Here is a 72,089-nt window from a genome sequence, read left to right as displayed (position 1 = left end):
AGCATTTGAAGGAAGATAATTGATAATTCTGTTGATAATTCTGTTGCAGAGAAGCTAAATGAATTCTTTGCATCAGTCTTCACTGCTGAGGATGTGAGGGAAATTTCAACACCTAAGCTATTCTTTTTAGGTGACAAAACTGAGGAATAGTCCCACATTCAATTGTCAATAGAGAAGATTTTGGAACAAATTCATCAATTAAAAAGTAATAAGTCACCAGAACCAGATGGTATTCACCCAAGATTTCTGAAGGAATTCAAATATGAAATTGCAGAAGAGGAGGTTACTCACCTTGTGCAGTAACTGACGTTCTTCGAGATGAGTGTCCCTGTGGGTGCTCCACTCTAGATGTCGGTGCGCCCCTGCGCCTTTGATCGGAGATTTTTGCAGCAGTACTCCTACCGGCCACGCATGCTCAGAGCCTGCCCCCCCGCTGTGAGTATACCTCTAGTGAGCATGCGCGGCCGGTTCCCTCAGTTCCTTCTCTACAACTGAGGCTACCCCAACTCCGAAGTAGAGGGGAGGAGGGTGGGTAGTGGAGCACCCACAGGGATACTCATCTCAAAGAACGTCAGTTACTGCACAAGGTGAGTAACCTCCTCTTCTTCTTCGAGAGATGTCCCTGTGGGTGCTCCACTCTAGGTGACTTCGAAGCAGTATATCTCAAGGAGGTAGGGACTTTGGATCTGGCAGGAATGCCGTGGTTAATACTGCCCTGCCTAATCGAGTGTCAGAGAGAGGACCCTGAATAAGGGCATAGTGTTTGACAAATGTGTGCTCGGAGGACCAAGTGGCTGCTTTACAGATATCAGTCAATGGCACTTTACGTAAGAAGGCTACAGAGGTAGATACAGATCTAGTGGAATGAGTTCTGATGAATGCTGGTGGTGTAACTTTTTTTATCTGATAGCAGAGTCGTATACAATCGGAGATCCAGTTTGACAGTCTCTGGGGAATGATAGGCATGCCTTTGGAGCGCTCCGCGATGGAGACAAAGAGCCTAGGAGAGTTTCTGAAGGGTTTGGTTCTGTCCAAATACAATGATAAGGCCCTGCGCACACCCAGTGTATGCATTGTGGCTTCGAAAGAGTTTGCATGTGGTTTTGGAAAGAAAGTTGGTAGATGTATTGGTTCATTGATGTGAAATGAAGTGTGAACTTTAGGAAGGAATTTCGGGTGCAAGTGTAGAGTCACTTTGTCCCTGAAGAAGAGCGTATATGGTGGATCTGCCATAAGGGCTGCTATCTCTCCTGCCCGTCTGGTGGAGGTAATCGCCACCAAAAAGGCTGTTTTCATCAATAGATGCAACAGGGAGCAGGTGGGCTAATGGCTCAAAGGGTTGATGAGTTAAACAGGACAATACTAAGTGAAGATCCCATGGAGGGACAGGTGGCTTAATGTCTGGATATAAGGCTTGGAGTCCCTTGAGGCAACGCTTGGTTATGGGATGAGCAAAGACTGAGGTATTGTCAACTGTACCATGAAAGGTTGTGATGGCAGCTAAATGGACTCTGATGGAGCTGAAGGAAAGGCCTGATTGCTTAATGCTCAATAGGTAGCCGAGTATGCAGGGAAGGGGTGCCGAGATAGGAGACAGTTGTCTAGTTGAACACCATTCTGTGAATCGTTTCCACTTTCGGAGATAGGTGGTACGGGTGGATTGTGTTCTGCTGTGTAGAAGCACCCTCTGAACTTGATCGGAACAGTCTAGTTGTTGTTGGGAGAACCATGCAGGTACCAGGATTTGCGATGAAGCATGGGCAGGTTCAGGTGAAGAAGCTGGCCGTGTTGTTGTGATAAAAGGTTCGGGATGAGAGGCAGTGAGATCGGTGGTTGAATTGACATTCTGGTTAGGAAAAGGAACCACGGTTGTCTCGGCCATGAAGGTGCGATCAGGATCACCCTGGCGCGGTCCGTCTGTATCTTTATGAGGACTCTGTTGAGCAAAGGTATTGGGGGAAATGCATAGAGCAAGTCCCAGTTCCACGGGATCATGAATGCGTCTCCGAGGGAGTGTTTTCCCAGCCCCGCCCTGGAGCAAAAATTGAGGCATGTCGTGTTTTTTGCAGTTGCAAAGAGATCTATGGTTGGGAGACCCCAAGTGCGAAATATGTTGTAAATGATTCCCTCGTCTATCTCCCATTCATGCTCCAGAGGGAAATGTCTGCTTAACTCATCGGCAATGGTGTTCATCACCCCTGGGACATAAGCAGCTGATATGCGGATGTGGTTTGCAAGGCACCAATTCCAGAGTTTTATGGCCTCTGAGCAAAGAGAGTGGGAGCGAGCCCCTCCTTGTCTGTTTACGTAGAATATGCAAGCAATATTGTCTGTCATTATGCGGACATGCTGATTCTTGATCAGTGGCAGGAAGTGGTGGCAGGCATTTCGTATAGCTCAAAGTTCTAGAACATTTATGTGCAGGGAGGTCTCGGAAGGAGACCATAACCTGTGGACTGTTTGGTGAGAGATGTGGGCCCTGCAGCCAGTGAGAGACGCATCGGTCGCCATTATCAGAGTTGGGGAAGTCTGGAGGAAGGGGACTCCAGAGCAGAGGTTGTAGGGGATCGTCCACCAAAGGAGAGAGTCCTTGACTCGGTAGGGTATGGCCAGGTGTTTGTTTAGTGACTGCACGTTTGGTTTGTAAACCGTGGCCAGCCAAGCTTGGAAGCACCTCATGTAGAGACGTGCATTCTGGACCACGAAGGTGCACGAGGCCATATGCCCTAGTAGTTGGAGGCAGTCTCGGGTGTTGACCCGAGGACTGTCGCGAAGTCTCGTAGCCAGCAGTTTTATGGTATTGAATCAGTCGGGTGAGAGAGATGCCAGCCCGGTTGTGGAGTTGAGACTAGCTCCTATAAACTCCAGGTGCTGGGTAGGACTTAATGTGGATTTGCCTCTGTTTATTTGCAGGCCCAGGGATTGGAAGCAATTGATGGTGAGTTGTGTGAAGCGGAGGGCCTCGTCGAACGTGGAGGCCTTCAGGGGGCAATCGTCGAGGTAAGGGAATATTATGACCCCTTTTTTTTCTGAGGTAGGCAATGACTACCGCTAGGAGCTTGGAGAAAACTCAGGGGGCAGTGGAAAGGATGAAGGGTAGAACTCTGTATTGGTAATGCATTGAGCCGAGGGTAAAACGAAGGAAACGTCTGTGGGCCGGGTGGATGGTGACGTGAAAATAGGCATCTTGTAGGTCGAGGGCTGAAAACCAATCGCCCTGCTCCAGGGCTGGAATTATGGTGGTGAGAGTAACCATCTTGAACTTTTGCTTTTTGATAAACTTGTTGAGCCGCCTGAGGTCGAGGATCGGTCGCCATCCTCCAGTTTTCTTTTCTGTTAAGAAATAATGGGAGTAGAACCCTTTTCCCTTGTGGCAGTCTGGCACGAGTTCGATAGCCCCCAGGTGGAGGAGATGTTGTACTTCTTGCTGGAGGTGTAGCTCGTGAGAGGGCTCCCTGAAGAGGGATGGGGAGGGTGAGTGGGTTGAGAGGGAAGGAGAGGAAAGGGATAGAAAACCCAGTTGTGATGACCTCTAAAACCCACTTGTCGTTGGTAATATTCTGCCATTGGTGCAAAAATGGCTGTAGGCGGTGTCCAAAGATAGTTGTAAGCGGTGCATACGCTGAAGTTGGGGCGATGTTTACGAGACCCTCGACCAAAGATTCAAATCTGCTTATTAGTTGGAGGAAGCTGGGGCATCCCGGAAGAATTGGGGCAGCACCTCTGGTGTCTGGATCTCTGGTGTTGGTGTTGATCCTGAGATCTTGGGAACTGCTGAGTATATGGGGGGTAGCGTGGACGGTGGTAAGGTTGATATCTGTACTGTCGCCTTCTGGTTGTAGGGGTTTGAACGCCTAAGGATCGAAGAGTGGCGATTGATTCCTTCATTGAGTGAAGCACCTCATTTGTAGTGGAAGCAAAAAGTTTATCACCATCAAAAAGGAGATCCTCTGTGGTGCTCTGAACCTCGCGAGGAAAGAGGGAAGAAGAGAGCCATGAACCTTGGCGCATGACCACCGCCGTAGCGGTGGACCTTGCTGCGGTATTGGCTGCATCCAGAGCTGCTTGAAGAGCCGTGCGTGATATGATTTGGCCCTCAGAAACTAAAGCTGAAAACTGTTGTTTCTTCTGGTCCGGAATGTGTTCAATAAAGTACATGAACTTATTATAGTTTCTGTGGTCGTTCTTTGCCAAAACTGCGGTATAATTGGCAATTCGAAATTCGGCACTGTGGCTTTTTTTTTTCTCCCTGAGTCTTGCGGTGCCGACGGCTTTGTCGGCACCGGGGCAGAGCGCGCAGCCGGCTTCGCGGCTGTTTTTAGCCCTGCGGCGGCGACGTCCTTGTCGACACCGGGGCAGAGCGCGCAGTTGGCTTTGAGGCTATTTTTAGCGCTGAGGCGCTTGTTGCCGCAGAATCCTTCTGTGTCCGGGAGGTTGAATTTCCGCCTCTACGGTCTGTGGGAGCCGTTGTTGAGGCGTGATCTGGGGCTGAGGCGCCTACCTTTGGCGCTGTCAGCACAGAGGGTAGGGATCTCGCAGGAGACCCCTTACCCTTGTTAAAGTCTCTCCTATGAGACTGCTCTGCTTCTTGCCTCTGCTTCAGGGAGGGTGAAGCAATGGTTCAGATCTGGCTGGGGAGGATGTGGGAGTGGGTTTAACTTACCCCATCTCCGAAAGCGATGTCAATTTCGGTGCCGGTGTCGGAGCCGATGCCGCGCTATTAACAGCGGGCTGCGGTGCCTCAGGGGGGGTCCTGGAATGTCGGCACCACGTTCGTCACGGTGCCGATAGGTGCCATAATTGAGGCAGGCAACTGGAAGCCTGTCACCTCGGCACCGGAGCTTCGCGCCACCGCCGAAAGCACAGGTGGGTTTAAAGCGATTCTTGAGGAGCCCGGCTCGTCGAAAGTGCTCAGGCTGGGGAGCACTGGTAAGGAGACTGTGGATCTCACTGGAGAAGGTTTGTATCTAAGGGCTTCCTTTGTTCCTGACAGAGGGTGCCCTCATTTTGTTGATTTCTTCTGCTTTATAGCAGCGGGAGAGCTGTGTCGGTGAGTGGAGGCAGAGTCCGCGCCAGGGTCTGAGGCGGACCCTAAGGATTTTTGAAGCAGAATGAGTTTAAGTTTTAGCTCCCTGTCCTTTCTTGCTCTGGAGCTTAGTTTAGTACAGTGAGAACATTTTTGGGGAATATGAGTTTCCCCCAGACATTTTATGCACTGTGAATGTCCATCGGAGAGAGGGATAGTGTCCCTACAGGAGGAGCAGCGCTTAAAGCCTGTGGAGCCAGGCATGTCTGAAGCGCTGAGAGAAATTTTTTTTTAAACGGTAGAGAAAAAGGTAAGTAACACTAACTAACAACTAACTAACAAGAAAGCTATCTAACTCAAAGTTATTTTAAGGTGAGGAAATAAATTCTTTAAGGAGTCTGCTGAACTCCGTCTCAAGCCGGGGACGGTAGAGAAGGAACGAGGGAACCGGCCGCACATGCTCACTAGAGGTATACTCACAGCGGGGGGGGGGGGGGAGGGGGCAGGCTCTGAGCATGCGTGGCCAGTAGGAGTACTGCTGCAAAAATCTCCGATCAAAGGCACAGGGGCGCACCAACACCTAGAGTGGAGCACCCACAGGGACATCTCTCGAAGAAGAACTACTAAATTGTGGCATGTAACCTATTGCTTAAATCAGCCTCTGTACTAGATGATTGGATGATAGCTAGTGTAACACCAATTTTTTGAAAAGTCTACAGAGGCGATCCTCGCAATTGCAGGCTGGTAAGCCTAACCTCAGTACCAGGCAAATTGTTTGAAACTATAGTAAAGAACAAAATTATCAGATACATAGATGAACATGATGTTAGGGAAGAGACAACACTGCTTTTGTAATGGGCAATTATTCCACACCAATCTATTAGAATTCTTTGAGGAGGTCAATAAACACATGGACAACTGTGATCCAGTAGATATAGAGTACTTGGACATTCAGAAGGCCTTTGACAAGGTCCTTCACCAAAGGCTCTTCAGCAAAGTAAGCAGTCATGGGATATAAGAGGGAAGTTCTGCTCATGGCGCAGTAACTGATTAAAAGACAGGAAACAAAGTGTAGGAATAAATGACCAGTTTTCACAGTGGAGAAAGGTAAATAGTAGGGTCCCTACGGATGTATACTGGGATCAGTGCTGTTCAACAGATTCATAAAGTATCTGGACAAAGGGGTAAACAGTGAGTTAGCAAAGTTTGCAGTGACACAAAATGACCCAAGATAGTTGAGAGCTGACTGCAAAGAGTGACATAGGGATCTCACAAAACTGGGTGACTGGGCAACAAAATCGCAGATGAAATTCAATGTTGATAAATGCAAAGTAATGCACATTGGAAAACATAATCCCAACTATACATATACAATGATGGGGTCTACATTAGTGGATACCGCTGAAGAAAGATCTTGTAGTCATTGTGGATAGCTCTCTGAAAACATCTGCTCAATGTGCAGCAGCGGTCAAAAAAGCTAACAAAATGTTAGGAACCATTAGAAAAGAGATAGATAATAAAACAGAAAATATCATAATCCCACTACATAAATCCATGATACTCCCACAAGCAAAATACTGCATACAGTTCTGGTCACTCAATATCAAAAAAAGATATTTTATATTTAGAAAAAGTATAGAGAAGATCAGCAAAAAGGATCAGGGATATGGAACAGTTTCCATAGGAGGAGAGATTAAAAAGACTGGGACTGTTCATTTTAGAAAACAGACAACTAAGAGGGTACACAATAGAAATCTATAAAATTATGAATGGTGTGGAGTAAGTGAATAAGGAAGCAATAAGGATAATAATCCCTGCAAATAATATTCCTTTCTTATCTTCTGTATGCAAAATGACCATGTAATCACTGAATTGTAGAAATGTAGGACTGGAAGGGACCTCAAAAAGTCATCAAGTCCAGTCCCCTGCACTGAGGCAGGACCACGTAAAACTAGACCATCCTTGGCAGGTGTTTGTCCAACCTATTCTTGAAAACCTCCAGTGATGGGGATGCCAGAACTTAACTATCCCTATAGTTAGAGAGTTTTTTTCTAATATCTAACCTAAATCTCCCTTACTGCAGATTGGACATGGAGACCAACTGATCACCATCCTCTTTATAACAGCCCTTAACATATTTAAAGATTATTAGCAGGTCCCCCTCCCCCCCTTCAGTCTTCTTTTCTCAAGACTAAACATGCCCAGTCTTTTATTTTTGAAATTTATCATATCTTAGTCCCAAAACAGCTATAGCAGAAATAGAAAGTTCAAAGAGAAGTGACAAAAATGATTAGAGGTTGTAGTAAGTGCAGGCCCTGATAAAGGCCTAGTATGAGGCCTGAGGCCTGAACTGAAGTAATGAACAAGACTTTGCTAACAAAAAGCAAAGTTAAGCTGTGAGCCAGAGGCCGGCTTGGTTCACAGAAGCTGGCACGGAAAGGGCTGATGCTGCAGAAATACATATTCACCTAGCATACCAAAAAATAAACACAGTATTAGAACATATTATGTTAAAACATTCCATAGATAACGAAAGGACAGGCCGACCCATCCCAATGACAGGGGCAAAAGGGTAAAATGATGGATAGAGTTGTTTTGTTCGAACCAACATGTACAAGGTAGAAGGCGGTGCCTTAATACGTAGAAAGGTTGTAACTTTCTACGTAGAGAGGTTGTACCTTAATACGTCAGGTGTGATGTGTAACTTCTTTGTATCTGTGTATAAGAATGCAGTCCTGGGGAGGTGCCTTTTGTCCGGCCGTAGGGGGAGTGGAAAGTCCCGCCACTAAGCCGGGTCCTTGCCAAGAGGCACTTTCTCGTAGTATGCCCTGAATTAGGCTAAGAAACCTACAGGGAACTGCCATTGTGTCCGAGATCGCAATAAACCTAGTCGACGTGACTTTGCATCTTACTGGACTCTGTGGTTATTGGGGGTTCTCGTCGGGTCTGCTGTGTCAGCTATCTGCAGAGCTGGGGCAGCACACAGAGGGAACTCACGCACGCAGCCGAGTGATATCAACAAGGAGACAGCAGAGCACCACACCGGTACAGCTCTGACAACAGAGGTATGGAAAACCTTCCATATGAAGAGAGCATGAAAAGCTAGAGAAAGGTTATTTTAAAAAGGAAACATGGTAGAGGCATATAAATAATGAATGGCATAAAAAAATAAAGCAGATGCTCTTATTTACCCTCTCTCGTAATACAGGAAAAAGGGGACCATCTATGAAATTGAAAGGCAACATATGTAAAAGCTGATACAAAGGAATACTGCTTTACACAATATGTAACCAACCCATGCAACTCAATGCCACAAGACATAACTGAAACCAAGAGCTTAATTTGATTCTAAAAAGGACTAGACATTTATATGGATAATGAGAGCATCCACAATTACATTAGCTAGTGTAACACACACACAAAAAACAAGAAAAAAAACACAAAACAATTTAAGCATTACTGCTTCAGGGCATAAGTCAAAAACTAACAGATGGAGGTTATAAATAAGGAAGAAATTTGCCTTACTGGAAGGTTATTCCACAGTTATGTGGTTTCTCAAAAATCTAGTATGAGTACTGTCAGAGGCAACATATTGGACTATGCGGACCACTGATCTAACCTGGAAAAGCAGTTTCTATGGACTGTCTCATTGTGCAAGACACAGACTTTAAGGTCAGAAGGGACCATTATGATAATCTAGTCTGACCTCCTGCACAACGCAGGCCACAGAATCTCACCCACCCACTCCTGTAACAAACCCCTAACCTATGTCTGAGAGTTATTGAAGTCCACAAATCGTGGTTTAAAGACCTCAAGGTGCAGAGAATCTTCCAGCAAGTGACCTCTCAGGAAAGCTGTTTCACTGGAATCACAGATCTGTCAACTCCAAGAGTAACATCCAAGAAACAGAGTTTTATTGCTGTCTGGCACGCTAATCTGGGATTCACTCCTGCGTGATGTCAGGGTGACCACAAACTGCAGTGTCTTCAGGGCAAAATACAAAATCCAGTTCTTCAACCTAGACTTCCCATTTTCACATTTATTAAAAAGGCCAGTCCCTCTGGACTGGAGTAAGGAGAGATATAAGTACATCTTTATGTGCCAAAAAAGGATATATGAAAGAGAGCGAGAGAAGAACACTAACACCAAGTGCCATTACTATCTGAATGTAATTTAGGGAATCATAATTATCACTCGATAATCAAATTTAATGCTTTCACTAGAAGGTTCAAGTACGGATCAGTGATCAATTATATAGCTGAAAAAAATCTATTCAGAGATTAGGGGAAATATTAAAAGTTGAAGGAATTAAAATAATTGAAATTTTGAATTCATTTATCAAAGACATCTTGCTCATTTTCCATCATCAAAGATCAAGGAAAGAGTGTTCTTACAAAGTAATATCTCATCTGGAAAAGCAATTTAAAGAACCTTGAGAGTTCAGTACTGGGCATAAAACTTTACCATCAACACTAGTTATAACTAAGTAGGTTATGTACTGGCAAACACCAGGGGTGAAATCCTGATGCAACTGAAGCCAATAGCAAAACTGCCATTGACTTCAGTGGGGCCAGGACTTCACCCTCAAAACATAACTCTCAGATGGACTATCTTATGCCCCCCTCTTTCTCTTCCCCACTCCCCTCACTTTCCACAAACTCTGTTATAGGCAGGAAAGATCCAAGTGTGGGATATTATATACTTCCCTGTATAGAGTAGGTTAGTATTCTTTGCTAAATATTCAACTTTGTTCCCCCTAAAATGCAAGTGCTGTAGAATATCAAAATGAAGGAAAAAAAATTCCTTTTTAAACAAATTTTCCTGTCTCTGTTTTGGTAACTGAAGGACAAAAAAATTGATCTGAAATCACCACAAAAAATTGCTTCTTCCCTGACACTAACAAAGGTGCTTTAATTGGTGCCACCTCACAAATAATTATAGGATGTTTCAAGCCCATACTAATCCTTGGGACACTTGACATATTTATATGAATCAAGGGCATTGGTTATGTACCTTGGATTAGAGGGTGATAATATGCATACTGCATACATCTCAGACAAAAAGAATCTCATTTACGTTGTCAGGGCATACTGCTTCTGGAACAAAAATGAAGTAGCTTCTCTGGGATAGTATTCAATCTGCATAAACTCCCTGAAGTACAGTGTGTTATTGCAATGTATGTTCACAGCTGAGGCAGAGAACATGGTTCTTACCATAATGAAATAGCTGTGCAACATATATACTTTGCAATATAAAGATAGTTTATTACATATAATTTGGAAGTTACTGTACACATCTGATTCAAAGCTGTACATTTCTCAGCACACCGGGCACTGACGGTTAGTCAAGCAACTCATATTCATAATTACTGTTTTTACTAGATCTGACAATTTATAATTACCTTTATTAAATGTTTAATTAATTGTGCCAAAACTTTAACCCAATGTCTTATTTGAACTAATGCCAACCTTTACACAGCAAACTTTTTTAACAGATGTGATTACCATTGTACAGTGCATACCATAGATATGAACTTTTCTGTTCTGTTTATAAATTTAAAGGAAAAATTGAAATTTCAAATCCTACATTTCTGAAATACTTACCAGTTATCAGCATTTTAAATTTCATCAACAAAATTAGGTCAGAAAATGAAGGGATTATTCTGTTAAAGCCCAAAAATTAGAGAGGCTGAGCACCCACAATTTCTCCAGACATCAGTGGGAAGTACATACCCAAAAGCCACATAGCCTAGTGTATTAAGCATAGGGCTGGGAGCCATGAGATCCTGAGTTTTATTTCTCTGTTTTTCACTTACTAGCTTTAATAATTCTTTTGGGTTAGAACCAGAGGACTGGAATGGATCTTGAGAGGTCATCTAGTCCAGTCCCCTGCACTCAAGGCAGGACTAAGTATTATCTAGACCATTCCTGACAAGTGTTTGTCTAACCTGTTATTAAAAATCTCCAATGATGGAGATCCCACAACCTCCCTAGGCAGTTGATTCCAGGGCTTAACCACCCTGACAGTTAGGAAGTTTTTCCTAATGTCCAACCTAAACCTCCCTTGATGCAGTTTAAGCCCATTGCTTCTTGTCCTATCCTCAGAAGTTAAGAACAATTTTTCTCCCTCCTCCTTTTAATAACCTTTTATGTGTTTGAAAACTGTTATGTCCCCCTCAGTCTTCTCTTTTCCAGAGAAAACAACCCCAGTTTTTTAAATCTTCCCTCATAGGTCATGTTTTCTAGACCTTTATTCATTTTTGTTGCTCTTCTCTGGAATCTCTCCAATTTGACCACCTCTTTCCTGAAATGGTGGCACCCAGAACTGGACACAGTACTCCAGCTGAGGCCTAATCAGCACGTAGTAGAGCGGAAGAATCACTTCTTGTGTCTTGCTTACAACACTCCTGCTCATTCATCCAAGAAGGATGTTTACTTTTTTTGCAATAGTGTTGCACTGTTGAGTTCTATGTAGCTTGTGATCCGCAATGACCCTGATCTCTTTGCACAGTTCTCCTTCCTAGGCAGTCATTTCCCATTTCGTATGTTTGCAACTGATTGTTCCATCTTAAGTGGAGCATTTTGCATTTGTCATTATTAGTCATTATTGAATTTCATTCTATCCTCCAAAGTACTTGCAACCCCTCCCAGCTTTGTTGTGTCTGCAAACTTTAAAAAAGTGTACTCCTTATGCCATTATACAAATCATTGATGAAGATACTGTACAGAAATGGACCCAGAACTGATCCCTGCAGGACCCCACTCATTTTGCCCTTCCAGCATGGTTGTGAACCACTGATGATTACTCTCTGGGAACAGTTTTCCAACCAGTTTTGCACCCACCTTATAGTAGCTCCATCTAGGTTGCATTTCCCTAGTTTGTTTCTGAGAAGGTCATGTGGGACAATATCAAAAGCTTTACTAAAGTCAAGATATGCCACTTCTATCCACAAGGCTTGTTACCCTGTCAAAGAGAGCTATCAGGTTCATTTGACACGATTTGTTCTTGACAAATCCATGCTGACTGTTACTTATCACCTTATTATCTTCAAGATGTTTGCAAATTGATTGCTTAATTATTTGCTCCATTATCTTTCCGGGTACTGAAGTTAAGCTGACTGGTCTGTAATTCCCTGGGTTGTCCTTATTTCCCTTTTTACAGATGGGCACTATATTTGCCCTTTTCCAATCTTCTGGAATTTCTCCCATCGTCCATAACTTTTCAAAGATAATTGCTAATTGCTCAGATAGCTCCTCAGCCAGCTCCTTAAGTATTCTAGGATGCATTTCATCAGGCCCTGGTGACTTGAAGACATAGGCGTGCACACGGGGTGCAGGGGTGGGCAAATGGCTCCAATCTCCCGGTGTGGCAAGCTGCAGGGTCCACGCTTCCGGGCTGGCGATCCAGCCCAGCACAGCAAGCCACCGGCCCCTCCCCCATTCCCCCTTTCCCCCCCTCCCCTGGAGCCATGGTGCCGCGTTCGCAGCACTCTGGGGTCTGGGGCTGCGCGCTCCTACGGGGCAGTATTTGGCTGCCCGGGGAAGCAGACACACTCCCCGCTCATCCGGAGCCCTGCCACTGCCACGCGCGCAGTGCTCTGAGGGGCGGGGCTGCCTGCTCCCATGGGGCAGCGTGTCTGGCTCTGTGTGAAGCAGAACATGCTGTTAGGAGCCTCAGGGTGGGGCTGGGGGTGGATAAGGGGTGGGGGCAGTCAGGGAAAAGAACCAGGGTGGGTTGGATAGGGAGTGAGAGCCTGGGGGTTAGGGAAGGGGTCTCTGGAGGGGGCAGTCATGGAGCAGGAGGGGTTGCATGGGGCATGGGAGTCCTGGGATCTGTCAGGGGTGGGGTGGATAGGGGTCAGGAGACAGGGAGCAAGGAGGGTCCTGGGGGCAGTTAGGGTGGTAGGGGTCTCTGGAGGGGGTGGTCGGGGACAAGAAGCTGGGGGTTGGATGAGTTGGGAGTTCTGGGGTGGGGGCTGTCAGGAGGCAGGGGTGTGGAGAGGGGTCGGGGCAGTCAGGGGACAGGTAGGGAGTAGGGTCCTAGGGGGGCAGTAAGGGGAACAAGGAGCAGGGAGGCTTAGATAGGGGTGGGGTCCTGGGGGGCAGTTAGGGGCAGGAGTCCCAGGAGGGGGTAGTCAGGGGATAAGGAGCGGGGGGTTGGGGGTTTTGAGGGGGCAGTCAGGGGGCGGGAAGTAGGAGGGAGTGGATGGGGGCAGAGTGGGGGCGGGACTAGAGCATGGCAGGGGCGGGGCTAGGGCAGGGCTCCCTGGGTGCACACCCTAATGAAATGTGCTGCGCACGCCTATGCTTGAAGAGATCTAATTTGTCTAAGTAATTTTTAACTAGTTCTTTCCCTATTTTAGCCTCTTTTGATCCTACCTCATATTCACCGGTATTCACTACGTCAGACATCCAATAACCACCACCCTTCTTGGGGAAAACCAAAACAAAGAAGTCATTAAGCACCTCTGCCATTTCCACATTTTCTGTCATTGTTTTTCCCCCTTCATTGAGTAATGGTCCTACCCTGTCCTTGGTCTTCCTCTGCTTCTAATGTATTTGTGGAACATTTTCTTGTTACCCTTTATGTCTCTAGCTAATTTGATCTCATTCTGTGCCTTGGACTTTCCTAATTTTATCCCTACATACTTGTGTTATTTGTTTATATTCATCCTTTGTAGTTTGACCTAGTTTCCCCTTTTTGTAGGACTCTTTTTTGATTTTTAGATCATTGAATATCTCCTGGGTAAGCCAGGGTGGTCTCTTGCCATACTTCCTATCTTTCCTACGCAGTGGGATAGTTTGCTCTTGTGCTTTTAATAATGCCAACTGTCTTCAATTATTTTTCCCTTTAGTCTTGCTTCCCATGGGATTTTACCTATCAATGCCCTGAGTTTGCTAAAGTCTGTCTTCTTGAAATCCATTATCTTTATTTTGCTGTTCTCCCTCCTACCATTCCTTAGAATCATGAACTCTATTGTTTCATGATCACTTTCACCTAAGCTACCTTCCACTTTCAAATTCTCAATCAGTTCTTCCCTATTTGTCAAAATCAAATCTAGAACAGCCTCTCCTCTAATAGTTTTCTCCACCTTCTGAAATAAAAAATTGTCTCCAATACATTCCAAGAACTTCTTGGATAATCTGTACCCTGCTATGCTGTTTTCCCGACAGATGTCTGAGTAGCTGAAGTCCCCCATCATCACCAAGTCCTGTGCTAACATTATTTCTATACCTCATTTCCCCCGTTTTACAGATGCTGAAACTGTAGCTCAAAGATATTAAGTGATAAGAAACATCAGCCAAATTCTCTTCTGCAGCTAAGCTCCGCTTGTGAGGGGAGAGAGAGGGTATCCCCAGTGGTGAGCTGCAGCCGGTTCACACCGGTTGTCCCGTGTGGGACAAACTGGTTCTAAAAGGGCATTTAAATTTAACAAGCGCTCCCTGCTGCGGTCCCAGCTCACCTCAGCTCTGCCTCCACACCTCCTCCCATGAATGCTCCTCCCTGCTTCTCCTCCCCCCACTGCTTCCCGCGAATCAGCTGTTCTCGCGGGAAGCCTGGGAGGGCTGAGAAGCAAGCAGGCTTCCCGCTCAGGCCCAGGAAGACAACGCTGAGGTAGGGGTAGAGGGAACAAGGAGGGCCGTGCGCTCTGGCTGGTCTCCAGCCGCGGCCCTGCCTGGCTCCGGCCACGGCCCTCCCCAGTCCCGCATCCCTCCCTGGCCACCCGGCTCCAGCCGCGGCCCTCCCCGGCCGCCCGGCCCTCCCTGGTCCCGCATCCCCGGCCGCCCGGCTCCGGTAGTGTGGGTCCGGGCATGGCGGCGGCCGCGACCCCACCTACCCGGATACCCGGCTCCAGACACGGCCCCCCGGCTCTGGCCCGGCCTGGCCCCGTGGCTCCAGCTGCCCAGCTCCTGCTGTTTTGCCACGCGGCCGGGCTCCGGCAGAGCGGGTCCGGGCGCGGCGGCGGCCCCGGCTGCCCGGCTCCAGCTCCAGCTGCATGGCTCTGCCCACGGTTCTCCCCGGCTCTGGCCGGCCAGCCGCCTGGCTCCAGCCGCCCGGCTCCTGCCACATCCTCCGGCTCCGGGCTCTGGCCCCGCGACTCCTGCCCCGGCCCCGCGTCCCTGGGCTTCTGGCTCCAACCGCGGCCGGACTGTAGCACCGCCAGCCACGTCCAGGCAGCGCGGTAAGGGGGCAGGGAGGGGGTGTTGGAGAGAGGGCAGGGGAGTTTGGGGGTGGGGGGGTGGATAGGGGTTGGGGGGTCAGAGGGCGGGGAACAGGGGGATTGAATAGGGGCAAGGGTCCTGGTGGGGCAGTCAGAAAGGATCAGGGGTTGGATGGGGCGGTGGGAGGCAGTCAGGGGCAAAGGTTCCAGGGACAGTCAGGGGACAGAGAGAAGGGGTGGTTGGTTGGGGCAGGGGTCCTGGGGGGCCATCAGGAATGAGAGGAGGGGTTGGATGGGGCGGCGGGGGGCAGTCAGGGTACAGGGAAGGGGGGTGGATGGGGCAGGGGTCCCTGGGGTGGGGGGGGCATCAAGGAACGTGGGGTGTTGGATGGGGCACGAGTCCCGGGGGGGTGGGCCATAACCCCTCCTGGGGTGAGGAGGGAACTGGTTGTTATGATTTTGGCAGCTCATCACTGGGTATCCCTAATTCTGAAGGCTTGTTTGTGCTAGCCCTGACCCAAATTAAAGCAGCATAAAGGTTGCTCTAACTTACACAACTGACGTTTGATTCATAAAGGACCATAATGCCGGTAGAGAACTGGCATAATGGAGCACTACTCTCACCTGTCCTTTTCCATCTCCTCCTTACCACGACCTTCTGGAATAATATAATAACTTATAAGACATGAAATAAAGTGTTGGTGATTTCTGTAGGTTTATAAAATAGCTTACACTCCATGAGGTATGTGTTCTCTTTATCCCTATTACGGGGGAAAAAAACAAATTGGAGTAAGGCAACAGAATTTTAATTTCCTTTCATAAATTGCATTCACATACGGTACCGTTTTTTGCTCAGTATTGGCATCTCACATCTCTCTTCCCATTTTAAAAATACCGGAAGAAGCTGAAGTTGCTAGTAGGGATCCACAGGAAATATACAAAGCCTCCATGACCAACTTTTTGAGATACAGGAAAAAAAAACTTAATTTACAGTTAAAACATTGACACAAAAGTTTCCTCTTAATGACATGTTTAATGAAGATAAGAAAGCAGCTTATTTCTGCATCACATAGTCAAAAGGATTATTTCCAATTTTTCACTTGTTATGCTCTGCAGATCTTCAACACCACAATCATATTCCTTTCTCCCTGGTAAGTCTCTTCCCTCCAAGAGGTCCTACAGAGATACAAGACACAGTCTAGGTTCCCTAGGACCTATGAATCCAGTCCCTGCGGACACAAAACCAAAGGATGCTGCTGGGTGGTAGCCCTGTATTATAACAGTAATTTACTAAAGTTGGCTGATGCTACTCATTTGTTATGTCAATATTTATTACAATACTTATATTTCTATAATGAACTACTGTAGGAAACAGAAGTGTATTTAAAATGTATAAATATGTAGCAAGTTATTTATGTATATCTATACACTGTGCAGCATACAGTCTGTCTCTCTATACATACACACAAAGTATTTTACTTAATAGTTAAGCTAAATAATTTCAGTAGGGTGACCTGATATATTAGGAAAGGTTTAAAGTGCCACATAACTACAAATGTAAGTATGCCCTTATCGTTGACCTTACAATGCACTTAGTATCTTGTACTTCACTAATGCTGTCTCTACCACTACAGGCAATTTATTCTACCTCACATTCATCAAGTTCTCATAAATCAGCATTAGACCACTTTTTACTGAGTTGCTGATTTTCAGCCGACACAGACAGCAGCAGCATTTGGATTCAAAGTCTAATATTGGCACACATATTGATTTTAATTAGTCTAATTAGTTCATTACACTAGAAATCAAACAGACCATTTATTACATTCCAAACTAATGGCATATGATCAAGGATTTAATATGATAATGAGGCAGATCAATTATCACTCATAAAGGAAGTCATTAACAAGTGTAAACACTGTCAAGCTGAATACCATTACAAATTATGAAGTCATAGCGAGGTCATTTGCATAAGCATACTAATTTTATTTCATGATCTACCATCTATTTAATATTCAGACTCCTTTTTATAAAGCTCTCTTTTGCCATGAGGCTGTTGATTCTTAGCTCTAACTCCAATCAGTCTGTCTGTAATCCAGTTGTTCATTACATATTCCTTAAATTCTACAGGCAATTAGAAAGATCAAGGGTAGACTGGAAGCTTCAAGTAGCCCAGACAATATCTATTGACCATCTCTGAAGATATTATGGAATTCTGGGTGGAGGAAATGAGTTTTCCAGTGAACTAAAGTGGGTCCAAAGCTTTCATTTAAAAGAGAGAGAGAGAATTCTATTTTGAGTGCTTCCTATCTTCCCAAGTCTAAAGATTGCCTAAAACAATAGCTCCAAGAAAAGCATGTACTGCCCCTATTCATCTAAATTGTATGTTTACCCAGAAACCTAATGATGACAAATCAAACATTAAGTAGTTCCATAAATCCTATTAACGTCCACAAATAATGTTATTCCATAACCCACAATTGTCAGTCATGCCTTCCCAGGTGCAAAATTCTCTGACCTATGTCCAAAGGATCCCATCTTCAACAGCAATTGATAGCACACAGCAGAACCTCCCATGAGTACTCAGCAGCTTGCAGGACTGAACCTCAAATGCACACATCTGCAGTATCTCCCCACAACCCCAGAACAACTTCAACACTGCAGTTGCATGTTCTTCTGATTGAAATTCCAAAGCAATTTTAAACTGAAGAGCTGGGTAAAATAAACTGGACTTAAGAGCAAATTAAGTTACACAAGGCAAATTCTACTGATTATATTACTTTTTAAAATATTTAATTCACTGGAATCTGTTGTGAATGTTCTTACTGTGCTGTACCCAAGTATCTCAGAAACTAATGGCCTTTCAACAGAACTAAAGCAGACTACATAAAAACTTGACTATAAGTCAGTTTCTTTCTAAAAGCACAGAAGTTTAAGGAGCTATTTGGGTCACTGAGTACCTCTAATACCCAGTGGAACAGCTACGCTTCCACAGGTAACCTGGCTACCCCTCCTTCAGCTCTTACTTCCCTGAAGAATTCCTAGTTCACCAGGTTCCCCGGCACTGCAGGGTTTTAAAATCTCCAAAGCAGCAAAAGCTAAGGGAGGGCAACAATGTATTGTAGGACCCTGGGGACCTGAACAGCTCCCCAGGGCACTGGGAGCCCAGGGTTGCCCCTGACACTATTTAGCTCCATTAAGTTTTAGGTCAGTAGAAAGCTAACTGGTATATAGCTAAGTCAGTTAAGTGCTTCAGCACTTTAAGTTTTATGTGCTTACATGCCTCAGTACTTGAAGTTTTGTGCGCTTAAGTACTTAACTGGCTTAGCTTTAAGCTGTTTTTTTCCCCTAGTACATGAAAATGTTATGGATCTGAACAGCATGAGTGCCACCCCTTACATCCAGTTTCATATTAAATATTTAGCTTACCATGTCTCCCTTGGTTTTATTCTCCCTTCTTTTGCTTCCTTAGTGCCACTTTTTCTTCTCATATATCTTGTGCATCTTTCCTCATTTTAATCTTCCTTCTTTTCCTACTCTCTCACTTAACATCTACTTTCTACTTCCTCTCTCTGCATTGTATTCTCTCTCCTCGTGTTCTCTCTTTTCTCCCATCTCTCTCACAAATCTTCTCATCCCAACAATCTTTCCCTTCTCCCCAAGCCTCTTTACCTCATCATTCCTCCCTTTACATTTTCTTTTCTGAAGTTTCCCCTCAATCTTTCTTTCTTCTCACTCACCAAGTGACCGTGGTTACCCTCACTTGCAGTGGTTCAGGAAAGAGGATGAAATTCACACCTAAAGAAGTCATGTTAATTTGTGAACATTTACCAGTGTTTGAAGTACAAAAATATGTGCATCAACAACTTGGTATCTTTCCCCACAAATTACAATGATTTTTCACAGACTCTTAGAATTATAATCTATCCATAAGGAACCAAAATGAGACCACCAGTTCAAGTCACACAGACACTGAACACCCATCAAAGAACATCATTTTTATCCTGGACAGGTGTGATGCTGTATGATTGAAATATGACCATTTATATTCTGCATATTGCTACTGTTAGAAAATTGCAACAACACTTGTACAAAGCATATAATGTAAGGTGTCAATGGAAAAGTTATGATTTCCTAAAGATGATTATCCTATTTAAATCCATGTATCATCACTGTATCTGAAGTTATGGATATTGGTTATAGATCTGTATCCCAAATGTGTTTGTTCCTGGGATAACACCCACCAGGTAAAATCCACATTGAAGCCAGACAGCTTTGTGTTGATAGCCTATCAAAGGCAATTAACTTTCACAAAGGGCCACAGAAGAAACTCATTCCACCCAGATGGCTCTTTCTGCAGACACCTTAGGCCTTATTTGTGCTGGCAAGTTACTGCACAGTAAAGCAGCTTTCTGTGGTGTAACTCCTAAGGTGTACACACTTCCACGCCACTTAGTGCGCAGAAACTCCTCAGGGCTTGGCTACACTTACAAATTTGCAGCGCTGCAGCAGGGTGTGAAAACACACCCTCTCCAGCGCTGCAAATTGCGGCGCTGCAAAGCGCCAGTGTGGTCAAAGCCCCAGCGCTGGGAGCGCAGCTCCCAGCGCTGTCCGTTATTCCCCACAGGGAGGTGGAGTACGGACAGCGCTGGGAGAGCTCTCTCCCAGCGCTGGCGCTTTGACTACACTTAGCGCTTCAAAGCGCTGCCGTGGCAGCGCTGCCCCGGCAGCGCTTTGAAGTGCTAAGTGTAGCCACAGCCTCAGTTGCAGCATTTCAAAAAAACCACCTCAACGAGAGTCGTAAGTCTTACAGCACAGAGGGTCCAGCATTGTATTGGCAGTGTAAACACATTACAGCACAGAAAACAATCAATTAGCCTCCGAAAGTGTCCCATAATCCCTCAACTGGCCGCTCTGCTCATTGTTTTGAACTCAGTTGCCCTGGAGACATACGCCCCTCCCCTTTCAAAGCTCTGTTTCTGACAGCCGTTGCGTGCTGTGCTGATCTGGACTTCTTGTCCATATTGTGCTTGATAAGGGACTTGATATGTCTAGCTTAACATTTATATGCTCTTCTTCCAGACATCACAAAGCTCTGTTTGCAGTTTCTACTTTTAATATGAGGCCCTAAAACAGATTTTTATTTTAAAATGTAAATATTAACATTGATCTTTAAATTCCATTTATATACCCCAAAAAAGGGTAAACTTACAGTAAAGTCTCATTGTAAACTCTTTTTTCTTCTAGTTTTACTGCTTCTGATTTCATTCTTCTTAATTCCTAAAATCAAGGAGAAAATTCATGTTTACCAAGGACATGCTGCATCAAGTTAATAAATACTAGTATTGAATTGGAAAATGATAACTCTCACCCTACACATGGTGTCTTCTTGTCAATTAATGGTCACATTGGCAGGGGGCAAACAAAATTTGCTCCACTATTACCCTGCTGAATATGTTCTGTAGATAAATAGAGGTTTCCATTTCTAGTATTGTCAGTCTGCAACCTTTCATGAGCACTAAAATTCACTTAAATGAAAACTATAGGGGATTACACAAAATGGGTATAGGGAATCTTCCAGGAGAATTATATGACTAAAAAAAGAATAAATCATTACTTAAGTATGCATTTTTTCTAAGAAAAGAAATCTAGGATTACCTAATTACAGCATTACATTTATTTTCAATCAGTTGAATAGTGGACAGATTATTTTCACAAGTCCCATCTACATCTTTGCTAGTTTAGAGGGAGTGTGTGTGTCTGTGTCCACAGTCCAACTTTGTGAAACTCATGTTGTATTTCTGCCTCCATTTTGAGTGTGACCTTGATTATGTGCTTCACTGTATACTGTAACAGTCATGGTAGATTGCATCATCCCAGTTGTGTTGGGGAGCGGGAGAGCCTGGTGCTTGGGTGTCTGTCTCTGAATGACAAGAACATTAAGGGGTTAACAACAATTCTAATGCCTTACCCTGCTGAGATAATGAGAGTTACCAGCAGGGTCATTAACTTTTAAAAGACCCTCTATGAGCAATCCCATTTGAAGGCACAATTCCACCCCTAGGCTAGAGCATGGAAAATCTCAGTATAAGGGCAGGTCAACACTTAAAACACTGCAGCAGCCCAGCTGCAGCCCTTCAGAGAGCTTCTCCTTCCGGGGTAGTTAATCCTTCTCTGCGAGAGGTGATAGCTATGTCGACAGGTGAAGTCCTCCCCTTGACATAGCACTGTCTACATCAAAGGGTCAGTATAATTGTATTGTTATGGGGTAGTTATTTCAATGTTGGTTTGTACCATAGATCTGGCCTAAGGGAAACAAGAAAAGGTGTCCAAACCTGCTTTTAAAAGGGACATGCTTTATAAGCAAAGAAGAGTCACCATCCTCAGATTGAGAAGACAGAACAGGAAGACAGGTAGCGGAAGGGGCATGGACCCCCTGAAGGACACTGCCCAAGGCCCAAAAGGCTTTCAGGACTGGTGGCTCTCTTTAACTCTCTAGTACTTTTTATCAGTAAAGTGCGTGTGTTGAAGAAGTTCCATTGCAAAGCCTGTGTGTTTGCACACACAAGTGGCTACCAGAGAGTTAAGCTGTAAGCCAGAGTTCCCATGAGGGTGGAGCTCAGGGAGTCAACATGTGTAAGTCACTTGGGAAACGTGGGGGCTCAATACTGGTTTGGGGGCTGGGCCATGAGGGTCCACATCCCAAGAAAGGATACAGAGCATCTGCATCCTCAGAGTGTGCCCGCAAGGTCAGACTTAGGGTTTGTCTATAGGCCCCGCAGTGCAGACTATGGAGGTGAGAGTTGCAGCATGAGCTGAAGTGTTGCGTTGTATCTGCCCCATGTAGACCCTGTTAGTGAAAACTAAAGGGCACCTAGTTCACATTAATGTAGTCCACAGGACTATGTTAACACAAACTAAGTACCTTTTAGTTCATGTTAGCATTGTCTACACAGGGCAGTTACAGCACAATATTTAAGTGCATGCTGCAACTCATACCCGCATAGTCTGCCCTGTGGCACCATGTACACAAGCCTTTAGAGACAGTGTCCGAACTCTGCTCATACCCTAGGGCAGGGATCAGGAACCTTTGGCATGCAGCTCACCAGGGTAAGCACCCTGGCGGGCCAGGCCAGTTTGTTTACCTGCTGCATCCACAGGTTCAGCTGATCGTGGCTCCTACTGGCCATGGTCCGCTGCTCTAGGTCAATGAGGGGTGCGGGAAGCGGTGGCCAGCACATCTCTTGGACCACACCACTTCCCGCAGCTCCCATTGACCTGGAGCAGCGAACCGCAGCCAGTGGGAGCCACAATCGGCTGAACCTGCGGACGCAGAAGGTAAACAACCCAGCCTGGCCTGCCAGGGTGCTTACCCTGGCGAGCCACATGCCAAAGGTTGCCAATCCCTGCTTAGGGTGACCAGATGTCCCGATTTTATAGAGACAGTCCCGATTTTTGGGGCTTTTTCTTGTATAGGTACCTATTACCCCCCACCCCCGTCCAGATTTTTCACACTTGCTATCTGGTCATACCCAGAAGACTTTGAAACATGCAGGATCCAAAACACAGATCCAACAGAGAAGCCTGATGACTGTTCACCAGGAGGAACTCAGCCAGAGCTATACCAACATCAAACAAATTTCTTTGGGACTAATAATTTCAAATATAGAAAGTAACCAATCAGTGAACTACATTTTTATTAGTAGACTGAACTTCCAATTAATATGTCTATTGATTGAAATTACATGGAATTTCAAATGCTAATGTTCTTTCTTTAAAGTGATATTGTAAAAAAAATCCAAGACACGGTATATTATCCTAACATTGTCTGCCTGAACAAAATCAGCTTTTCTTCAAAGAGTTGGCAAAATAGAAGGCCAAGGTCAGTCCGATCACTTGCTGTTTCAGCAAATTGCTAAGAAGCTTCAAATTCATGGGAGATTTCATTCTATTGCCTATGAAGGAAACAAAGTAAGAATTCCAGCTTTTAAAGAAATACCTTTTAGATGGTCTGATACTTGCTTTCAACAAAGTAGGGCAGGGTCCATGACTCATAACGAATGGCCAAAGGCAATCATTTCTGATTCCTCTGACCTCTCAAATGCTCTGTGGACAGGAAGTATAAATCTAATGATTAAGTCATGGGCTGATAGACTAGACACTAGAAGACTACGTCTTACAGGAAATTAAAAAAACAACATATTAAGATTAATCTCAGGAGAAACAGATCATAGTTTGGATATATCTTGCTCTGTACCTGTAAAATATGAGGAAGAGCAAATTACCAATATTTTATAACAAATGATAATGGCAAAAGATAAAATATAAAATTTCAAATACTAATTTTAATTATAATGAACTCTTCAGTTAAATTGAAATATCTGTAATAGCAAGTGAGCAGTTTTAGACCTCTCTTACAAGGCCAATCTTTTTTATATGGATCCAAATAATTACATAATGTAATATATTACCCTTATTTAATTTTATTAAAAAGGAACTTATTGAAAATAAATGGCTCAGCAGATTCTGTGATTTAACTTCTTTATTTCAAATTAATCATCATTATGAATACCCCATAATTTTTAAAATTAACAGGTGAAAAACCAAATCCATAGGAAAAAATATTCTGATTTTACATTAGGTAATGTCGTACTGTATGTTCTGGATTATAAATTATGCAAAGATAAATTACAGAATAGGTGATAAATAATATTTCTCATGTTATCCACATCTAACATACATATGATTAAATAATTGTTTAAATATATTTATAAAACTAAAACAAAAGTATGCAAATGCCAGAAATATCATGCAGTTTGTTTTATTGATTTTTCAAATGCAACATTATTAAAAGTGTTAATTGTAGGCCTGGCTTGGGATGAGTAATTGGACATGGGTGAGTCCTCATTTCTTGGGAGACAAGATTCAGGAGGTAAATGGATCAGCAGAGTGGAAACAGAATGTATGTATTACCTTAAAATAAGGGAAACACCTAGGGAACCATTTACAATGGACAAACATAACAATGGATAACAAAAGCCTGGAATGTTAAATGAAGTAAAGAGTAAGTCAAGCAGGGACAGTGCATGGATAATGCTATTAAAGGATTGGTTCCTACAAAGTGACCAACCCAAACCCAAAACATGTTCTGCAATGTACAGTAAATGCAATGCAATGTGTAAATGCATATAAAGGAAGAGGTTTGCTGTGTAACTTTAGTTGAGTGATATGCCCTACCCCCAACCGTATGCTTGAGTCTGATCAGCCCAGCATAGCTTTGCTGTATGACAAATAAAGGAACCCTGGAGTCAAACTGAGTTTTTGGGGAACCAAGTTGAAGAGGTCTCAGGGGAACCTTAACATTAATACAACAGGGAATATTGCATGCCAACTTTTTAATTCAGCATAAAACACACAGAGAATAGTAACTAAGCTGCTGATTAACCTACAGTGCATAAAAAAAACAGTTTTATACAGATATGTCAACCCTCCCAGCTTTCTAGTCTGTTTTCTGTCTCCTCTATATCTCCTGTTGTGTCTACAGTTTTTGCCTGGCTATCATGATAGGTGAGGCCAGTGGCCAAAACACTCTAGATCCCTCTTTCCCAGTCATTTCATCTGCCCTGTCACCACACTCTACTCCTCCAATGAGACACCCAGTGTGCATTGGGTAAGACTCAGAACAGGGTGGGATGAGTGCCTAGCAGGGAAAGGTTTCAGTGGTAGCTGTGTTAGTCTGTATCAGCAAAAAAAATGAGGAGTCCTTGTGGCACCTTAGAGACCAAAACATTTATTTGGGCATAAGTTTCCATGGGCTAGAACCCACTTCATCAGATGTCTGAAGTAAAAAATACAAGATCAGGTATAAATACATGAAAGGATGGGGGTGCTTTACCAAGTGTTAGGTCAGTCTAACAAGATAAATTAATTAACAGCAGGATACCAAGGGAGGAAAAATAACTTTTGAAGTGGTAAAAGAGTGGTCCATTACAGACAGTTGACAAGAAGGTATGAGTAACAGTAGGGAGAAATTAGTATTGGGGAAATTAAGTTTAGATTTTGTAATGACCCAACCACTCCCAGTCTTTAGTCAGGCCTAATCTGATGGTATCTAGTTTGCAAATTAATTCCAGTTCTGCAGCCTCACATTGGAGTCTGGTTTTGAAGGTTTTTTTGTTGAAGAATTGCCACTTTGAGGTCTGTTACTGAGTAACCAAATAGACTGAGGTGTTCTCCTGCTAGTTTTTGAATGTTATGATTCCTGATGTCAGATTTGTGTCCATTTATTCTTTTGTGTAGAGACTGTCCGGTTTGGCCAATGTACATGGTAGAGGGGCATTGCTGGCACATGATGGCATATATCACATCGGTAGATGTGCAGGTGAACGAGCCCCGGATGGTGTGGCTAATGTGGTTAGGTCCTATGATGGTGTCCCTTGAATAGATATGTGGACAGAGTTAGCACTGGGGTTTGTAGCAGGGTTTGGTTCCTGGGCTGGTGTTTTTGTTGTGTGATGTGTAGTTGCTGGTGAGTATTTGCTTCAGGTTGGGGGGCTATCTGTAAGCGAGGATTGGCCTGTTTCCCAAGAGCTGTGAGAGTGAGGGATCATCCTTCAGGATAGGTTGTAGATCCTTGATGATGCGCTGGAGAGGTTTTAGTTGGGGGCTGTAGGTAATGGCTAGTGGCGTTCTGCTACTTTCTTTGCTGGGCCTTTCCTGTAGTAGGTGACTTCTGGGTACTCTTCTGGCTCTGTCAATCTGTTTCTTCACTTCACCAGGTGGGTAATGCAGTTTTAAGAACACTTGATAGAGATTCTGTAGCTGTTTGCCTCTCTGAGGGATGAGAGCAAATGTGGTTGTATCTTAGAGCTTGGCTGTAGACAATGGATCATGTGATGTGGTCTGGATGAAAGCTGAAGGCATGTAGGTAAGTATAGGGATCAGTATAGGTAAGTATAGCGATCAGTAGGTTTCTAGTATAGGGTGGTTTTTATGTGACAATTGCTAATTAGCACTGTAGTGTCTAGGAAGTGGACGTCTTGTGTGGTCTGGTCCAGGCTGAGGTTGATCATAGGGTGAAATCGTTGAAATCTTGGTGGAATTCCTCAAGGGCCTCCTTCCCAGGGGTCCAGATGATGAAGGTGCCATCAATGTAGCGCAAGTAGAGTAGGGGCATAAGGGGACAAGAGCTGAGGAAGCCTTGTTCTAAGTCAGCCATAAAAATGTTGGCATATTGAGAGGCCATGTGGGTACCCATAGCAGTCCCGCTGACTTGAAGGTATAAATTGTCCCCAAATCTGAAATTGTTGTGGGTGAGGACAAAGTCACAAAGTTCAGCCACCAGGTTTGCCATGACGGTATCGGGGATGCTATTCCTGATGGCTTGTAGTCCATCTTTGTTTGGAATGTTGGTGTAGAGGGCTTCTACATCCATAGTGACTAGGATGGTGTTTTCTGGAAGACCATCGAAAGCTTATGCCCAAATAAATTTGTTAGTCTCTAAGGTGCCACAAAGACTCCTAGCAGGGAAAGGACAGATGCAAACAAGGCAGTTATCTAACTAGGGGCAAGAGTTTCTTCAACTGCTGAGTAACAAGTACATTTCCAGTCAAGAAGATAGTAAACAAATAAGAGGAGAACTGCGGAGGTGAGAACTGAGGGACTGGCAGAGGCAGAGAAAAGAGTAATGGAGTGAAGGAAGGGAAAGTATGAAACAATTAATGGACTGGAAGAGGATGGAAAACTTATGCAGATTGGGAAAGAGTCATATATATAGACAACAAATCCCAATTCCCTTCCAAAAATGTTTAAAAAAGCACAACTCTAAACTCCACTCAGCCTCCTTAAAACAGACCCCCTGAAACATAAAAAAAAGTATTAACCTTCTACCCTATAAGTGCCAGGGAACTCTCACCTCTTTGGGCTGAGTAGATTTCTGCATACAATGCAGTCCAGTTTCAGTGTGCCTAGATAATGTGACAGGATCCTGAACAGTCAAGACTGAAGTTCCTAGGAAAGCAATTCTTCACTGTCATCTAATACAATTTCTATTCATCTTCAATTTCCATTCACATACACCCAGCTCCCACAAATCTCCCCACCCTTTGCCAGTACCTGTGTCTCCAAAACTCTAGCTAACTCTCTACATATAAATCCAACATCAACACACACCTTAATTCATGCCTTTCTTCCCTAGCCCTACCTACCAAAAAGGATAGATAGCTATCCAAACAGGGGGAGGCTAGGATAGGTTCTTTTAAGAGCTCACTCTTAAGGGTGTTTTGACTGCAGAAGAGACAAGCTTGCAGGTCTGAAAACAGTCCTGTTTCAGGAGAATCTATTTTATCCAGGCAGAGAGAATGGATTGGTTTCTTTTTAAGACAAATCACAAACACCTCTGGATTCATAGGTTCCAAGGCCACAATGAATCATTTTGATCATTGCCTCCTATATAACACCGGCCTCCTATATAACACCGGCTGGCAATCATTCCGATACCAATCCCAGTCCTGAGAGATAAAAAGTGGTTGAGAGAGACCAAAATCAGAAATCTAGCACTAAAAGTTGTCTAACACTAACTGTAACTAAAACTAGTAAAGAGAGAGAGAGAGAGGATCTATATACAGAAAGGAGTGAGGGAAGTTCTTGAGTTAGCTCTGATAACCATCACTGGCAGTAAGAAGGAACTGAGGTGGCTATCCTCTCTTACACAAACATGCAGTGGCATGTAGTGACAGAAGGCTCTTGAGCCACCCTGACGGGTACTGCAGATGAAAAAAATCTCCAACATCAGTGCACGGGGCTCATGGCATCTACAGTGGAATGGACGTGTGCAATCACTCAAAGAAGAATATAAGATGTCTTCTAGGTCTGATAAAAACATTAAATAGCAACATCCAAGGATCGTAGTAGCACTTTTGGCCACAGCATCCCACTGGGATCTCCAGTTCACCTCATTATCCATGCTGACTGGCAGATCTTTTTCAGTCACTGCTTCTCAGGATAGAGTCCCCCATACTGTAGAAAGCAAGTGAGGTATACATAATAAAAATTGCAATTGTTTTCAGTGGCCTCATCCCACTCTTCACCTCCTACCTGCAAGTTAATTACTAAAGTGGATTTGTCTTAACACTCCAAAGCATCTTTTAATGTCTTGACATATACCACTGACTCCACCAAAGTAGAGAAAGAAGATTGATTAGAAGCTGTCAAAGCATTACTTAGGAAACTAGAACAGCATGACATGCTTCCCAAAGAGCATATATCATATCAGTTCCACCATAGTGATATAAATAGAGTTATGGACCTTGGGGGACACCAGGGCAGCTGACAAAACCAAATGCACACTGAAAATAGATCTTCCAACGTCAGAGGCAGAATTAGAGAGTACAGACATTTCTGAAAGGATGCATCAAATCCCAGAACACAACAACAGGGCCAGGTGAAGGAGTATTAAGATACAGTCCTATTTCTTTTCTTTTCCAGGTCACCTCCCAAACAGCACAGAGGAAGCCAGCAGTGGACAGGGTCAGGAGGAGCTGGATTGAACAGGCCTATGAACATGTTAGGGCTGACCTACTGGTTCTCTTTTACTCCAGACAATATTTTGTTCTCCACCTCCAGGTCGCCATGAGCTGAAATGGCCAGATGGTCTTTGCAGGTGTTTCACACCATCGGTGTACAATCACCAGCTTCCTTCAGGAGATTTATATCAGTCAAGTTTTGCTCCCTACTGATGTCATCACCTGCTGAAGTAATTTTCTTGTGTTCTCCTACACAAACAACAACTTAGGATACAGGCAGCTGAGGAAAAACTTAGCTTGGGAAGTAGGAATGTTACAAATATTTTGTTCATGTTTGTTTGAAAGGAAAATTACAACTTCCAATTTGCTTGATGGCTTGAAACCTAAAATGTAAGCAAAAAAGTTTAAAAATAAAATCAGAGTTTTTTACTGGCATCTTCCCCATCAAATCAAACTCAGTGTTTGGTAACTGGAAAGTATGAACAGAAGTTGCTTGTTGTGTTTACAACAAGGGCATTTATTATTGCTTCTATTATACTTTTCCTCTTTCAACAGATCGTTCTCTCTCTCTCTCTCTCTCTTTAAAGTAACATTGCAAGCAGTCTGTTCAACATCAGAACCTCTCTGACCTTCTTAGCTTACCACAGAGATCTTATCCAAACAGACCAAAAGAAAGGATTCCCTACTTCAGAATTTTTCACTTGAGATCTTCCCGTCCTTCATCCTCTTTAATAAACTTTTTCAAATAGTCACCACTTTCCCACCACTACTTAGAGCAGGGCAATAGTTGTCAAAATAACCCTGCAAATTGCACACACAAAGAACAACAAAATGCACACATCCATCCATATTTACAGATGAACAGAAAGGATCAATTTGACCAATTTAGCCTTCACCAAAGTACAGACAATGGCTTTTGAACTAGATTCTAACTCCTAACTGGAGAGTATAAGCACTTCGGAAATGTGTATTTATAATAATTGCAATTATCTTTACTGCAGTATTGAAAGGTCTGTAATTCATCTTCCACAAAGGAGGATTATTTCAACAAAAGAATTGCCATCTTGAAAGAAAGAAAGAACAAAAAAACTTTTGCTGCCACCATGGGCTTAAATACCTCAAATAAGAGGGTCCAAAATGAAGACTAAAATGAATAAATTCTATTTTCTGAGGCAGGCTTAGAACTCTCATCAGCAAAATTCAGTCTTCTTACCATGGCTATTATGCAATTCAGTGAAGATTCTATTTGAGAGATTAATCAGGTCTAGACAAATTATGTCATTCTATCCTCTTCAGGTGTTTTGTTCATCCTAAGGCATTCAAACCCTACATTTTATTGGAGAGGGTTTCACTTAAAATGTATCCAGAGCAGCATAACAACTCTGACACTTCAGTCCGTAACTGGATACTGGAGACAAGGGCTAGTCCACATAAGACACTCCATCCACATACTTTGCAAGGAAATTAGCCTCAAGTAAAGGGCTTTAAAATTACACTAGACATTGACCTTTATACCCCTTTTTACTTTTATATTCTGTGCACTGTCTCATACTTATGTTTACATTCCCTTTCAGGTTGCAGAACTACATTCAAGCAACTGCATGCTAAGAGAGGCAGGAGAGAAAACAGTGGAGATCTGATTTTAGAAGTGCACCTAATATGAAGATGTTCCACAGACCGTAAGTTAATTTCCCTAAATAACTGATCCTGGTAAATGTACCCCATCAGTCTTTACTGATCACAAATCAAATCCTAAATAGTTAATAGTCCCCAGTATACCACACATACTTCATCTCCAGCTGGTGTTGTAGCCAATGTTGTTAAACAACTTTACTTTTTGTTTCTCTTCATGGTACTATTATACGTAGATATGGTTTAAGGGTGGTACCATAAATGCTCTGTTTTTTTGTTCGGATGGGAAGGCCAGTCCTGAAATGGGTGTTATATTTTAATAATTATTTTTATACTCTCATTACAGCTTTTGGAAACTATTCGATTTCCTTTAAAATAAACAAAAATCTAATAAAAATGTTTTTGTGCCCTCTCTTATTGGTTTTAGTTCTTTTACCAAAGACAAAGTTATTAAGGAAGAAATTAATTTTCTATAATTACTATTTATAAGATCTATCTATGTGCCTGATATTAACAATAGCCCTAATTTGAACCATTTTCTCCATTTATGGCTATTTTTTAAAAACAATTTTGGATAAAATGTGAAAAAATAAAGACTCTTTCACTTAAACGTCTACATCATTAAAAGGCACTGGATTTATGGAACCAGATCTCTGAGGAGGCAATATGGACTCTCTCTCTTCTAAGTCACTTGTTCAAATCTGCACTGGCCCAGGTTGATAATGACAGAAAACAGTAATTTTCTGATGGTTGTTCAGAAAGACATGTAAAATGAGATAGTGAAATTAGAACTATTTCTAAAAGGCAACTATTTACATTGCAATTGGTGGCCACAGCACAAAGGCCAACTACTTGAATGGGAACATAGACCACGTTATTTTCTATACACCTACTGGTGGTCCCTACAGAATAGCAAGAAAGCTCTCACAGCTGCTGTTATACTGAACACCTGTATGTATACCTCAGGGGTGGCAATCTGACATTTTTCACAAGTGCTAAGACGCACTTATGTCTCAATATTGGCTAACTGCATTTGATGTTAAATTATATAAAAGATGACAAATACTGCAAAACAGCAAGGACTGGCAGCCCTTCCACTTCAAGCAAAATACTTCAGTTTGTAATTTCAAAGAAGATTGCTCTCAGACAGGGGTAGGCAACCTATGGCACGCGTGCCGAAGGCGGCATGCGTGCCGAAGGCGGCACGCAAGCTGATTTTCAGTGGCACTCACACTGCCCGGGTCCTGACCACCGATCTGGGGGGCTCTGCATTTTAATTTAATTTTAAATGAAGTTTCTTAAACTTTTTAAAACCTTATTTACTTTACATACAACAATAGTTATAGAAAGAGACCTTCTAAAAACGTTAAAATGTATTACTGGCACGCGGAACCTTAAATTAGAGTGAATAAATGAAAACTCGGCACACCACTTCGGAAAGGTTGCCAACCCCTGCTCTAAGATTCAGTATAACATTATGAAGCAGTTAGATTTCAATATTTTAAATTTGTTTTTAAGTTGACTGAAAAGAAGTTTTATTTTGGAATGTCTTTTAGCTACTAATCCAATTAATTACAACTGTTAATTGGATTCCAAAGTCTAATGCACAAATTTCCCCACATTAAAATAAATAAACTCCTTTCTTTCACCACCTTTCTCTTGCTTTTCTCTCCAGAGGGGTATGTTACAGAAGTCCCACAAGTGCTTGTAGAATCTTCCAATTTTTTTTTAAATCAAAATCTGAGAAATATTTATGCTCATAAAAATACTTCTGAAAAGCCATAAGATGATTTGCCCTCTGCCCCGAATCTCTAGACTACCTTGCAGAAATACTGAAATTACCAAATCGGATTAACCCATGGTCCATATAGTCAAGTATTCTCTTTCTGAAAATGACTGATACTGGATGTTTTAGAAGAAGGTGGAAGAGATCCTGCAATAAGTATTTATGGAATAATTTGGCCAAAGTTTCTTGCTACCCCTCAACTACCTACTGCAGCCGGGATGGCCTTACCAAGAGAGAGAGAGAGAGAGAGGAGGAGCTTCTTATGTACCTCTCTACCCCAGGAGCCTGGACCAATTAACACCAGCTTCTCAGGGAGCTTCCTGTTTCCTGCTGCTTCCCTGAACCCACTTGAGAAGAACAGGCAGTCAACTGAAGTAGTAGGCGCCAGTTAGGCACTTAAGATGCTGATATCTTCCCTCACTCAGGCCCTGCTACCAGCCTGCTTATTTGTCCCCTTCAATTGAGTGTTGAGGGCCAGTATAGCTGGCACAGAACAGCAGTCATGAGTGAAAGAAGAAAACACCCCTCTGGGGCAGCATTCAGAAAAACAAAGAAAGCAAAGGAAGCTTTTCTATCTAAGCAGGAAGGAGCTGTCCTGAAATACATAGACACAAACATTCACGGTGAGTCTTCCAGCCCCAGTGAGGATGTGAGTGGTGAGGAGATGGCTGATCTTCCACTTAGTCAGAGTTCAGGTGGCCTGGCAGCTACTGCAGCATCTCAAATGGATGTAACCATGCACATTCCTGAAGAAAAGTGTAGATCAGAGAAGAGTGTGGTGGAGGTGCAAGAAACAGCTGCTGCTGAGTTTAGTTCCTTAAGACTAGATGATCCAGGATTGTGGACCCACTTGAGCAGTAGCCTGAGGGACTTCCTTATACTGCATGGGTCATAGCAAATGAAAAACTTCATGTTCCCCAAAGACAATGAAAATAGAAGTTTCCATCCAACACATTACTGGCATGAAATGCCCAATGGTGACAAAGTAGAGAGGCCACGACTTATGTACTCAAAAACCCAGAATGCTGCATACTCTTTTTGTTACAAACTCTTCCAGTCTAATGTTCCAGCCAGATTGGGTTCTACAGGAACAAAGGACTGGAAAAATCTGGCTAGAAATCTGGCATGCCACAAGAAAGCAGCAAATCACCAGAGAGCATTCCATAGGTGGAAAGAGCTTGAGATGAGACTAAGGTTAAAGGCCAACATAGATGATCAGCATCAAGAGAAGATTGCATCAGAGTCTCTTTACTGGCAAAGTGTTCTGAAAAGGGTCATTGCCATTGTGAGAATGCTTGCTACCCAAAACCTAGCACTGTGTGGCACTTCAGATCAGCTGTATATGCCAAACAATGGAAACGTCCTTAAAATTGTGGAGCTGATGGCTGAGTTTGACGCTGTACTCCAGGAGCATCTAAGAAGAGTCACCACCCAAGAAATTTACACACACCTCTACCTTGGAAAAACAATTCAAAATGAGATCAGACAGTTACTGGCAACAAAAGTCAAACAGAAGATTGTGGCAGATCTGAAGTCAGCAAGATATTACTCTGTTATTCTGGACTGCACCCCTGACATCAGTCATATGGAACAAATGACTTTAATGGTGTGTTTTGTAATAACTACAGAACCTAGTGAAAATGCCCTTGCAATGGTGACTGTCAGAGAGCATTTTCTAGAATTTATTGACATTGATGATACTACAGGAGATGGTATGACAAATGTGCTTCTTAAAAAGCTGGAAGATACGGGAATTGCGATAGCTGACATGAGAAGTCATGATACTGGTGCCAACATGAGAGGAAAGAACAGAGGAGTGCAGACACGGATCCGAGAGTTAAACCCTCAAGCTTTTTTTGTCCCATGCAGTTCTCATTCATTGAACTTGGTGGTCAGTGATGCAGCATCAGCTTCTAGTGAGGCTGCTGAATTTTTTAATGTAATTCAAAGCATCTATGTATTTTTCTCTGCATCAACTCATCGATGCAAAATTTTGAAGCAACATCTGGGAATATCCTCTCTGACACTGAAACCACTGAGTGCCACACAATGGGAAAGTTGACTGGAGGTGATAAAGCCTATCGAACACCAAACTGGAAGATAGATGATGCCATAGTTGCCATTATGGAGGATAATGCTATGACAGGAACTGTTTGTGGGAGAACAGTGGCAGAGGGAAATAGAATCACCAGAAACATACATAACTTCAAATTTCTGTGTGGCTTAGTGTTGTGGCATGACATACTGTTTGAAATAAATGTTGTAAGCAAGAGACTCCAAGGTCTTGACCTTGATATATCTGGAGCAATGGAACAACTGGACTAAGCAAAGTCATACCTACAGTCTTACTGGTCAGATGAGGGATTTCAAAATGTTCTGAAGAGTGCACAGGAGTTGGCAGAGGAACTTTACATTGAAGCTATTTTCCCACCCATTCAAGAATACAAGAGTCATCAAAGAAGAAGACATTTTGATTACGAGGCACAAGATAATCCCATAAGAGACCTCAAAAAACAGTTCAAAGTTGAATTCTTTAAGCAGGTGATAGATTCTTCAACTGACTGTATTGCACAATGTTTCATGCAGCTCAAGGAACGTGGCGGTATATTTGGCATGTTGTATGATATTCCAAAACTCCTCACTCTACCTGAAGAAGACCTACACCGGCAATGCAGGGCACTAGAGACACTGTTGACACATGATGACGTGTGATATTGATGCGAGTGATTTAGGTGGTGAACTGAAAGCCCTTTCAAGATACATTTCAGCAGGATCAACTCCAAAGGCTGTTCTGGAATATATGTGCACAAATAAGATGACCACCCCCTTTCCAAATGCTTTTGTTGCTCTGTGCATACTTCTAACACTTGCTGTAACAGTTGCCAGTGGAGAAAGCAGCTTCTCCAAGCTGAAGTTAATAAAAACACATCCACGTTCCACAATGACACAGGAGAGTCTGGTCGGCCTTGCAACCATCTCAATAGAGCATGAGCTGGCCCAGACTGTGAACCTTCAGGAAGCAGTTCAAATCTTTGCAACCAAGAAGGCATGGAAAGCACCACTTTGATTATTCACACAGATAAAAATACCAGTGTTTACTATGCAGACAAGAAAAGTTACATTTGCTGTTCAGGCGTGTGAAAGTGTTACTTAAAATTTTTGAACCAGGCATTTTAAGTTGTTAGTTCTCCTTTACTGGGGTAGGTAGCAGAGCAGTACATGAGAGGAGAAGAACAGGAAGAAGGCAGAATTGAGACCTTGCAAAGTTTTGGCCCAAGTGAGAGGGCACGGGGGCATCATTTGAGCTCCCCGCCTCAGGTGCCAAAAAGTTGTGAGCTGGCTGTGTACTGCCGGGCTTCTTCCACTCTCTGATGCACCTGGTACTGGTCACTATTGTAGAGAGTATACTGAACTAGGTGTACCGCTGGACAGATACAATTAAATTACAATGTTTTTGTTTGAGGAATATACTTCTGAATATTCATTTCTAAATTATATAGCTGGATTTTTTTTAAAAAATTAGACTGTTTAAAACACAAATATATTAAAGTTTCTCACACTTCTATTTTAGTTTCCATTCAAGGAATTCAAAATACTTTACAACATCTCTTTGGGGAGGACTCAATTTATAATTTAGAAGTCAAATTTTGGATGTCTAATCCTTGCTAGTCCTCTTTTAGTGAAATATATTTTTCACTCCTCCAGTATACAACTGATTTTGAATACTTTATGTTTTCTTAACAAAACATATCACACAAATACTGTATTACAGTAAGATGAATATGCTGACTGTTCCTCAGGATTACAGTACTTTGATATCAAGCATTTTTTAAAAATCTCCAAGTGAACTCTTTGGCAAACACAACTTTCCCCTAATTTGTTAGATATTTAATAGTTTGTTACTTAAAGATTGTACAAGTTATGCATCTGAGATATTTCTAAACTATATAAAATACATTATTGTAGTAAAATTTCAACCTATCAATAGAAACAAGTGACATTAATGTTACACTTGGAAATTAATCCTCCCCCAGACTGAAACAAAGTTGATTCTATTAAATGTGATAAATGAAATGGAAATTAAAATTTTAATGAGGTGCTTGTTAATCCATTTATTCACATCTAATTTAAACTTGGTTAAATTGCTACTTATTATGAATACTATAGATATGATTTCTTCTAAATCTCAAGGGCAAACAAAAGTGAGAGGACTGCTTGTCCCAAGACAGGCCCACAGTATATTATCCAGGCATTTGAAATTAAGCACTAGAGCTATTTTCTGTGATACATTTCATTTAAGAAAATTAATGACATTTTAAAGTAGTTGGTGAAGTCCTTTGACATGGTAATTGTCCAGACCAGAACAATGGAAGAAATATAACGAAAAGGAGGCTGCCTACCTGCCATTTATCATTTCTCTAGTCATTGCTTCTCCAGATCCAAGACTGGAAGGATTAATTGTGTCTGTTGCAGCTCCTGAGGACTTTATCAAGTACTACCGTTTCTCATAAAACTTTTTTTTATTTTAGTTGGTATCTGCCAGAATTTGGCAGTGGCATTTACTGACAAGCAGCAAGAACTTTTCATCCTAGTGTGGTGTAGAATACTGAGAGGGCAATAAAACAATAGCTTTTTATAAATGCACAATTCATGCAAAAATCTCACAATGTACAGAAAATGCAACAGCTGATAATGCTGTAACATTTTACAATTGATTCCATACGAAACACAGCATTAAAAGGAACATTAAATATCTATATGCAGGAGCAAAAATCAGGAAATGACAAAGTCAAAGTTGCAACCCCAAACCTCAGTTATGCCTCAGAGGCGTATATATTACAATACCATTTTTAGTTACATGATCACAAATGATTTTTCAAATAATGGAATGTTATATGCAGTTTTTCTAAAAACACATTTTATAATCTTTTCAGAACTTTGTAATATTTTGTTCATCCTTGCACATTTGCACTAATTTTATTACCATGATGGTCCACTAAATCTTTATTGACTTAAGGCCAAATTCCTAGAGCTACTGAACACTGCAACTCCTACTGACTTCGACAAGAGCCAGAGTTGTTGGGCATAAGAACATATACCTTGGAAGGATAAATTATGGACTCAATTCTGCAATTCTTACTCATTTTTATTAGCATTTTCTCATGCAAGTAGTCCTAAATAATAAAGGGAGTAATCTTCACCTTCTTAAATTCTGTCCATGGTACTATGGCATTTTACATGTGTCAATTGTAACACGACCTTGGAAAAGACATGCTTGGGGTAGGGAAGGAGAGACTCCTTTCAGCTGAGAACACAGAGCAGGGTATGGCTCCGATGCTGTAACTTCACTACCTCTTCTTCTAGATAGAAGGTTACTATGTTTCCTCTCTCTGCTTGAAACTCCCAATCTAAGACTCAAATAGGTGAACTAAAAGCAGAATTTATTAGGAATAGAGAATCAAATTTAAAGAAAACACGTACATCACTAGTCTGATACTTGGCAAAAAGCCAGCTAAATAAACACAGCTTAGTTTTAGCTAAAGTGAACCAAATAACATTTTAAAACAAGGTAATATTTCACCCTTGACAACCTGGATCTTCCAGCTGGCGAGATATAGAACTTTAGAGCTCCTAGCCAAACAATCACACACCTCTTTTGTAGATTCCAAGGCCAGAAGGGACCACTGTGCTCATCTAGTCTGACCTCCTGTATAACACAGGCCATAGAACTTCCCCAAAATAATTCCTCAAGCAGAGCTTTTAGAAAAAAAAACACAATCTTGTTTTAAAAATTGTTAGCGATGGAGAATCCCTCACATGACTTTTGGAAAATTATTCCAATGGTGATTACTCTCACGGTTAAAGATGTATGCCTCATTTCAGTCTGAATTTGTCTAGCTTCAACTTCCAGCCACTGGATCATGTTATGCACTTTTCTGCTAGATTGAAAAGCTAGTTATTAAATATTTGACCTCCATGAAGATACGTCATACACTGTAATCAAGTTCTCTCTTAACCTTCTCTTTGTTAAGCTAAACAGATAGAGCTCTTTGAGTCTATCAGTATAAGGCATGTTTTCTAATTCTTTAACTATTCTCCTGGCTCTTCTCTGAACCCTTTCCAATTTATCAACCCTCTCTTTCCTATTGTCAGGCAGTATCTCAGATACATACACACTACTCTCTCTCCCCCCATGCAGCATCTCAGGTTCATTCTTCAGTTATAGACTATGGTCTTTTCATCGTTTAAAATCAAGAGTGGATGTTTTTCTAAAAGATCTGCTCTAGGAATTATTTTGGGGAAGTTCTGTGGCCTCTATTATACAAAAGGTCAGACTAGATGATCACAATGGTCCCTTCTGGCCTTGGAGTCTATGAATTTTACAGATGTTAACCTTCCTACTATAACTAGTATCTCTCACAAAAACATTTACACAAATGTACTAGTGTACAATCATACCAGATATTCACCCATAAAGGTGTGATGCCACATATCACTTCAGGATCATATTCAGTCCTTCTTTGCTCCATCTTTTATTGCCCCAAAATATACTTTTGCATATGGGGCCCAGCTGTAAATATCTAACTTTGGAAGCCATCCTCCATGACTGTTATTGGAAAGGAGCCTTTCGGAAATACTAATTAAATCCCTTTTCTAATGTTGAGTGCCCTGATCTAGAAGACAATCCCTGCTTGCTTTTACACATGTGGATTTATGGAGCGATTAACCAATCTGTCACAGGGACTACTGGCAAAAATGCTATTCTGTTTTTAAATCAGTTCTTATCCTGTGCTTCCAACTGAAGTTTCTAAATGCTACTCAGCATGAGGAAGCACTGCAGAATTGGACCCTCAATTCACATCTCACTTTGTCAGAGAAACACACATACAGAATCACATTAACTGTGCATATTTTTATAATTTTAACTATGTACCTAATCTGGAAGTATAATTACTTTTTGCTTCATGTGACAAACAATGCTCCCATATTTGCCTTTCTCCAAGTAATAAGTTCTTAAAATTTTGTTCAACTGTTCGTTCTGATAAGTAAAAACTGTCACAGAGTGTGTGTGTGTGTGTGTGTACGTGTACATATGTACTATTGATTTGGAAGTCATTAAAATACTTCTAATTGGACAAATATAAGTAAATTGGAAAACCCATTAGTCCATAAAGTAACAGAAAAATATAATTGTTTTTCTACACGCCAGGTATTTATTTTGTACTAACAAATATATATAGTAAAACATATTAATGAAACACCACTATATATAGATAGATATAGATATAGATATAGATATAGATATAGAGAGATTCATAGACTTTAAGGTCAGAAGGGACCATTATGATCTTCTAGTCTGACCTTCTGCACAACGTAGACCACAGAATCTCACCCACCCACTTCTGTAACAAACCCCTGACCTATGTCTGAGCTACTGAAGTCCTCTACTTGTGGTTTAAAGACTTCAAGGTGCAGAGAATCCTTCAGCAAGTGACCCGTGCTCCACGCTGCAGAGGAAGACGAAAAACCACTAGGGCCTCTGCCAATCTGCCCTGGAGGATAATTCCTTCCCAAACCCAAATATGGCAATCAGCTAAACCCTGAGCATGTGGGCAAGACTCACCAGCCAGACATCCAGGAAAGAATTCTCTGTAGTAACTCAGATCCCACCCTACCTAGTGTACCATCACAGGCCACTGGGCATATTTACCGCTAATAGTCAAAGACGAATTAATTGCCAAAATTAGGCTATCCCATCATACCATCCCTTCCATAAATTTATCAAGCTTAGTCTTCAAAGCCAGATATGTCTTTTGCCTCCACTGCTGCCCTTGGAAGGATATTCCGGAACTTCACTCCTTTGATGGTTAGAAACCTTTGTCTAATTTCAAGTCTAAACTTCCTGATGGCCAGTTTATATCCATTTGTTCTTGTGTCTACATTGGTACTGAGCTTAAATAATTCCTCTCCCTCCCTGGTATTTATCCCTTTGATATATTTATAGAGAGCAATCATATCTCCCCTCAGCCTTCTTTTGGTTAGGCTAAACAAGCCAAGCTCTTTGAATCTCCTTTCATAAGACAGATTTTCCATTCCTTGGATCATCCTAGTAGCCCTTCTCTGTACCTGTTCCAGTTTGAATTCATCCTTCTTAAACATGGGAGACCAGAACTGCACACAGTATTCCAGATGAGGTCTCACCAGTGCCTTGTATAACAGTACTTACACCACCTTATCTCTACTGGAAATACTTCACCTGATGCATCCCAAGACTGCATTAGCTTTTTCCACAGCCATATCACATTAGTGGCTCACAGTCATCCTGTGATCAACCAATACTCTGAGTCCTTCTCCTCCTCTGTTACTTCCAAGTGATGCATCCCCAGTTTATAACAAAAATTCTTGGTATTAATCCCTAAATACATGACCTTGCACTTTTAAATATTAAATTTCATCCTATTACTAGTACTCCAGTTTACAAGGTCATCCAGATCTTCCTGTAGGATATCCCCGTCCCTCTCTGTATTGGCAATACCTCCCAACTTCGTGTCATCTGCAAATTTTATTAGCACATTCCCACTTTTTGTGCCAAGATCAGTAGTAAAAAGAATAAGAACTTCACTCCTCTGATGGTTAGGAACCTTCATCTATGTTGGCAGAAGGGTCTCCCTTGGAGGCTGAATATTGTTTGATGGAACTACATGTGTGAGAGAGAAGCAGCAGAAACATAATAGAAGCAGACAGAGAAGGCAGCAAGGAAACACCAGAGACAGACAGGGAAACACTTATAGCATGATCCTGAGAAAAAATTAAGAGTGTGTGCTTTTGCTAGAGTGCTGTCTGGAAAGAGGCTTGGATCTGTGAGAAAATAAACTGTTTCTTGTTGTTTGATTACTACCGTGTTCAGAGAAACAGGACTTTAGGTACATTCTTTGTAAATATAGAGGATAGCATAAAAGAATAGCATAAAAAAATACCTGACTCACTCATCAATTTCTCCTTCTAAAAGAAACAACCTGCAGGAACCTGAATATTGGCTAACAACTCCGGTTAAAAGGGGTAACATTCAACAGCCATACAGAGTCAAAAATGGTTCAGGTTTCAAGGCCTGGTCTGAAAAATCCTCACAGTAAACTACATGGAACTCAGTGTCCTTGCCATAAAGATGAAGATGAAACTCAATCTGGCATAGATTTCAAACACTGGCTCCAGAAAGAGAGTGCATGAAAATATTTCAAATATTATATACAGACCACTAAGCCAACCTATGCAGTGAAGCTTGTAATTCCTATCGCTACTACAATACCTCTACTCTTATTTCTTTTGAATCATCTTTTCTTTCTGAAGAAAACGTCTTTAGAAAAACATTTCCCCAGACCAATTTCTTCTCTTCTTATATATAATAAAACTCTCCTACCCCCTCTAGACTATTTGGTAGGTAGCAGACATAGCACAAAAGGAAGAATGTTTGTTGTTTCCCTCTGCAGTGCTCTTTTCTCCTTCATGCTTCCTTGGCAAACAATTACTTATACAAACATTGCATGTTTTTAAAAAGCTATACAAACATTTATAATTAATCCTCAAAGTACTGTGGTGAGGTAGATAAGTATTAATATCCTTGTCACCCGATGAAAGGAAAAAGGGTAAGAAATCAAGGCAAGAACCAAAGTAGCTTGGTTTAGAGTTCAAGGCCTAGCCCAAGCAAGTTATTCCATTTTTTTATGTCTCAATATTTCCACCTGTAAAAGAGTCTGAATACTACTGTTTTGCACTTAAGTAGGTATAAAAATACCTGTAGGTATAAAAATACTTGATAAAGTCGGATAACTATGAGTAGATCCATTTTACAAGCAGTAAAGCTGGTTATACAGATTTGAAGCATTTTTTTCTGAGGACAGCTTCTGGTTTATACCTACTATTGTAACACCTAAGATTACAATAATTTAAAGAAGTGAATGGAAAACACTTTTTTTCTTTTTCATATTTTATTCACTTTGTACATTTCACATTTCCTTTACAGTAAGTGGCAATGTTTTGTTGATGATCTTTTACACTTCCTGTTTCATGAAGCCAGTCCAGACCACCACCCAGGTAGATACACCCTGGATTCTTGAACAGTTAGACACCTGAAATGCTGAGATCACAGCCATTATCACATCATTGTTTCCTTTTGGTCCTCTCTCTATCTGTTTGCCTCCATCTTTTGTCTCTTGACTTATACTTACATTGCAAGATCTTTGGCCCAGGGACTGTCTTTTTGTAGTATGTTTATACAGTGCCTAGTGCATGAATGAGGTGTCTAAGCCTACTGTAATTTAAATAATAACTCTTACTGGATTTTGCCCTTCTGTTCCTGAAGGAAGAGGGGTCCCCTGCTGCCACTCATGAGAAATCCTGCATCTTGGCAGGGGGTTAGACTAGATGACCCTTACAGTCCCTTCTAATCCTATGATTTTATGATTCTATTATGTTATGAAAAGAGGTGTGGTCCACTGCCTCTGCCCCCTCTCTCTGGGAGGGAAGCCCCTTGATGCTGCCCCATGTCTCTAGGGACAAGGGAAACCCCGACCTGCAGAAGCAGGAGTGATGATAGGCTCCCCACAGCTCCAGCAGCAGCTCCTATGTGGATGGCACCTGACACTTTGTATGGGAGAAAGGGCAGGGGCCCCGGGATATGGTGGCCTAAGGCTCCAGATTCCCTTAATCCTGCTCTGTTTATGAGTGTCCCTCCAAGAAAGTAAATTTGTGGAGTTTTAACCAAGAGAGAACAATTAAATTTCAACACTGAGCAAAAAAAAAAAAAAAAACATATGTGCTATTAATGTTCAAAATAACTACTCACTCAGTCCTTTTCAAATTCAGTTAATATCATTTGAAAAGATTATAAATATTTATCATTTCAATAGTGAGAGGATAAATTATTATTTTTGCTTTTCTCCTTTAATATTAAGCACATTAAATGGTTCTTTATAACAGCCTTTATTGTAGGAACTGAAACTTAAATAGTAAAGCTATACATAGACTACTAAACCAGACAATATTAAAACGGCTATTTTTAACCTTTTCTGCAGCTACATTCCATTAACCACTTAGTAATGGTAAAACAAAGAAAACAAACAAAAACCCTAGTGAAAACATTGCATATTTTTTATAAAAAGACATAACTACATAAGCCATTCCAACAGTGAAATATCAGTGGATTCTGTAGCCAAGAAAGGACTCTCACTCCCTCACTCACAGAAAACCAGGCCTACCACACTTAATCTACAAAAAAAGGTACCAGCTGCAGTTTAGTGCTGTTAAAGGAGTCATCCAAGAATCATCTGATAAATACAGGTATGAGCTTGCCTTGAGGAAAGGTCTCCAAGATGGAATGAACGGAAACAAAGATGACAATACCAATAGCAAAGAACGCATTAGCTAGGAAAAATATTTTTTAAAAAGTATGTAACAAATTTTCAGTTCATATTCTGTGTTTAGAAACAAAGCTTTTGAAAGATATTTGTATGCAAACCAACAACAAACTACATAAATGAAAGAATTTCAGACAGACATCAGTGCCATGGTGTTCACACAGATCCCTAGCGAGCACTATAGCATCATATTGTTAATTTGGTACATCACTTGAGATTATCAGCATGTGTAGGTATTTGATTCTCAGCATACTAATAAACAAATTGTGTGGCATTTTGTGACAAGCTTCCATTCCCTATTTAAAAGATATGAAGGAAAAGGAGATTTGTCTTGGAATTCTTCACCGTATGACATTCAAATCTGACTAAAGCCAAGTGCAAACTGTAAACCATATCTTATGGAAAAGCTAAAATAGAATAACCATGAAGAAATACATGAGTTAAACATGCCAAGGGGCAAAGAAAAGGCAGCGAAAGGGCTAATACTAGACATTCTCCATTTACAATATCAGTTCAAACATTTCAGTGAACAGAGTAACATGTAGCTCTGGAGAACAGAATCGCTACAAAACCCAAAAAGGCCAGAACCTGGTGGATAAGACGCTAGCCATTGACATGCTGTATTATTTTACGGAGGAAAAAGAGTGTTTTGTCTAACTTCTCTAGGATTTAGAACAGTGTTACTAAACCTTCTCCCACAAATCATTTTCCAAAACACTTCCTATTGATGTGACAAATTGTAATATCTATGCCGTTTGTAACCTTATGGTATACTGCTTTCGACAGTTGTTGGAAAGCAGGATAGCAGTCATTCTGTGGTCTAACTCCTCACTGACTCAAACAATAAGTTAACTATCTGTGTCAACATTCCCCACTGAAAAGGTTTCTGTGGTAAACACACTGTTCCAAAAACATGTGATGAACAGCAGATTGCCAGAGGTACTGTAACTACTATATTGTTTCCCAAAACATTGCTGCAAACATTTCAAAACATTTCAATAACTGTAGGGAATAGAGCTTCAGCTGCTTGCAGTCTCAAACCCAGGCCCACATGGATGCCAAGTAGGAGCTGTACATATTTGGCCACCATGCTGCAAAACCAGATGTGGAAACTGTAGCTGACACCCCACAAACAGAGGCTACACCTGTTGACTCACCAGTATCAACTGACTAGCAGCCAACTGCTGATTGATCACCTCCTCGCATAGGTGTCGACTCTGTGGGTGCTCCGGGGCTGGAGCACCCACAGAAAAAAAATAGTGGGTGCCCAGCACCCATCAGCCACCCGCCGATCAGCTGCTCGGCGGCGAGAGGGAGGCACTGGGAACAGGGGGTGGAGCAGGGGCAGGAAGAGGTGGACTGATGGTGGGGCCTTGGGGGAAGGGGCAAGCAGGGGTGGGAAGAGGCGGTGCAAGGGTGGGGCTTTAGGAGGAGGGGTGGAGTGGAGGTGGGCCTCCGGGCAGAGTGGGGGTGGAGCACGCACCCCTAAAAAAATGAAAGTCAGCACCTGTGCCTCCTCGCATAAAGCTTCTTGTTCTGACCACTCCCCTTGTCTGAGCAGCTAGTCACTAGGCCTGCTTCTGACCAGACCCCTAGGACCAAGTTCCTGCTTCCTGGCTGGTTCCCACTTCTTGTTCCTGTTACCTCTCCTTGTTTCTTGCTGCTTGTTCCTGTTCCCCCATCCTAACCCCAGTTATTGACTTTTGCTTGGCTTCTGCCTCTGACTCTGGATGTAATGTGTGATTCCTGACCATGACCTCAATTCTGCTCTGGGCTTTGACCATTAGTTCAAACTGCCCACGTACATGGCATCATAATTTGCTCAGATCATTATTGGTCTCTTTTCGGATTTGGTGCTGAACCCCTAAACTGAGTTTGTACAATACTGGGCCAGCCTGCCTCTCTAATGCCCCAGAGGTCTATGAGTCTACAGGAATAGATTGCTGTCCTCCAGACTGAGAACCAGAGGTTGAGGGATCAAGTATGGCTTCTGCAAACAGAAAATAGCTGCTTGCAAGAACAAGTTGCAGCTCTCAGAGCAGCTGTGCGTATCTACCTGTCTCCCTTTATGACATCAGCTCAGCCCAGAGTTACATCACCAGACAGATAAGATGACATTCACAGCAATTTTTGCAGATTTATTACCCAATGCACACTCCTGTTTATGCTCCATCCCCAGGAATAAGCCACAGATAAGATCAAGGTGGGGCTGGTACTTAGTATTATTACCAGGAAGGTCATAGCCTGGGCCTCTTCCTTTCTCAAGCAGGACACTGGGTGATGACCAGCTGGGATTCTTTCCTTCACATGTTCACTATTTTTTTGACAACTCACATTAAGCTTGCACGGCAGAGATCACCTTATATAAGCTTCAGCACACCCTGGGGTCAGCTCCTTCCTATGTTGCACAGTATAGACACTTGGCTGCAGACACTGCTTGGAATGATGTCACAGTCCATCGGTTTTGGCTCAGTCTCTGTGATGACTTAAAGGACAAGCTGGCATGGGTAGACCCTTCTGCCAGGTTGGAGGCTTTTATGGGCCTGTGTATCAGGACAGACACCAGTCTTCATGAACGACGAATGGAATGCAGAAAGACCCCATCTACAGTCCGCACTTTCCCAAGGTTCAGCCTTCAGACTTTAGGAAGCTTGGCCCCAGTTGAGCCCAGGCAAATAGACATGATGCAGCCCCACCTGTCCCCAGACAAGCAAGTGCACCGAAGCCAGGAAAACCTGTTTCTACCTGCCAAAATCTCTGCTAGCCCAATAACAGGAAAATATTAGAGCCAGGTTCATTTGGGGTCCTGAGCCTAGGCACTCCCATCAACAGATGTCAAGGTTATGTTCAAATAGGAGGTCTTCATTCCTGACCACTTCTACAAATTCTGCTTCAATTACAGATCCCAGAGGACAAGCATGCCTTTCCCATGCAATGGGCCTTAATTGACTTGGGAGCAAAATCTCCCAAAGGCTTTTATCTGCTACTCTACTTCCCCACTGGTGCCCCAATACTCTTTATTTAAAAAAAGGATGGCTCTCTGAGACTGTGTGAACTACAGGGTGCTTAACCAAATAACCCATACACAGTTTGCACCGACTGCCATTCATTCCAGAGCTTTTGGTTGGAGTATGGTCAGCTCAGGTGTTCAGAAAATTGGACCTTAGGGAGCTTAAAACCTAGTTCACATCAGGGCACAGGATGAGTAGAAGACAGCCTTTAGAACTAGGTATGGGCATTTTGAATATATAGTAATGTTCTTCAATCTTACTAAAGTTCCTGCCACCTTTCAGTACTTAATTAACAACACTCTTGAGATATCCTAAACCAATATGTGGTCACAGATCTGGATGATATCTTAATCTACTCCAGTGACCAAGCACAACATGATCACCATGTCCACAAGGTTCTTACAAGATTACACCACATGGGTTATACGCAAAGCTAGAGAAGTGCGCATTTAAGCAATTGTCCATCAAATTTTGGGGGCTCATCCTATCAGCAGGAGGGCTATGGTTGGATCTTAAGAAGGTGTCTGTTGTTCAGAATGAGGAAGGGCCTCAGAGTGAGAGACACTTAGAAATTCATGGGATTTGCCATCTTCTATAGGACATTTATCTCCAAGTTTTCAAAAGTCATATCTCCTATAACAGCCTATTCATAAACCCGCAAAGTTTCACTGGCCCCCACAAGGCCCATCAAGATTTTGAATGTCTAAAGATAGCCTTCACCTCAGCCCCAGTGCTGGCCCACCCTGACCCTGACCAAGGTATCCTTGGAATCGATGCCTCTGATGTAGCTATTAGGGGTGGTACTGTCCCAAAGAATGGGGTTTTACCAGGAGATGCATCAATGTGCTTTTCCCCCCCCTCAAACTTACTTCTGCTGAACTCAGTTATGAAGTAGTCAACAAGGAAAAACTCACAATCAAGTCGGGTCTCAAGACATGGGGACTCTATATTGAGAAAGCTAAACAACACAGACTACTTTTAACAGACCACAAAAACCTGGAATATGTACAATCTGCCAAAGTGCTGAATCAGTGTCAATTATGTTCGGCCTTGTTTTTTTTCAAGGTTTGACTTCACAATCACATACTGTCCAGGCCACAAGAATGGTATGGCAGGTGTACTTTCACAGAAGGGAAGAGTACTATACAGAATCTCTGAACCCTCATGAACCACCACTCGACATACTGAAATACCAATACTGTGTCATCAGACTTCTTTACCTCACTTTAAGTAATCCTTCCTTAATGATACTTGTTATCATTCAAGGAGGGCCTCTGTGCCATCACCCTATGCCATTACCCCTGGGCTGACAATTTTTTCTATGTTAATGACCATCTATATGTCCCTGAGGGTCCCACACATGCACCATGACACCCTCTAGGTGGGTCACTCTGGATAATGCAAGATTTTGCATGCAGTAGCCCACTTATTCTGGTGGTTGCAAATGTGTGACAATGTCCGATTCTATGTCAGATCCAGTGACACCTGACCTCAGACTATGACCTTTGGCCACCTGACACCATTCAAAACCCCTTCTTGACCCTGGTCACTTATAATCCTTGATTCCATAGTCGAACTACCAGAATTGGAAGGACACAACACCATAACTGTAGTTAATCAACTCACCAAAATGTCCTATTATATTCCATGATTACGCCGCTCGACTGCGGAGACTACCACATGACTCCTAATTATGCATGTGTTTTTCCTCCATCTTAACACAGATCAGGGCTTTCAATTTATATCCAGGTTTTGGAAGGAAGTTTTTCACCTCCTGGATGTCTGTTCTCATATACCCACATCCCATCACCCCTAAATAGACAGCCAATTGGAATGGGCCAATCGGGTACTTGAACAGTAACTATGCTGTTTCCTGAACTGCTGCCAAAATAACTGGGCTACATTACTCCCATTAGCTGAATTTGCTTATAATAATGCAGAACATGCTTCCACCTGATTCAGTTCTTTCTACTCCTGTTATAGTTTTCATCCACAGTTCCATCCCTTTGTCCCCTCATCCACAATGGTTCCTGATACCTTAGATCTGGTACAGGATATTAAGAAGATCTAGGCTAACCTAAAGGCGCATCTAGTGGTCACCAAAATAGCCTATAAATGAGACACCAAAAATATTGCCAAAAGGCTCCATTTCTGAATGTTAGTCAAAAAGTATGGCTGTGCACTAAATATCTACAGACTGGCCAACCTACACACAAATTAGAACATCAATATGCAGGGCCTTACACCATTCTTTGACAAATCAATCTGCTAACGTTTGAATTGCAGCTCCCTTGATCCTGGAAGATCCATCTGGTGTTTCATGTATCCCTCCTGAAGCCATTTTGCCAATGATCCACTTCTTGGCCAGCATCCATCACCCCCACCCCTAGTTCAAGTACAGGACCATGAGGAGTATGTAACTCAGAACATCGTGGATTTCCAAATATTCAGAAGAGCATTGTATTATTTGATTTATTGGGAAAATTATGGGCCAACAGAATGTTCTTGGGAGCCAGCTCTTCATGTTCATGCCCGTGAAAAACTACTGGGCTTCCACAAGGCTCACCTGAAAAACCTGGCCCCAAGGCATCTGGAGACTGCCCTCAGGGGAGGATAGTGTTGAGCACCATGGGTCTCAAACCCAGGCCCAGGTGGTTTCCAAGAAGGAGCCTTTGTCTTTGCATCAGCATGTTGGAAGGACAGATGTGGAAACTGCAGGTGATACCCCAGAAACAGAGGCTACAGCTGCTGACTAAGTAGGATCAGCTGACTAGCAGTCAATTGCTAACTGATTTCTTCCCAGCTCAGTAGTTCTCAAACTGTGGGTTGGGACCACAAAGTGGGTCGCAACCCTGTTTTAATGGGGTTGCCAGGGATGAAGCCAAGCCCAAGCCACACTGCCTCTGGGATTTGGCTTTGCCACCCCCACCCTGACTTGGGGTGGCGATGCTCGAGCTTCAGCTTTGGACCCCCATGTGGGGTGGAGGGTCTTGGGCTGGCTCAGGCTTCAGTCCCCTGTCCTGGGGTCATTTTGTAAGTTTTGTTCTCAGAAGGGGGTCGCGATGCAATGAAGTTTGAGAACCCCTGTCCTAGTTCAAAGTTTCTTATTTCCTGCCATACCCCTTGTCTGAGTAACTAGTCATTAGGCCTGCTGCTGACTAGACCCCCTTAAACCAAGTTCCCGCCTCCTTGCCTGATTCCTACTTCTTGTTCTAGTTACTTTGCCTTATTTCTCGCTCCTTGTTCCTGCTCCCTCATCCTGACCCCAATTATTGACTCTGATTTTGACCTCTGGTTTGCTTCTAACTCTGACTCTGGCTGTGACCCTTGGCATGGCTCCAGATCATGATCAGGATGCTATTCTGGGCTTCGATCATTAGATCAGACTGCCCGTGTACAGGTCCTGACAAGCACATATCTGGGCTCCTATTGGCTTTTTTTACTGAGGAGTTAACTGCACACCTTGCTGTGTCCCTCACAATGAGATACAGCTAAACATGTACATATTCTCATGCCCTTTGAAGAATTAAACCATGAACAATCCTGCATTTTTATTGTTCTACCACTCTTGTGCACTTTGAAATTAGCATGGAACTCCCAATCAAAGTAATAAAACCATGACATACAAAGCACTGAATGCTGTTCTTCACAGTTCATCTACAATGAATGGTAATAAGGTTAACATTATTGAGCTCAGAGAAGAGCAATGAAAATGATCAGAGAGCTGGAGACAGTAACTTGTAGAGTTAGTAACAATTTATAGAACTGAAAAATGTAATTTGGCTGAGGTGATGAATGAGAGGTGGAAAAGATATTGCAATAGTGGATAGATTTTCAGGGGTTCTAAAATTTCATTGCATCACGACCCCCTTCTGAGAACAAAAATTACAAAATGACCCCAGGATGGAGGGACCGAAGCCTGAGCCAGCCCAAGACCCACCGCCCCAAGTGGGGGTCCAAAGCTAAGGCCCAAGCCTCGCTGCCCCAGGCAGAGGGGGCAGGAAAAGCCGAATCCAAGGGGCAGTGGGGCTTGGGCCTTGGCTTCAGCCCCAGCCCCAGCAAGTCTAACACTAACCCTGGTGACCCCATTAAAATGGGGTCGCAACCCACAGTTTGAGAACTGCTGGATTAGATTAAAAGATAGACAAACATATTTACTAACCAAGGAATAAAAGAGAATTGTTCAGCAGAGTGGAAGGATGAATAACATGGGGTAATAAGATGAACATTAAGAAAAAGAAAATTTAGGTTTAGTATCATGGAAAAGTCCTTGACAATAAGATAAATGAAGTAATATATACGCCTCTCAAGGGAAGAAGTGGAATCTCCATTGCTTGGATATTTAAAACTAGACAGAACAAAACATTAGAAAATGTATGGCAAGGAACAGTTCTGAATTTGCAAGGAGATGGACTGGATGACCTAATGTCTTTTCCATCTGAAATTTCTATAATACTATAACTGTCTTGTGTCCTCAATCCACACACAAACAGTCCTCAGTTCATCTCCAGTGTCAAATTGTTTGGATCCAAAGCATCCACTCTTTTTTGCTCCTCATTTAAAACAAACAGAACAAATTATGCTAAAGAATGAAAATGCAACAAAGATTCTGTGGCAAGATTAGAGAGAACAGCAGTTTCTGCAGCAGCTTTGCTGTGTGAAAATACCCTTGCATCAGAAGTGAAGTGTCACCCACAACCACTCATGCTGCGCAGAACGCCTGTCTGCCTAGTTCACAAAATTCTTTGTTGCTTTTTACAGATCCAGACTAACACTACTAACTACTAAGAATGAAAATGCCTTTCATGGCAAAATAAAAACCAAAGAAAAATAAAAGCTTTTGAGGCCCCATCTGAGCACACTCTCCTACACCATGCAAATCTCTGGAATTACTAGGTAAACTCTATAAGGGATCTCAGCCCAGAGTTTCCTCAGCAACATTAGATACAGAGGTGCCACTGCATCAACAAAAGTGCTGCACTTGTTCAAGATAGCACTGTACATATGGTGGAAGCAGAAAACAACCAAGCTACCAAATCTTTCAGCAACCAAAACACTGTTTTATAAAACAAAGTGGCTGATTCTGGAGATATCAAAGCAGAATTAAGATGTAATGGATTTAATTTGTAGCAAGGGAGATTTATGTTAAATATTAGGTAAAACTTTCTAACTATTTAAGTATTTACGTTCTGGAATAGGCTTCCAAGGGAGGTTGTGGAATCCCCATCATTGGAAGTTTTTAAAAACCATCCCTGTCAGGATGGTCTAGGTTTACTTCTTCCTGCTCCTGTGCAGGGGGCTGGACTTGATGACTCCTTGAGCCCCCTTCCAGCCCTATATTTTTATGATTCTATGAGTCTATAACTTTGCTGCAGATATTTACCAGAAAATGCAAAGAAGTAGTTTTAATAATTCAATAATTAAGCACAAGTATGGAAGAGATCTATAGATACAAAGTTTTTCACCAAAAAGTGTTTGTCTAACACAGGGGTGGGCAAACTTTTTGACCTGAGGACAACCTCTGGGAACAGAAATTGTATGCTGGGCCAAGAATGCTCACAAAATTGGGGTTGGGGTGCAGAAAGGGGTGAGGGCTCTGGGATGGGGCCAGAAATGAGGAGTTCAGGGTGTGGAATGGGGCTTCGGGCTGGGGCAGGGGTTGAGGGCTCCAGCTGGGGGTGTGGGCGCTGGGGTGGGGCTGGTGATGAGGAGTTTGGGGTGTAGGAGGGTGCTCTGGGCTGGGATCAAGGTGTTCAGAGGACAGGAGTGAGATCACGTCTTGGGCAGGGGGTTGGGGCATGAAGAGAGGCTCAGGGGGGCAGGCTCCGGGTGGCACTTACCTCAAGCAGCTCCCAGAAGTAGCAGCAAGTCCTATCTCCAGCCCCTACATGGAGGCATGGCCATGTGGCTCTGCACGCTGCCCCGTCCGCAGGCACCAGGGCCGGCTTTATGAAGGGCAGGGCCCGATTTGAATACCCAGCGGCGGTCCAGGGCTTCGGCGGCGTTTCGGTGGCGGGGGGGGGGGTTGTTCCGTTTGTCCGCGGCACCGAAGGACCCCCCTGCCACCAAAATGCCACCAAAGCCCCGGATCGGACTCCCCACCCCAAAAATGCTGCTGAAGACCCGGAGTGGACCCCCCCCCACCACTGGGTGAGTTAAAAAAAAATTCGGGGCCCTCTTAGGCGCAGGGAATCGGCTTAAAGCCAGCCCTGGCAGGCACCGCCCCTACAGCTCCCATTGAAGCGCTGGAGGGGGCCATGGTTGCGTGTAGGAGCCTGAGGGGTGCCATGCGGCTGCTTCCAGAAGCCGCGTGGAGCAGCCCCTAACTTTGTGGCCCGGCTAAAGCACTGGAGCAGGGCAATGCAACTGCTTCCGGGAGCTGTGTGGAGCAGCCCCCCGATCCCACTCCCTGGCTGGAGCTTGGGGACCAGCTTAAAATGGCTGGCAGGCCGGATCCAGCCCACAGCCATAGTTTGCCTACCCTAGTCAAACATAATCAATATATTAATCCTTTTGAAATGTTATTACACACTGAACTATTAGACAATTACTTATATACTATATATTGTAGCTAGGGGGAAAAGTAGTTGTATGTTCACGGCACTCACCATTATGGGGTTTCTTCTTTCTCCTTTAAGGCATAAAGTTCTTTATTATAACTCCATGAGCCTAATCAATATTGAGGTTTGGGTGGGTCAGAAAAGGAGAGCATTGCCTGAGCAGGCCCAGGTATTACACCTTCACAGTGTAGGAGCCAGCATGACACTTAACAAGCTTGCCAGGGCAAACTGTTTTAAAGCAGAAGTTACTAAATCTTACTACAGATTTAGCAAACACCTCTCCCCCCACCACCTCCAAAGCTGTGAGCAAATAAGTAAGGGTGTGGGACTATGGACACATCTCTGCTCAAGCCCGTGTGAGACAGGTGTTACCAATTATTGATGTATTTGGCGTTTTTTTCTTTAAGCTTCAGCTCCTCAAGAATGAGAATCTCAATTTTCATTTAAACAGTAGTTTCTAGCCTTCATGCTTGAAAACATGAACCAAGTGTAACCCAAAAGCCTCAAACAAGAGGGCAAATAAAAAGCAAAAAATTGATTAATTTTTAAAATATCATGGTTTTTAAGCCAATCTCATAGTTTTGAGGGTTTTCATTCATGATTTTTGAATGTTTGGGAATGTCACTACTGGAAACCTGTAGTACTGTACTCACCATTAGCAGCACTCAAATTCACTGTTAAAGTGCTAGCAAAGGAAGATTGCTAGCAAAAGCTGCAGCAGGGAGGAACGTCTCTGCCAGCTCTCCATTGCTGAACCTTTCCTCCAGAGCAGGAAAGGGCTCTGGTAGAGGGAAGGCAACCTTTATAGATAGGTGTAGGAGGGAGCAGGACAACTGTTCAAATGACGGGTTCATAAGAACAAGGTTCAGGTCGCAGGTAGGAGTAGATACCAGAGGGAATATCCTTATAATGCTTTTTGGGAACTTCACAATGGCAGGATAGGTGAACGAACAATTCTTCACCAGGGAAGGAAAGACATTGATAGCTGCCAAATATACTTGTAAAGAACTGATAGAAAAGCCCAACATCAAGGAGAGAAAATATTCCAGGACAAAAGGGTCTGCCAACTCCTCAGTAGGTGCTGCTAACACCAGAGTTGACACTTGACAGCATATAGCCCTTTTTTTTTTAAACAGGGTTTCCTGCTGTTGTTAAGGATGGTTTGGACATCCTCTGAGCACAATTTCTCTAAGTACGCTGTCTATCCACAAACCACACCACCAGATGGAGGGAAGCCAGGTTGGGGTGGCTGGTCCTGCCTTCATTCTGACACAGCAGGCCTAGGAACAGTTGAAGATAAATGCATGGGTGAGAGGACAACTGCAGGATTGTGGTGAACCAGAATTGTCAGTCACCAGGGAGCTATCAGAATCACTGTTGCCCTGTCCAGTTTGATTCTCCTGAGAATATAAGGTAGCAGGGGGATGGGAGGGAAGGCAGGCATATATCAACAGGTCCAACCACTGCACCAGTAAGGCATCCCCTCTGGAGTTAAGGTCGTGGGTCACTCAAAAACACTTCTTTTTTTACTAGGTTGCAAAGAGGCTGGGATGCCCCATCGACAGAAGATGTATTGCACTACCAAAGGGTGGAGCTCCCACACATGTTCCAAGTGGAAATGCCCGCTGAGTCTGTCCACCAGGGAGTTCATTACCCTGGAATACATACTGCCAAGAGGGTAATCTGATGCTAGATGCACCATTCCAGAGCTGGATCACCTTGCTGAAGAGTGGCAAAGATCTGGCTCCCCAATTTGTTTATATAATAGAAAGTGGTCACGTGGACCAAATAAGCAGTAGGAATGTCTTGCGCACTTCATGTACTGCATGAAGCTTGAGAAGACTAATAGGTAGCTTGTATTCCTGAGAATCTGGGACTCACAAGTTGCCTGGCTGTCTACATGCATTCCCCATACCAGGAAGGAAGTATCTGTAATGAGAATCTTAGTAGGGAGAGTGGGAATGAAGGGAACCCTGACGCAGACTCTCTGGTTTCCCACCAGGTGAGCAACATCAGGACATTGTGAGAAAGTGAAACCTATTTATCTAGAGTGTCCTGCTTGGAGCGTAGACCATCCACAGCCAGATTTGAAGGTACTCTATGTGCAGCCTTGTGAATAGGGTACATAAGTCCATGCAGCTACATGGCTAAGCAGGTCCAGGCAGGACTGGACTGTCATCTGAGGTTTGAGTCAAAGCTAGGCAATGAAGTCACTCATCATGAGAAATCTCTCTTAAGGTAAGTAAGCCCAGATCAAGTTCAGATTCACTCCAGTAAATTCTATAAGTGGTGGGGGGTGTAAAGTAGATTTTTCTGAATTTACCTGAAGTCACAAAACATGAAAGAGGTTGAGTGAAGAGCTGACTGAAGCTTGTACTTCCTAATATAGCCATCCTGCGTGCAGCCAGTTGGACTGCCCTGTCTGTAGTTATACAGTGACCACTGACAGTACCTTTGTAAAACCCTGAGTGCCATCAAGAGGCCGAAGGAGAGAAGTCTGTATTGAAAGTGCACTGGGCCCACTGTGAAGCACAGAAATCTCCTATGATCTTGGTGAATATCTAAATGAAAATAAGCATTCTTCAAATTGAGGTCCACAAACCAGTCACCTTCTCTCAGGAAGGAAATTACTGAGGCTAGGGTGGTCATCCTGAATCTTGAGCAACGTATAAAGATGTTTAGTGGTCCGAGGTCCAGGAAGGGTCTCTGGATGAGGAAGTATTTGGAGTAAAATCCCTTCCCCCTGTGTAGAGAGCATAAAGGCTCTATAGTTCCTAGCTAGAGTAGAGACTCCACCTCCTGTTTCAGAATCCTCTCATGACAGTGGTCCCTGAAGAGGGACAGGGCATGGGAGTTGGAGGGGCCAACAGGAAGTCTATCATGTAGCCCAGGGGTGACCAACCTGTGGCTCCAGAGCAACATGCGGCTCTTCAGAAGTTACTATGCGGCTCCTTCTATAGGCATCGACTCCAGGGATGGAGTTACAGGTGCCAACTTTCCAATGTGTCCGGGGGTGCTCACTGCTCAACCTCTGGCTCTGCCACAGGCCCTGCCCCCACTCCACCCCTTTCTGCCCCCTCCCCTGAGCCAGCCGTGCCCTTGCTCCTCCCCCTCCTGCCCCCAGAGCCTCCTGCACGTCACGAACAGCTGATCAGGGGGTGTGGGGTGGGAAGGGAAGGTGCAGATCGGCGGGGCTGCCGGTGGGCAGGAGGTGCTAGGAGCAGGGTGACGGGGAGCTGCTGATGTATTACTGTGGCTCTTTGGCAATGTACATTGGTAAATTCTGACTCCTTCTGAGGGCTTGGCTACACTTACAAATTTGCAGCGCTGCAGCAGGGTGTGAAAACACACCCTCTGCAGCGCTGCAAATTGCGGCGCTACAAAGCGCCAGTGTAGTCAAAGCCCCAGCGCTGGGAGCCGCGCTCCCAGCGCTGTCCGTTATTCCCCACAGGGAGGTGGAGTACGGACAGCGCTGGGAGAGTTTTCTCCCAGCACTGGCGCTTTGACTACACTTAGCGCTTCAAAGCGCTGCCACGGCAGCGCTGCCGCGGCAGCGCTTTGAAATGCAAGTGTAGCCACAGCCTCAGGCTCAGGTTGACCACACCTGATGTAACCAGTCAATAAGATCCTTTGTCCAAAGTGGTGAGCTGCCACATTGGAAGGAAACAGGCCAGGCAGCAACCAATGTGGGTAGGAGTAACAGGTGGTATGGAGCATCTCATTGAAATGCTCTTGGGCATTCCATCAAAATGCCTTCTTAGTAAGCGGATGGAATTGGAAAGGGAAGGGAGATGCTGAGGTGTGTGCCTGTGACACCAGACCTTCTGTCACTTTCTGGAAGCCTCATACTCCTTTTTCTGAAAGAAAGGCTAAGGTGTCAGGTGTATGAGGAGGTAGCCTGGAATCTTTCCCATGGGGTTTCAAGGTATATAACCCCAAAGAACGGAGGTACGCAAAAGTCCTTGAGGGAGTGAAGTGACTTAGCTTCTCAGTCTTTTTGCTCAAAAGGTTGTTACCCTCAAAGGGAAGTCCTTGACCACTGCCTGAACCTCCTTGTGGAACCCCAAGAACTGTAACTATGAAGCCCATTTCACGACCACTGAGACAGATCCGGTGGTACCGGCTCTTCTTCTGGTACTGGCTGTTCTTCAACCAAGTGCTCCTGGGAGATTTCACTCTCTGGAAGGTGATCACTGTTAGAAGTCTAATATCTCAAACTGGCCCCTGAAAGTATGGATCCCATGGGTGCCAATAAGGCTCGCAATCAGGATCATAAGAGTAGGGATGGGGTCCCCATTGGTGGTACCCCATAGCTTTCTTGACCAACAATGCAGTTCATGGGGACAAAGAGGCATCCGGGTGTCTCTGAGAGCCCTGTCAGGGTTGACAGCTCTTCGCTGAACCATCAGGGAAACCGTTGGGAGATGCTCTCATTCAAATGAAGAATAGGAGTTGTCCGACTCTTCTGGTAGAGCCAATGGTACTGTGTGCCGTGTCACTATCCAACTGGGGATAGGAACCGACAGTGTTGGAGCCAGAACCAGTGAGTGACATGTCAATAGTGTCAGAACAACACTGAGCAGTAATGAGTCCAAGAGGATCAAAGGTCTGTGTAAATTGCTAGATCCTTGAGAAGAGCATACTGAATTCCAACAGGAGGAACTTTGGCAGGCATCTTGGGCTTGGTTGGATCCACTAGTGCCATCTTCAATGCAGTCATCTTCTGCTGGTCCAGTACCCCTGCCAGGTGAACAGTCTGTTTCGTCTGTGTGGTGCCAGCCAGGGCTGGTCCTGCCCCTTCAGTGGACCATGTTGGAGTGCTGGTAGTTCCCACCCACTTCTCTCCACGAGCTTCAGACTCACTCATTCAGGGACAAAAAGTCAGTTAGTGCTGAAAGGAAGAGAGAAATATAAGAGGAGGGCTAAGATTTATTCCCCTTCTTGTGAGGGTGTTTACCCTTGCCTTCCTCATACCTCTGTTTGGTGGAGTCCTTGGGCCTGATGATGGATTCTGAGCTGGAGGATCCTGGTGCCAGAGCACAGGTGCCAGTTTCTTCCTTTTCTTGAGGATGCTCAACCCCCGCTCAGTCTCTGGCCCCACCCCCGCTCCACCCTTTCCCCCTAGGCCCCAGCATGCCTCTTTCTGCCAATGCTGCCCCACCTCTTCCCATCCAGTTCCGCACCCTCCCCTGAGTGAGCCCTGTCCCCGCTCCAACCCTTCCCCCCAGCACCTCCTGCATGCCACAGAACATCTGATTGCAGTAGGCAAGAGGAGCTGAGAGGGAAGGGGAGGAGTTGATCAGCAGGGCCGCTGGCAGGAGGTGCTGGGGGAGGGGGAGGGAAGCTGGCTGCCAGTTTTTTTCCATGGCTGCTCCAGCTATGGAGCACCTATGAGTCAGTGCCTAAGTGCCAGAGGGTCGCTACCTGAAGGCTCAGGTCAATGAGATGGCGAGCAGGAGGGCCCAGGGTCTGAAAAGATATTTCTATACAGCACAGGCCAGCTGACTTGGGCTGTAATACTGTATCACTGCTCAGGCTGGAGCCCAGGCTCTGGGACCCTCCCACCTTGCAGGGTCACTAAGTATCTTGGAATGCTATTCCTTATCTGTATGGATATCAGTCCTGGCGATATGCATTCCTTAGCAAATTCAAATCAGTAATTCCCTCCTCCTTCTAATTCAGGTCACAAATCCCCATGAAGACAAGTTTCATTGACTATATATTCTCCTCAGAATTCCACAGTTCAGCTTCTAGCTGACAAATATTTAAGAGCAGATTCAAAATGACCCTTCTTCAGAAATGCTGTTGCCATCTCCTTGTCCTGATGAGGCTATTGTGTCCTCTACTCTGAGGACAGTAGATGACTTTAAAGCTTTTCAAAAGCTGTTAAAGAGGTTGAGTGAGACATTAGAAATTCCTTTAGAATTTGTGTAAGATAAATTATATAAATTATTTGATATCCTACATGCTTCTACTCAAAATAATGTAGCCTTACCTATTAATGAAGATATCCTTGAGCTGACAAAAGAATTATGGGCAACACCATTTTCTGTACTGCCAACTTCCAAATGAGCAGATTGGAAGGATCAAGTTCTTTTCTAGAAGAGTTCAAATATTTTTATACTTACCAGAATCCTTCATCATTAGTAATTATTCCTGTTAATGTGAAATCAAAACAGAATTCCAGATCTGCACCAAAAGAAAAGGAATAATAATAATTAAAAACAGTATGGGAAGATTTACTCCTCTGGCTCTTTTCAGGTCAGAATTCCCAGCTATCAAGTAATGATCCTTCTGAAATGAGAGAAGAGAGTTTACTTCCTTATGGTCTGAAGGACTGTTAATTGCTAAAAGTTCATTACAAACTACATTTGTTCCAGCGGAGACAGGAGTATGAACAATGGCACTGAGTATTATTATGAGGTGAGAGTCTTGAGTTTCAGCCTCAGGTCTACCTAAAAAGGTTCAGGCTACACTATAGGACATACCCCTTTGAGAGTCAGGATCTGTTTAGCTATAAGATGGATGAAACATTACATTAATAAAAGAGTCAAGAGCTATGTTAAAAAATTTGGGTCTTTACAGCCCATATTTTAAGAACAACAATATAGACCCCATGTAACTGAGGTTCTAGGGGGAGGTCACACTGAGATGGCTCAATCAGGGCAAACTGCAAATAATGGGGCAGATGATCCCCAAAACAGTTGATTATTTCTACTAATTAAATTCACCAATCCAGAAACCAAACAACTTCTATAATACCTTACTGGTTACCCAGAAGCCAAAAATACAGCTCCCTTAAAACAATCCAGCCTTAGGCTCCCACCCAGACAGCCAAGGCAAATATGATGAGGATTATTGAAAATCTCGTTCATCATATATAAAGTTCTACCAATCTCAAAGGATCGGACACAATTACCCACCAGGTCAATTAATATTTCAGGTCTTACCCAAATACATTCTTACAGACAATTCTTATTAACTAAACTAAGATTTATTAAAAAAGAAGAGAGAGATAGTACTGGTTACAAGATCATTGTACATACAGACGTGAATAAAGTTCATAGGCCAGTTTCATGGGAGAAATGGTTAGCTTAGAGTCACAAAAAGTTCTTTCCAGAATCAGTTCATCGGGTTATAATACAACATAGGCAGTTTATGTCCATTATCAGGGTCCTCCAGACTGGAGCTGGAGATCTCAGTCTTGCAACTCGAACTTCCCCTGATGAAGCTTAAGCAGATCTGAGATACAGGATCAGGGTCCTAGAGTTCTTTTATAGATCTCTGGTAAGCTATCGATAGCCTCTTGAAAACAAGTATTCCTTGGATAAAGAATAGTGGCTTTGAAGTAAAACCTCCTATTTCCTATGTATGCACAGGTAACTAATCATATTCATCAGCATAAGGTAATAATTCATTAAGCAGTTGATAGACAGTTTACTACAAACTTAAAAGAGAAATATACACAATTATATTATTATACCCAAGTTCCATTTTAATGTTAATATCCCCTTTAGATCTCTGAATCTGTAGAATATAGTAACAGACAGACCGGAACCATTTGGTTATATTTTTAGCCTCTAACAACATATAAGTAAACACAGGCCAATACAATCACTATCTTCTTCCAATTCTTTAATACAAATGTACATTTCAAAGCTCCAGTCTATCTAACATGGGCTTCATCAGCTATTTATAAAGAATAGCCCTAATTTATGTACTTTCCTACTATGTCTTTAAAGGTTGAATTTGGGTCATTTAGCCTGCAAATTGTTAAACCCTTCTGGCTCAGCATCAAGACCCCAAATTCTAATAAACAGAAATCTCAACCCTCCACTGCTGGCTTCTTCCACCAGAGATCTTCCTTTAAACACATTAGACAAAAAGATTCCAGAATAGAAAATCTATTGCATCCCTTTAATATCTTGTCTTAATTTGGTCACTCTCAAAAGAAATCATTTTGAAGCTACAGTTGAGGTTGCAGTACCAGTATATCTCCCCCCCGCCTTCCCATTTTGGTTTCTGACTCTCCTTCAAAAAGGCTTAGTCTGGAATAACTACAGACCAACGGGATTTTCAAGTCATTCAAGATGCTTACATCATACAACTCCAGTCCATTTTCTCCGCACCGCCCTTCTTTTCCATCCCTTTTCAGGAACCACTCTTACAAGGTTGTCATGCAAAGGAGGTAGACTCAATCTTACAATGGAGTGTGACAGAGGTAGTTCCTCCACACTTTGTGAAGAGGGTATTTTGTTCTCCATACATACTGATTCCAAAAAAGGATTGGAGACATATTCTCAGGCTAAGGCATCTAAATGTGTACATTTGTTACATTAGATTTTTCATAACACTCACTTCTGTCATACAACTCTCTACATCATTTGGACTGGTTCAGTACCCTGAACTTGCAAGATTTACACTTTCATGTACAAATTCTCTGTTTTGCAGTGCTAGGCAAACATTACTGGTTCTCCTGTTCAGACTCTCGATGGCACCTTGAGTCTTCACAAAGTATCTACCAGTTTTTGTTGCCCATCTTCATCATCAGGGAATAAATGTAATCCTTATCTAGATGACTGGTTAATAAGGGGAACTTCAGAAGCTAGTCACAAATTCAATTCAGATAGTCCCAACCCAGAGAAAAGATTTAGGACTAATTATCAATTTAAATAAAGTAAATCTGGTTCCGACCCTGACTATCGAATTCACTGGTGAGGTTCTGGACCCCAAAGCAGCAAAAGCCTTTCTTCCTGAAGAACAGTTTGTCAACATTTACCAAAATTAAATTTCCAACCTGAATGTTCATCCTTTAAATTTGAAAAGCTTCCTAAAATTGCTAGGTCAGATGGCCTCTTTTGCTTATGTAACCCCCTTCAACATGCTCAGGATGAGACCTCTTTAGACTTGGATCAAATTGGTGTATAGACCACATATTCACTCTATGGGAAAAAAAAGTTCAGATCCCTCAATGCATTCTACAATTCCTTCAGTGGTGGTTTAACCTGCACAATGTGTGTCAACAGATTCCTTTTCATAGTTTGAATCTCACCATGAGTCTGATATGGAATGTGGGGGAGGAGGATCATCTAGACTTCTTTCAGATACACAGTGTATGGTCAACAAAAGACTAATTGGATCATATAAATGTCTTGGAGCTAAGAGTGATTTGTTTATCCACTAATAAAAGGTCTAACAATTCAGATTTTGACGGACCTTTCCACTGCAATGTATTATATAAATTGACAAAGGGAACAAGATGGTTATTCAAACAGAAATAAATATGAGTGATGGAAATAAATTACATACAAAACAATAAAATGCAAATGAGGGCCTACATTTATTAATAGTTACCCTTACTATTTAATAAAGTAGATTCTCACCCCAAAGTTCAGCACTTGCTAGCACCAAGGAGCTTGGTTCCAGTCTTTCAAGAAGCGTCAACACTCAGCACAGTAACTCCTCAATGAATGGATCCAGAGTGTCTCTCTCTCCAGCCTGTGATATACTCAACCCATATTTTGTCTTTATTCATAGATAGGGCAATCCTCTCACTGTCACATTGTTTTTTCTCACTTCCAAGTGGTTTCAAAGTTTATAGTATCAGAGGGGTAGCCGTGTTAGTCTGGATCTGAAAAAGCAGTAAAGAGTCCTGTGGCACCTTATAGACTAACAGACATATTGGAGCATGAGCTTTCATGAGTGAATACCCACTTTCTCTGATGTGTCTGTTAGTCTATAAGGTGCCACAGGACTCTTTGCTGCTCTTTCCAAGTTTATAGTTTGTCTTTGATGGTTTTCCATTGGCTTTTATGGGTTTGAGCAAAGACAACTGAGTAATACATTACATAATCAGCTAGCCAGGGAAGGATGATAGCCTTCTCCTGCTTGAATGGGCCATCACCAACACATATTATTCCCTGGTGACTCGCTTTCATTACAAGATCAGAGCATAATTTTCAATATACTTACATTATTCCTTACATATTACCCATACATACATATCACACCGATTATGAGTATTGATAAGTCACAAGCTTTCAGTAGAGACCTCACATGCTACATTTACAGAAGAATACTATGAACGTGGTGTATTAGATGTAGTGAGTTTGTCAGGTCTGAGACAGCAGTTGCTTGTGAAGAACAGTGACCTTTTGGCAGTTGGCCTCAGTGGGCCTCTGTATCATACTCAGATACAAGAGTGAAGAGTGTGGGGGAAGGGAAGCCTCTGAATAAATTAATGAAATATTCTGTTTTCTAACAAGATATAAGCTTGGTATTTGGTGTTTCAGGAAATATAAAAAAATGTAATTTTATCACATCTGTATTGAAAAATATTAACTTTTTTCTGTTTATAATTATTCTTTATTTGAGAAATCAGAGGGATTACAAGAGATTTCTTATATTTTCATTTGAACCTTAAACAATTATATGAAAAAAAAGACGGTTACTCACCTTTGTAACTGTTGTTCTTCGAGATGTGTTGCTCATATCCATTCCAATTAGGTGTGCGTGCGCCGCGTGCACGTTCATTGGAAGATTTTTACCCTAGCAACACTCGGTGGGTCGGCTGGGCACCCCCCGGAGTAGCGCCGCAATGGCACCGGATATATACACCCCTGCTGACCCATCCTCCCCTCAGTTCCTTCTTGCCAGCTACTCCGACAGTGGGGAAGGAAGGCGGGTTTGGAATGGATATGAGCAACACATCTCGAAGAACAACAGTTACAAAGGTGAGTAACCATCTTTTCTTCTTCGAGTGCTTGCTCATATCGATTCCAATTAGGTGATTCCCAAGCCTTACCTAGGCGGTGGGGTCGGAGTGAGATGTTACAGAATGCAAAACTGCTGAGCCAAAGGCTGCATCATCTCTGGACTGTTGGACCAGTGCATAATGTGAGGCAAAGGTGTGGACCGAGGACCAGGTAGCTGCGCGACATATCTCCTGGATGGGAACGTGAGCCAGGAAGGCAGCAGAAGAAGTCTGAGCCCTGGTGGAATGTGCAGTGAGGTGGCTCGATGGAACATGGGCCAAGTCACAGCAGGTGCGGATGCACAACGTCACCCAAGATGAAATCCTCTGGGAGGAGACAGGTAGGCCCTTCGTTCAGTCTGCCACTGCGACGAAGAGTTGGGGCATTTTACAAAAGGGCTTTGTCTGCTTAATATAAAATGCGAGCGCCCTACGGACGTCTACGGAGTGCAATTGTTGCTCCCTTCGCAATGAGTGTGACTTCAGAAAGAAGACCAGAAGGAAGATATCCTGGTTGATATGAAAGGCCGACACCACCTTAGGGAGGAAGGCCGGATGTGGTCGCAACTGCACCTTGTCCTTGTGAAACACAGTATACGGTGGGTCCACTGTGAGAGCCCGAAGCTCGGAAACTCGTCTGGCCAATGTAATGGCTACGAGGACAACTGTCTTCCAGGACAGGTATAGCAGCGAGCAGGTTGCCAGTGGCTCGAATGGGGCAGTCATAAGTCTGGTTAGAACCAGGTTGAGGTCCCAGGTTTGGGCGGGGCGGCGAACTTGGGGGTATACGCGCTCCAAGCCCTTGAGGAACCTAGAAACCATAGGGTGCGAGAATACGGAGTGGCCACTCTCCCCTGGGTGGAAGGTAGAGATGGCTGTCAAGTGTACCCTCAATGATGATACTGCCAGGCCCTGCTGTTTGAGAGACCAGAGGTAGTCCAAGATGGAATGGATCGGGACCTCGGTGGGAATAACATTGTGCGTTTCGCACCAGCAGGAGAAACGCTTCCACTTGGCCAGATATGTTAACCGAGTGGAAGGTTTCCTACTACCCAGGAGTACCTGTTGTACCGAGGCAGAGCAACGTAACTCGGATCGGTTTAGCCACGCAGCGGCCATGCTGTGAGGTGCAGGGATTGCAGGTCTGGGTGGTGAAGTCTGCCGTGATCCTGCGTTATGAGGTCTGGGCAAAGAGGCAGGGGAATCGGGTCGGCTATTGACAGGTCTAGCAACATGGTGTACTAGTGCTGCCTGGGCCATGCTGGAGCGATCGTGATCAGGTGCGCTCTGTCCCTGCGGAGTTTTAGCAGGACCCTGTGAACCAGCGGGAATGGTGGAAAAGCGTACAGCAGACGGCTCATCCACGGCATCAGAAAAGCATCCGAGATCGAGCCAGGGGAGAGGCCTTGGAATGAGAAGAACGTCTGGCACTTCCTGTTCTCGCGAGAAGCAAAGAGGTCTATGAGGGGAAAGCCCAACTTCTGGAAAACGGAATGGATAACGTCCAGATGAATTGACCCCTCGTGAGACAGGAAGGATCTGCTGAGGCGATCCGCCAGAGTGTTCCGGACCCCTGGGAGAAAGGACGTTACCAGGTCTATCGACTGGGCTAGGCAGAAGTTTTAGAGCTGGATAGCTTCCTGGCAAAGAGGGGAGGACTGTGCTCCTCCCTGCTTGTTTATGTAATACATGGCCGTTGTGTTATCTGTGAACACTGAGACACAACGGCCTTGTAGGTGCTGCTGAAACGCCTGGCATGCAAGGCGGACTGCTCTCAGCTCTCGGACATTGATGTGCAAGGCCAGCTCTTGAGCGGACCAAAGGCCCTGAGTGCGAAACTGACCAAGGTGAGCACCCCAGCCGAGAGATGAGGCGTCCGTCGTCAGGGACGCTGAGGGGTGAGGTGGATGGAACGGCATCCCTGCACACACCAGGGAGGGCGTCGACCACCAGTCAAGGGAGCCTAGGATGCTCGGAGGGGATTGTGACGATCATGTCTATGCTGTCTCTGCTCAGGTGGTATACCGAGGTGAGTCATGATTGGAGTGGACGGAGGCGAAGCCTGGCATGTTTGGTTACGAACATGCAGGCAGCCATGTGACCCAGGAGACCTAGGCAAGTGCGAGCCGAAGTTGTCGGGAAGTTCCGTAGACCTTGTATAATTGTTACCATCGCCTGAAACTGAGGCTGAGGTAAGCAGGCTTTGGAGAGATTGGAGTCCAGGATGGCCCCAATGAATTCTATTCTCTGTGTGGGAATCAGAGTGGATCAGGCCTAGACGCAGGAATAGGTCCTTGACAATGCCCACATGACGGGTAACTTGGGCCTCGGAGGTCCCTCAAATGAGCCAATCATCTAGATACGGAAAAACATGTATCAGACGGCGGCGGAGAGAGGCGGCAACTACAGCCATGCACTTTGTGAATACTCTTGGGGCTGTAGAGAGGCCAAACAGAAGGACCGTAAACAGGAAATGTTGACGGTTGACCACAAACCAGAGGTACCTTCTGTGTGGAGGATAAATGGCGACGTGAAATACGCGTCCTTCATATAGAGGGCGGCATACCAGTCTCCGAGATCCAAGGATGGGATGATGGTCCCCAGGGATACCATGCAGAACTTCAGCTTTATCATGAACTTGTTGAGTTCCCGCAGGTCTAGGATAGGTCTGAGACTTCCCTTCGCCTTGGGGATTAGGAAATAGCGGGAGTAGAACCCCTTGCTCCTTTCGTCCTTTGGTACCTCCTCTAAAGCTCCGATGGCGAGGAGCATCCGCACCTCTTGCAAGAGGAATTGCTCATGAGAGAGGTCCCTGAAGAGGGATGAGGATGGAGGGTGGAAGGTGGGGGGGCAAAATAAACCAGAGGCGGAACCCAAGTTCCACCGTGCGTAGGACCCAACAATCTGAGATGGGACCACGCAGGGAGGAAAAAGGAGAGGCAGTTGTAAAAGGGAGGGAACGAATCCTGGGTAATAACTGGTACGCCGTCCTCGGGCGTGCCTTCAAAAGTTTGGCTTTAGCCCCGCTGGTGGCAGGCCGAGCATGGTTTGAAACCCGGTGAACCGGGAATAGGCCCCGGCACCGGGTGCAGGGAAGGAGATAATCCCCGAACCCCTCTGAACTATATACACTAACTATACTATAAACGAATAAAGTTAACTACAACTATATAAATCTGAACTATATATACACAAGAATTAACGAGAGAACTACGAGTAGCTAGGGAAGTGAAGGTCAGCTAAGGTCAGCGCCACTGTTCCAATGACCGACACGGGCGGTAAGAAGGAACTGAGGGGCGGATGGGGCGGAAGGGGTATATATCTGGTGCCATAGCGGCGCCACTCCAGGGGGCGCCCAGCCAACCCACCAAGTGTTGCTAGGGTAAAAAAATCTTCTGATGAAAGTGCACGCGGCGCGCGCGCACACCTAATTGGAATCGATATGAGCAAGCACTCGAAGAAGAACTAATTTTCCTCCTCAAAAATGTGGAGGAGAGGAGAAGAGAATTGCGCACTAATAAGTAATTTTAGAGAAAACATGCCAACATTTAAGCTATTTAATATTAACAGACTGGACGCCCGAAAGGTAAGCAAGAGAGACATTTCCCTAGATGATCACTATTATTTCTTTTTAAATGCAAAATGAAAAAGCAACAACACAGTGATACTGATCTGCTAACAAATGATTCTGGTACCTACCTAAAACAAAATGCAAAACAGCAGTTATAGAAAAGCTTTCATAATATGCAAGAAAATCACAATAAACAAAGGCACGCAGAGGCAAACATTTATTCAAACATCAAATAAACTATCCATGGAATACAACATAAATCCCAAAAGATTTGACTTAATATACCTTTTCTATATTACCACTTGTGAAGAGTAGAACACAAAACTGGGATTTTATATTGCTTTTTAAAATTACCTATTCCCAATTACTGCACATTGCTATATGTGCTCCAGGAGTTATTCTGAAAATCAGTAAGTACCCTGCAAAGGATCAATGATGGCTTAGGAAAGATGAGTCTGAACAAGAATAAATATTTAAATATAACTGATTGACAAGAGACTGCTGTACAGCAGAGATTCTACATACTTTAGCCATGTAACAATAAATACTAAACTACAAGTACTTATTTACCTTATTCTCAAAGTGTAGCTAAAGCAGTTTACCAAAATGAGCAACTTAAACATGGAAACTATGACAGATATATTAGTCATAATAGTAATTAGTACTAAAGACCTAGAGTATACAGCTACAACTTCACTTTCCATCTTTGGTTTTATTCCATAGGAATGGACTCTGCTTCAGAATCTTTACTTCATCCCTTCACGTTTGACTGTGATAGGCTACATGATTAAATATAATGTACAGAAACCTGTAATATAGGCTTACAAATAGCAATAATTTATGTTTTTATTAGTAGCCAGGTAAATGCCAGTGATGTCACACACAGAAGTACTGTTCACAAAAACGGCCACTAAATTACAATACAGAATGATGTACTTTCAACTGTAAATAAGGCCAATTACATCATGTGATTCTTCTTTGTGAGTGAAATATTAATTTTATACACAAAAATTGAAATATTTATATGTAATATTTTCTCCATTATCAGAGAGCTTTAAATATGTTCTTCAAATCAGGAACAATCTCCTAGGGTATAGGCTGAAGATGATGTTGACACCAGTACTCCCCTTAAAGATAGGAAGTGGAAGTAGCAAAGCCACAAAAATGTTAAGTGGATAACTGTACAGACATAATTACTATTACTATTACCCTGCACTTACATAACAACATTCATCCAAGAATCTCAAAGCATTAGAAAAAGAATATTAAGTATATTATTCCTATTTTCATACTGGAGAATTTAGGCATGGAGAGGTTAAGTCATTTGTCAAGATCATAGCAGCAAGTCACCTGAAGAGTCAGGAAGAGAAAATTGACTTCATATCTGCCGTAACTATTAGACCAATGTGATGTTTTCTCAGGGCATCCAGAACTGTGACCTTGTTAGTTCTCTGCCTTAGCAAAAGAGAGTTTTGCTGGTACTAAACTAATAACTCCCTGTCACCCTAGTTGGTTAGCCTGTCAGCCAAACTCTGGGACATTAACAGCCCTCACTTTGCCTTACAGGTAACACTTGGTGCACCCCAGTTCCTGAACCTTGTAAAAGAGCCTTCCACTGCAGTATTCAGTCCCCATCAGTGGACACTCTCAGAAATTACCAAATCTGCTGTCTCCAAAGAGACAGTATACACACCAGCCTGTTAGCTCAGCTGAGGATTCACACTTTAATATTACAGAACTGAGATGAATTTATAGTAAAACCAAGAATAAGTTTATTAAAAGTGAATAAAGATTTAAGTGATACTAACCAAAGAGAACAGAAACAGCAAATTGTTACAAATAAAACGAAAGTATAACTTGCTTTCTAGTGACTAAAACTTAACCAGCTACAGTCTTGTCTAAGGTGGTTTTTCACCTAAAGCCACATCTCAAAAGTCACTAGCCCACATGGCTGGGGATCCACCAATCATGTATACGGAAGGCTCTGACTACTTTGTTAACTCAGTGATGGATAACCCAGTAGTTCGGTCCCCTTCTTCTTATAATCCAGGAAACCTTTAATGGCTTTTCCTGTTGACTTAGCATGCAAACAAAGCTTACTTTGTGTTGGCTTTTATCATGCTCAATTTACACCAGAGACACAGACAGACAGGTAAATCAACATTCCTTTGCCTAAGGAAAACCTTGTCTGTCGACCCTGCCTGGTATGTTTGGTTTAAACATATTCTCAGTATACACATACAACTTTTTAATTGTTACCCATACATACATCACACAATGATTATGACGACCAGTACGATATAAGCTTTCAACTGATACCTTACACAATATTCTTTACAGATACATACCATAAGAACAACATATTAGGTGTAGTGAGTTTGTCAGGCCTGATAGAAGCTGCTGTTTGTCACATTCTGAGATGCAATTCAGACCAGTGAGAGGTTGTGTCACTAATTGTTTTATAACCTTGTGTTCTCCAAGATGCTTCTGCTACTTCTGGCTCCCTGTTCTGATTCAACCATTTTGAATCCAACAACCTACCAGCAGTTATCAGAGACATACTTTTATCTTTACCAGACCTGTTAATATAAGCAAATGACCTCAACACGACCCCAGTCCCGACCTTACCAAACCTCACTGCTCTGTAGTGTCCAGCCCACTCCTATAACATTCAGAGGAGTAATAAGATCTGTTTTCTCCTTTAAAGGGACAAACCTCACCAGCTTACCACATTAACTGGAGTTAACATTCACTTTAATTCAAATTTATTTGAATTGGCTTAGTTTAATAGTAAATCAAGTTTATTAACAAAAGACGATAGACTTTTAAGTGAGTTCTGGTATGAGAGATGAAGTTAGAAATGATTATAAGCAAATAAAAGTGAAAACACACCCCTAAAAGTCTAAACCTTAATTTACTAAGGTACAGGCTTTGTTCAAGATGGCTTTTCTCACCCAGTCTTCCAGCAAGATGGTGGCTGACCCTCACTTTGGTGAGGTTCTCTTTCAGATGCCCAGAAGTGCTGTACCCTTTGTCTTCTTAGGTGGAAGAGATAAAAAAATATGCAGAAAACTACAAGTTAATACTCATGAACCTTTGAAATTCATTCTTATGAGGGTTACACCTCAAAGTAAAGTTTATACAAGCTGTAAGGAAGGTGACATGGATTCTCATGGTAAAGTAAGCTCGATGCTGTTTCCCACCCCTCCGCTTATGTTTGCTAAAAGGCAAATTGTTTTTTCCTGAAATCTCCTCTCCCTGCTGTCTTGATGGTCCTGTTTTCTGCTTATATGTAAATTAAAGGTAAACCCACATTCCTTTGTTTAGGAAAGACTTGTTCACAAACTCCCCCTGACATGCCTGGTTTAAGCACAGTTTAGTTATAATTTCAACATATAGCCATAACTCTTAATACACAACACATACATACATTAAAAATTAGAATTTTTCTAAATTGTAGTTGAAACCCAATATAATTTATGGAAGCTCAATTAACTGACCCATTGTTCTCCAAGGTAGCCATTCCAAGACCACTATGTTTTTAAGGGACATGTTATCTGTGATTACTTTAACATAGAGAAATCTCATTTAGCAGAAGATGAGTATGTCCAAGATTGTGTCAACACACTATCATAAAGTCATCTCAATCAGCCCCATTGTACAATCTAGAGTATATAGAACAAAAATCAGTCTTCAGGAAAAGAGGAAGAAATCTCTTGGGTGATAATAAATTAGAATCAGTCCTCATGACAGAAACCTGAGCTTTAACTTTCCCTCTTCTGAAGATTTCACTGTATGTTTTTTTTTTGTTTTGTTTTGTTTGTTTTTTTTAAGATAGATAGATACCTTTGGGAAGAATCATCAGAGAAAGAGGAAGATGTTCTTGTGTGTGGAATTTTTTGTTTACCCTCCTGGTCTGTAACAGGAAATATTTTAATGCAGTTCTTTCCTGAAAATTCTTCCACCCAACAACCATTTAAGTTATACATTAACCTAGATTTTAGTGAGGAATCTTTTGCGAATCTATAGATTCCAAGCATTTTCAGTGATATTTGAAAGATGTGCTTTATAAAGGGAGGATGAGGACTTCTTGGAAAAGGCCCTGCCTCTGAGGAGGGGATTCTCAGTATATAGAGAGAAAGTCTCTGGTGCTACAGCCATTCCCTCATTCTTCAGTGCAGTGTGCACAGACAGAGCCTGCAAAATGGCTTTGTAGACTATCTGATATTGATGTCACTTTTCCCCTTGTTACTCACCTTTCTTCTCTCCAGATTTGCCATTTTGTGGTCCACTTAAATCACATATCAGAGGGGTAGCCATGTTAGTCTGGATCTGTAAAAAGCAACAAAGAGTCCTGTGACACCTTATAGACTAACAGATGCATTGGGCAGAAGCTTTCGCATGCGTCTGATGAAGTGGGTATTCACCCATGAAAGCTTATGCTCCAGTACGTCTGCTAGTCTTTAAGGTGCCACAGGACTCTTTGTTACTTTTTAAAATCACATAGTGATTCATAGATTTTAAGATTTAAGGGAGTAGTATTGTGATAATCTAGTCTGACTTCCTACACGAGACCGGCATCAAATCCATAACTCCTGGCTGAGCTAGCGGACACCTTTTAGAGAATTTAAGTGATAGAGAATCACCCCCA

The 72,089-nt window shown here is 43.1% G+C and overlaps 1 long non-coding RNA gene across 2 annotated transcripts; it reads right to left on the bottom strand.

Annotated features, from left to right (window-relative positions):
* Positions 1–16,211: 16,211 nt before the first annotated feature.
* LOC120398798 lies at positions 16,212–59,304 on the bottom strand. Of its 2 annotated transcripts, XR_005594711.1 has the most exons (4): positions 58,089–58,197; positions 23,188–23,294; positions 20,401–20,468; positions 16,212–16,364 (listed from the first exon to the last, which is right to left on the bottom strand). It is a non-coding gene; the product is annotated as an uncharacterized LOC120398798 (long non-coding RNA). The 2 variants fall into 2 exon arrangements; XR_005594712.1 differs by lacking the exons at positions 23,188–23,294; positions 58,089–58,197 and adding an exon at positions 59,243–59,304.
* Positions 59,305–72,089: the final 12,785 nt, after the last annotated feature.

Source organism: Mauremys reevesii, linkage group 2 (assembly GCF_016161935.1).
Source record: "Mauremys reevesii isolate NIE-2019 linkage group 2, ASM1616193v1, whole genome shotgun sequence".
NCBI classification, from domain to species: domain Eukaryota; kingdom Metazoa; phylum Chordata; order Testudines; family Geoemydidae; genus Mauremys; species Mauremys reevesii.
The sequence above is the reverse complement of the archived record's forward strand: the minus strand, read 5'-3'. Positions and strand labels throughout refer to the sequence as shown.